The sequence below is a fragment of the Salarias fasciatus genome, chromosome 2, assembly GCF_902148845.1.
Source record: "Salarias fasciatus chromosome 2, fSalaFa1.1, whole genome shotgun sequence".
NCBI lineage: Eukaryota > Metazoa > Chordata > Actinopteri > Blenniiformes > Blenniidae > Salarias > Salarias fasciatus.
In genome coordinates this window covers 24,555,169-24,619,020 of record NC_043746.1, presented here as the reverse complement: position 1 = coordinate 24,619,020, position 63,852 = coordinate 24,555,169, and the positions used below count along the sequence as shown (strand labels likewise).

General features: G+C 41.1%; 2 protein-coding genes across 2 annotated transcripts; one reads left to right on the top strand and one right to left on the bottom strand.

Annotated features, from left to right (window-relative positions):
- The first annotated feature begins 27,082 nt into the window (after window positions 1-27,082).
- On the top strand, window positions 27,083-40,821 carry slc25a48 (solute carrier family 25 member 48). Its single transcript, XM_030102028.1, has 7 exons — window positions 27,083-27,217; window positions 30,023-30,066; window positions 30,220-30,291; window positions 32,000-32,252; window positions 34,531-34,830; window positions 36,779-36,912; window positions 39,049-40,821. The coding sequence occupies exons 1-7, from the start codon at window positions 27,163-27,165 to the stop codon at window positions 39,151-39,153; spliced, it is 963 nt and encodes a 320-aa protein (XP_029957888.1). The 5' UTR covers window positions 27,083-27,162; the 3' UTR covers window positions 39,154-40,821.
- Window positions 40,822-49,593: 8,772 nt separating this feature from the next.
- cplx2b (complexin 2b) lies at window positions 49,594-58,521 on the bottom strand. The gene is made up of 3 exons (XM_030102069.1): window positions 58,372-58,521; window positions 50,925-51,100; window positions 49,594-49,797 (listed from the first exon to the last, which is right to left on the bottom strand). The coding sequence occupies exons 1-3, from the start codon at window positions 58,400-58,402 to the stop codon at window positions 49,600-49,602; spliced, it is 405 nt and encodes a 134-aa protein (XP_029957929.1). The 5' UTR covers window positions 58,403-58,521; the 3' UTR covers window positions 49,594-49,599.
- Window positions 58,522-63,852: the final 5,331 nt, after the last annotated feature.

Sequence of the window (63,852 nt, the reverse complement as noted above, 5' to 3'; positions counted from 1 at the left end):
TCAGGAGAAGTTACAATTCAGATCTGTTGTCATATTAACAACACAGTGCGATTCACGTCGTCATCATCATCATCATCATCCTCATCCTGCCCCCCCTGCAGTGCTGCCTGATCGCCTCCTTTAGCAGAAGCCATTTGATACTGTACATTACACATGGAGGCAGCGGATGCAGCTCACAGCGGAGCGCAGCAACACGGGGTAAAACAGGACGCGGCTGATTTACTGCCTCTGACCTGCTGCAGGACTCTGCTGCATGACTGCACCAACCGCGCTCCGTTCGCTGCATCGGGAAGCAGCGGCGGCGGCCGTATCGAGCACGCTCGCTCACCTCGTGGCTGTTTTATTGTCGTTTCTTCCATTTCAACTTGTAATGTCATGTAATCAGCTGATTCTGGTAGATGAGTGAACTAACTTGTATCTGTGCTTTTACTACTGGATAATCCAAACTTTAGCGTTCGCATTCATGCTAGCAGCTACTTACTTAGCAGTGAGGTGATAGCAAAGGCTTGAATTGTGTCAGTGACTTCCAAGTCCTTTGTCGCATATTTCTTATTAAACTGTTCCCCAGTCTGCGCTTCATTTCTACTGCTGTTACCTGTTTTCCAGAGCTGCTTTAGGACAACATTTCACGCTCAAACCCATCATTTTTGCTTCAGAAATGTTTCCCTTTTAGACAGAGACATTTAGAAAATCATGTCCATTTACAAAGAAACATTATGAATAATATAGTTTTCCTGTAGGAGAACTATTGGGTGCTGTTTTAATGTAATTAAAGCAACTATATCTGCATACAGAGAACAGTACACTGTAAACATTTTGGTCCACTCGATATCTATTGTTTGGAAGAAATAAAATGTGTTTCCACATGTGAACAGAGGATGGTGAAGTAAATGTCCACTTTAATACAGAAGTTGATCGTTGAATTGAAGAGCTCACGCTCGTCGTTTTTATAAATGAATCCTTCTGCCACATGAGCAGAATGATTTACAATGACTGTAGTAAATAACACTCAAGCAGAGGTTCAGAAAACTTATATTTTCCCCATTTACATTAAGACAGAATCTTCTCAAAAAGTTCTGTCTTGGGAGCCATTTTTCTTAAAGTTGTATTTTTAGCAGCTCTGGGCTCCATCGTGATGCCAAAGTTTTTTGACGAGTCTCCTGCAACAGTCAAATCTGCATGTCAAGAACAGAAAACTTCCCAATTTCTCAGAGAATTTTTTTTTGGATTGGATTTTTTCTTTGAGTAAATTTCTCACTCCTGGACCAAAAGGGAAAAACTTCAACATGTGCCGCCACGAAAAAATGGTATGAAACTCATCAAACAATGTCAGGAGCTGTTAACTTTGTATAAATCTGTCAAATATTCACTTTTTTTGCATTTATTATGACACAACCAGTCAATATTTGGACTGTTGTGTAGAATCAATGCTGATTGGCACCTTCAGATAAGATGTAAGATAAATGTCGGAAGATAATTAAGTAGACTTCATAAATATTTGAGAGTACTGAGAAAACATCCATATATTTTCTTTTAGTTACAATATGCTTAATTGTTTAAGTAATATTGGACAAAATTTTAATTTGTAGCTACCAGATCATAAGAAATATTGGTCTTTGAGCAGTGAAGTTGCAAAAAGTAGTGTAACAGTACTCAAGACCGTTCTTGGTCTCAAGACCGCATTTCCAGGTCCTTGGTCTTGATTCAGTCTTATGGTCTTGGTCTTGGTCTTGATTTTGTTCTGCTCTTGTCTTGGTCTTGACTCGGTCTCACTCTCATAAAGTCTTCGTCCTCTCTCTGGGCCAAACCTCAAATTAAAAGATCTGACTTGTCAAATAGAACTTTCTGACTTGTGGATTTGAATTTAAAGTATATCCAGAGCACATCTTCTTCTGAAGGTCAGAAATAAGCTGCAGATTACGACAGAAGCATTATGTTTTGTATTGCTGCAATTGCTTCATGGGACCAGCAGGAGGCATACTCACATCCCTGAGAAATACTAAATCAACTAACAATCCTCCATATTGATTGTTTACATGCTATATCTGGCTGAATGCTACTTGTTCCGCTCACATAATTACTGTCGACATGCATCTTGATAAATTGAGTTCTTCTGACTCCATTAAATTCACCTAATTACTGAGAATATTATATCTGGTTACATGACGCTGTTCTGGTGAAATCCTGCTCATCCATCTCTGTAGTGCTGGAACATTTTATTTGGCCAAATTATATTAATACTACAAGTTTTGCTCAGATATTTACTGTTAGCACGCCGTGTCAAGCTTTTTTCTTTTCTACACATAACTTCAAGAACATTCGCCAGTTGTTTAATAATTTCGTTTTTTTTTATACCCACAAATTTTCTTTTATAGGGACATGAAACCCCGAAAATTCAGCTTCCTTTTTCCAAACACTCTGGTGTAACTGTGTTTTTGTTCCAAAAAAGACAATAAAAAAATGGTTTATTCTCCTTTTAAAAATGTTTCCAGTTACTTAAGGAGAGAAAAGTCCTGAGAGAGTGAGCGAGAGCGGGACGGATGGATTGAAGTTCCTGACCACAGACGACCTTTGTGGAGAAAATGGACGCTGGTACCTTTGATTGAGTCCTCACACAGCGGCGAGCAGCTGAATCCGCTCGCTCGGAGAGAGCCTGAGACGCGGGAGGAGGATGAAGACGAGGAGGAGGAGGAGGAGGGGGACATCATTAGTGGGCCTGTCATGTCTGATCTCATCACTAAACTCCCTGACCTTTGAGTGGGAGCCGTAAAGAGTGAAGAGGGGCCGCTTCCCTCCGTCCCGCGTGATGGACGTCTGTCTGATCCGCTCGCCGATGCCTCGCTCAGCCTCGGGTCCTCGCGCCTCCGCTCGCCGCTTTCATCACTCCTTCTTGGATCCCTCCGACTCCTGCACCACCGGAGACGCCCGGGCGCCGTTTATCACTCACTCAGTGCACATTACAGCAGTTTATCAGGTTAGTGTCGAGCCGGTCCGTCATCTCTCCGCCGCACGGTAAAATCCCGCTTCGATTTTACCGCCGCTAAACGGGAAGAGGTGACGACAGACCAAGGACGGCAACAAAAACCCACAGCGTCGATCGGTGAGGCACAGCAAACACTCAGCACTGTTCAGAAGAGACCAGTTGGTGGTAACTAGTCTACTGGTCACCTCACATAACTAGTCCAATAGAAAGTTCTACCTAATGCTAAAAGTAATAACAGCTGATTAGTTCGGCTGGCTTTCTCGCCATTCTTCTGTGGTTTAATCCCAGAAGTTATTAGCTTTTAAATAATGTATTTTAATAAAGGACACACACTCACATATACACACACACCCTGTATGGAAGCAGTATTAACTACATGACAGACTCCCGCTCAAAGCTGTAATTAGTCCCGGGCTTGTTTCCCGCAGTGGCTCCCTGGTGACTGATTGTGGTTGTAAGCGAACGCCGGCTCTGCACCGGAGTGTTTGCTGCTCACGCTCACAGGTCAGCTGTTTCCCGGGGCCTTCTGCACCTTCCTCCTATCAGCACCACACTCCAGGAACAAACCCAACAAAGCAGCCAGAGGATTTAAATGTTAAAGCGGCGCCGAACGCTCGGAGAGGCTGTAACGGCTGCAGATAACACGTTCCTATCGTGTCTTCGCCATCTGCCGTGAATAAATAAAGGGAGCGGAGGTCCGTCGCTCAGTCCTCCAATCTGTGAGCAGCAGCTGGCTGGATGTGTGCGGAGAACAAGCGGCCGACCGGGCTCCTACGTCAGGTCACACCGCGCCGCTAATGAACGACAACTGAGAAGAAAGCTTCCTCTGGTCGTCTGGAAACAGACTCTGTGTCTGGGCCTCAGTATTCACCGGAAACATGGCTGCGATGCAGGAGTATCAGACACATTCTTGTTCAGGAGCCACATGCTGTCCAATAAAAGTAGCTCCAGAACAACCTTAACGTGGTTTATGCATTATTAGAATGTCGATAATGCCACAAACCCAAACAATTGCTGTGGAAAATTCCTAAAATCTCAACATAAAGCGAATTTCAATCAAACCTTCTTGTGCAAAAAACAGTGAAAAGTCAAAATAAAATTCTGTGAATGTGTTATGTATGTTTTTAAAGCTCGTTCTGACATCTTGGCTTTGAGGCTCATGCTAGTTTGCTTCCATTGCAGCCATTGTTATTATTGTACATCTACTCGAATGTGTGCATAACAACTATTTTCTACGGCCGTGATGCTCACCAACAGTAGCAGCATCTCGGAAAAGTTTCGTTTTCCTCCGTCTACACGGAGACAGACTCAAAAAGCTGCATTTTCAGTGGCTCCGAATACTGTTGCTGTGTTACAGATACTCGACGTTGTTCGATATATTCTAATGCTAATGCTAATACATACACAAATAGATATTCTTTCAAACAACGCTTTTTCAAACTCAACCAATATTAAAAATAAAGCAGAATTCTCTGAACTTCACCCTTGAAAATAAGTAATTAATCAAAAGATTAAAGATCGACTCAGTGGTTGTTTCACTCAGAGATAGCTTCTTTATCACTTGTGTGGGAAGGATTTTTCCCCAGTTTATTGTCAATTTTGTGAGGGAAAAAAAACTGTAAGAAATTATAAAGAAATGTCACAGAATATTATCCCCAGCTGAGCCACTTGATTTCACATCCCTTTAATGGATGCATTACGCACACGTTTAGTCTGAAACATAACAAGAACATTAGCGGCGATAAGAAGGAGACTTGTTAAAAGTGTTTTTAACGGCTTTGGAAATTCAGAGTGTGGCTGCACATTTAAAGAGGATGTAAAACAATGTTTTCCTCCACTGGATCATTAGAGTGTTTTTGTGTGACAGACTGCTGGAATAAGTGATGTGCCTGAATTTATGCGAGTTTGTCCACAGGCACGGTGAAACGGTCGGCCCCCGGCGGAGCGCGGCGCTGCGTTCAGAAGACTCCCGCAGTCCCGCAGTGGAGGATGATCACGCCGATCGCCTCGGCTCTTCCGTCAATACTAATGCCATCTGGAGAGGAGCGGAGGGGGGGTAATAAAGCCGGGACGGCCCGAGCTGCAGCCGCACGCCGCGGGCGGGAACCGCCACGGCAGAGTGAGGAAACGGCGAGGTGGAGCTGAGCGTGCTGAGTGAGGACAGTGGGTAAACGACGGCGTCCCAACAGTTTTACTGTGTCCAGATAAAAAAAAATACATAAATCTATTGAATCTGGTGGACGCACTTCTTCCATACAGCACATTCATGAATATGGAATATCGAGTAAAGGTCCAAAATGCTGTGAGGAGTTTATGCTAATAGAGTAATACCCATCCATCCCTCTGTCCATCCATACGTCACCTTTATCAGCTTTACCCTGTGCAGGATCTCATGGAGCTGGATCTGATCCTAGGAAACAGAATACCAGACAATGTTGCCATTATGTATGTTCTGACTTCACCTGCTTGAAACGGAGGTGCTTATCAACTCACTCTTTAAAAAGAGAAAGAAAACATTTTCTCAACTGGCCCCCCAGGACTTTTAGTTACATTCCTGTTCTGAGATATTTACTGTTGCACCTCAGTTTTGACCCTGATCTTTTCCCACATTCCGCTGATGTTTCATCAGATTTTGATTCATTTGCTTTGAAAACGTCCTCTGCCAACATGGTAGCGGCTCAACACTTTCACTCTGTGTGAATACAAGCAATGAAGAGCAGCAACAGTAACCATTCCCTGAGGTCATTCTGCTGAAAAAAGACTTTAACAATATCAGAACCCTCATTTGAATACTTTTGTTAGAACATGAAGTCACTCGTGGTCTCATTTGTAAATCAGACCCACAAAAGTAGATACAAATGTTCTTTTTTAGTCTTTTACCCAGTGAGAACCATAACAACCCAAAATGCACCAGTGAGGACCTACAGTACAAGTCCCATCAACACACCGAGCACCTGTCTTCGTGTTTTGTCATTGGTTGATTTTGAACACGCTTCCTCATGTCAGCAGCAGTGTGGATGGAGGAGGAATTCAGAATGGGGAAGTACAAATATATATAAATGATAAGTGGTAGATGAATGTAATAAAAAAACACAAATTTATTCAAATAGAATTTTTGTCTCTATGCACCTGAGAAAGTTATTTCAGTTCCCGAAAAACCAATTTATGACGAGATAAAAAGACATCTGCCTCTAATGTTTTCACTTGCCTTTAGGAAGGACACCTTTAGATATTTCAAATAACCGTAACTCCCTGAATTTACAGAATGGTTTTCCATATCGGGAAATCCCTTCCTTAAACCTGCAAACCTTAAGGAGATCCGTGTGTGTGTGTTGATAAAAGTTTAACTTTGTGTTTAATGTAAACTATGTCAAACTGAATTTAATCCGCCGATCAGCAGCCGGAGATTTCCTCGCTAATCCTCAGTTTATCTCCAGTTTTACATAGAAAACTGTGAAATGAGCAGATTTGTCGGGGAAAGCTTGGGATGAAACCCGGAGCAGCTCATCTTTAACTCCTCATCATTCGGCGACGGTTTGCGACGCGGTGACCGGTCCCTGCGGACAGCTGACCTTTGACCCGGGCCATGTTGGCGCCCCCCTGTGGTCTCCACAGGAACATCTGAGCAGGGAGTGAGCAGATGGTCCGGGAGGCTTCAGAGGGGCCTGCTTCTCCCCTCCTGCCGGTCTCTGAGGGTCCCGAACTCCCTGACAGCTGCGCAGTCAGCGTCTGTCAGCCGAGCTCGTCCTGAGTCATCAGCACGTCTGAGAATCGCCCAAACACACAGACTGCACTCTCCTTAAAAGACTCGCATTAGGGACACAGAGGCAACATTTAAAGAGTAAAACTTTCTCACATTGAAACTTTGTTTCCAGTCCCTCAAAAAAAAAAAAAAAAAAAAACTCAGGAAAACTTTTCAATGTGAATTTTACATTTTAAAGCACCAAAACGTGAAAATGAAGCCGATGTGCAACACTAAGCATCACTGAATGCTACAGTCTCCAGCTGACCGCACACACCAGAGGAAGCACATGAAGATGAGCTGGATGGAAAAGAAAGCACTCAAACTTATTATTTGATAAGCTCGAAGAACATGAAAGGAGTTGAAAAACATTTTTTTCTAAATAAGTAAATAAATACTTAATTGAACAGAAACAGTTCAAAGAGTATAGAAATATAAAATAGTACAAAAAAATTAAATAATTATATGAAATACTAATTATCCACAAGAGAATGATGGGAGTCCAAAGAGTTCTTTAAAAATGTAAATGCTTAATATGAATAAAAACTTATTGAAAATCTCTACTCTAATACTAAAACAACTGAGCAGGAAGTTAAAGAGTCAGAATCATATTCTCATTTGAATTTATTAACAAATTAACAAAGAGATTGTCAGTTAAGCATGTGTTTTATGCATTAAAAACTTCATTGTATACAGAATCTTATAAAAATTTTGGGAATTTATTCATTCAAGCAGCAAAAGGCTTGAAGATCCTCCTGAGACTCAAAGGACCGGACTCCTTTTGTCGAACCGAGACAGAAGAACCGATTTATTTCTCCCCACTCGTCACATCTGCTCGCGCTACTGAACAGAGATGCTTTAATTCTGAGTGTTTTTGTTATTGTTGTTGTCGTCATCTCAATCCTTCCAGTACAAACTTTCTTTGATATTTCGGCACTTTTGAGATTTGTGTGAAGAACAGGAAACATACGATCCGACACTCAGGAACAAAATCACAAGCGAACATGACAGCGTGAAAAACCAACAAGTCTGCAGCTGTCAATCAGTCTGTGTGTGAGTGTGTGTGTGTGTGTGTGTGTGTGTGTGTGTGTGTGTGTGTGTGTGTGTGTGTGTGTGTTTTTGACTTATGGGGCGAACATAACGCGATGTGCATGTGTCTGAACCCATCAGCTCAGACGGTGTGAGAGACGCGTGATGTTGATGAACGTCACCTCAGAGCCAACAAACACTCCAGTGTCACTTCAGTGAAGACCATCAACACACACACACACACACACACACACACACACACACACACACACACACACACACACACACACCTGACACACACCTGACACCACACCTTCCATGAACCTGCATAAAAACAGTTCTGGGCTAAAATAACACGATATAGAGAAAGATCCTGCTGACAATGTTCTGAATGTGATTGAGCTTTCACTTTAGAACAGGATAGAATAGAATAGAATAGAATAGAATAGAATAGAATAGAATACAATGCAATAGCTTGAGTTGTCTTCATGCATATGATGATAGTGTGACTAGCTGCTACTAATCAGTGCATCAACCAATAAAAGAAAAAAATCTATTGAACTGAAAGACTGTGTGGAAGATCGTCAGATCAAAAAAACTGATAACACAGAATTAATAGAGTAAGGAAATGAGTGCCAGAAAGTTGTCAGATGCTACAGAACATCACGTCAAATCAAGCTGAATTTGGCAACAAAAGAAAAAAACACCAATTTCAGATGATCTGTCACAGAATTAAAGCTGCAAGGAAAAGGAAAACATAGAAAGAGATTCAGAAAAGAAAAACAGGAATATATCTTAGAATAAAGTCCACATGTGAAAGTCGTTTGGGGCCAGCCGGGTAAATGTCTCTCATCACAACAACAGCAGCTTCTCCGATTCTCTGAGCTGATTTGCCTCAAACAAACGTTTTCAGATGTAATAAATCACAGTTTTTGAGCAAACTGCAACATACACCAATAAGTCCACTATTTTTAGAAGTAACTAGTTACTAAATGTTTATCACTCCAGTTAGCCAAGTTTCTGTTGGTTTTTTTCATAGATCTGAACTCTCGTAATGCTGCTGAATGTTTCCACTGTGCGGGGAGAGTCCTGAACCCTGGAATGGATTTCTGGATCAGACGGCGTTCTTTGGCTCCTTGCCGACCGGACTTATCTGGCAACCTCCGAGGCAGGTCGGTGGCGTGTCAGGACCATCAGGGTCAGGGCGGGAAAAGTTTAGGCGCAGCGTGAAAACTGCCCGCGGACTCATTCCAGCTCCAGCGGCGCTGTCACACGAGGTGATCGTCAGCGACAACAGCCACTTCCTGTCATGCTCCATCTTTGCGTTCGGGACTCAGGTTCCTGCCACAGGGCACATTAACGCATCGGACGTTTCTCCTCAGTTCATCAAATACACATCAACATTGTAGGTTGTTCAATTTTTTGGGAAATTGGGAGAAGCACTATACTGCCAGGCCAATGATATTTTACAACAAAACACAGTTTTTCAGGGGAGCTAATGACATCTGCCCCTGGCTGAAAGAAATTATTGTTTTAAAAATGGCTGAGTTCAGGTTACACAACAAACCGGGGCTTACCCTGCAACCAGTTTGGTGGGAAAGAAAATGTGTCTTCATCAGCTTCCCTGAACTCTTTCAATGCCACCGGCTTTGCTTCGATGTCCGCCGTCGATTAGCTTGATTAAGCCAGTAGTTAGTGTAGTTGTGTACATAAAATTCTTCCCTTTGTTTCACATCTCTTGAAAAAAGTTTTCCAAAATTGAGTGATTGAAAATTACAACTCCTTTATTAAGCGATATAACTTCCCTGTGAGCTCTGGCCTCCTTGTCTGTGAAGCCCTGATAATGAGGAACATCTCGGCGCTAATGGCGTCGTTTAATCACTCCGCGGTGACAGGCACGCGCTGACGCTAGCTGATAGCAGCCGTTTAGCTAATGGCGGAGTTCAGAGGCGGAGAAGAGGCAGATCTGAGGAGGCATCGGAGTGAAAAAAAAATTGGCTTCGGGATACCTACGGCTAACTTCCTGTTGTTCCTGTTGAGCCAGTTAAAACCTGAAACATGCTGAGAACCAGTAACTTTGATGGGTTATTCTTTGGAAAATGAGCAAATTTACAAATGATTTTTTTTTTTTTAACCTGCAAAATCTCCTGAAGTTATTGCCTTCTAATGATTTTGACAGAACAGCTTTAATGGCAGCAGATAACTTAAGTATAACTTAACTGCTCTCATCAGCCAATCAGATTAAGTATTAATTACTTTTTCTTAATAGTCACAATTTGACTGTTTACTGGAGGAGAGTTGCCTTTTAAGACCAGTGCTGCACATTATTGTGAGTATATCACAAATAAACTTAATAATCACAAGTAACTTATGAAGTAGCTTTATTACGTTTTTAAAAAGTAACGAGCAACTGAAAATATATTTCCAAGGTGCACAAACCAAAAACTAAACTTTCGTCTGCCTCCTATTTCTTCTCCACTCATCAAAACGGGTCTTTTTCCCTGCTTCAGGCCAAAACAGCAGAGTCAACGCGCTCTCTCTCTCTCTCTCTCTCTCTGTCTCTCTCTCTCTCTCACACACACACACACACACACACACACACACACACACACACACACACACACACACACACTCAGTCGCGCCACAGGACAGGCAGCCTCTTCTCTTTTACTTCTGTCACTCTGCATTACGAATGCTCGCCCTCAAACAACCTGCTGGAGGCTGCAGCTGCAAACTTGTTTTACATAAGTACCACACACACACACACACACACACACACACACACACACACACACACACACACACACACACACACACACACACACACACACACACACACACACACACACACACACACACACACACACAGACACACACAGATCTTTATTTATGTTCAGGTTCTCAGGCTGGTGAAGGTGTAAAATCTGGTGTCTGAATAAATTAGGACCAACACTGGTGATTTTTTCGGACCGTCATCACTTTCAGTTTGTGTTTTCATGGTTGTGGATTCTTCAAATTAAACTTTGTCCCCGTCAGACGTGCGTTTGGAATGTGGCCTCAGCAAGGTCAGAGATTTAAATGTTCATGGTTATTTTTGGTGGATCGCACTGAATAAATTCTACAACTGATAATCTGAAGTGAGGAGAGTTAACAGTGGTTACCGAAGGAAGATAAAGAGCCTCTGAAACATCAGACCTGATTACAGGAAACTTTAGTTCAGCTCTGGTGTTAGTTTCAAGGTTAACTCCTGGTCCCATTATTTTAGCTTCAAAACTAACTTGTTTAGCTTCAGAGCTTATTTTGGTTTCCAGACTCTTTGTTTTAGCTTCAAGAATAAGTCATTTATAAAGGTGTAGTATTTTAGCTTTTAAATGAACTCCTTAAGCTTCAATATTCATTGATTTAGCTTCAATATTCATTGATTTAGCATCAAGATCAGCTCTTTTACCTTCAATACTAACTCCTTTAGCTGTTATCGTTATTGTAATTAGTGCAGTAATTACACTTTCTTTAACAGAGCCACTAATTGTAACTTTAAATAATTATCAAAGAATAATCGTGAAGCGTTGCATGTTGTGACTTCAGCAAGTAGCAAGTTTATTATCTACAGTTAACTACAGTAGTAAACTCAATAATTTTCTTTACATTTTTAATAACTGTCATAAATTGCTAATCATTAGAATAAATCACACATTAGTTTTCGTGAGAAGTAACTACTGAATAAATACCATAAGTTTGAACGACACTGACTGCAAGTATCACAAGAATAATGACTTACTTTTTAATTGCCGTAACTCAAATCGGAGCCACAATAAGCCGCCTGTCGTGTTGCCATGGTAACCCCGCGTTCCACTCCCTCTATCTGCAGAACATCCGCAAACAAGCTGTCATGAGTGGCGCCGCCTGCATGGATTACTTATGGATTACTTTACCGTTACGTGTGTTTCACGTGTTTATAAGAGAGTGTCTCAGTGTGTATCGATGTGTCTTGGAGCCTTCTGGTAATGTGTGGTGAGAGCGGGAGTGCTGAAGGTGAGTGTGTGTCGCAGTGACTCATGAACAGCGCCAAGCTGCACGAACCTCTTCGTGTTTACTGTTTTGTGGACGTGGCGCCCGGACCGTACATCACACTTTACGACCCGGCTCGTCCGCGCTCCAAAGGCCACAGTTGATTATGTGCCCGGCTCTCGCTCTGTGATCTACACACACACTCACAGTGAAATGAGTGTGTGTGTATGAGTGTGTGAGATGGCTTCATGATGATGAATGTGGAGCTGTGAGAGATTACTGCAGCCACACAACCGTCTGCGTCCATGTATTTATTCCCAGCCAGTACAACTCATCACACACACACACACACACACACACACACACACACACACACACACACACACACACACACACGGAATGCATTTTGGATCAGGTTACCTGCAGGTTCATACATGTATTTTTGTTTGGATGTTATAATGTCACTGGTTTGGACTGATTCTGGGTTTTGATTGTTTCAAACAGGATTTACACACTGCAGAACACACTCGTTTATGAATGAATTCTAAATTGTTTTTTGGAAAAAATTTGAAATTGCTTCTGATTATATTTTTTTAACTTTGGACCAATTCCTGGCAGGCTTTGAGTCTGGGTTTAGAGGACTTTCTTGTAGATTTCTGGTCTTATTTTTGACTTCTTTTCTAAAGCGTTCACGTTCTTGTTTCTGACTGGTTTTGCGAAGCCTTCAGACATTTTTTTTTTTTTTCGGTCCAGATTTAGTAATGTTTCTGGTTTGATTTGACACAGTTTTGACTCGTGATTGGAGGAAGTTTTTAAACTGGGTGTACTGTACAGTAACATCTGGTTAAATTTTGGACAGAGTTTCTGGTTTGGTTTAGAGTTTAGAAGGTCATTTTAGACCAATGCACTAATTTGGGAGCGGTTAGTGGACAGACTCTTAACCAATTCAGACTTCTAACTGGACTAATCTAGGACTGTTTTTCATTAAGGTGCCGCAAATGTCTGCCTGGGTGTCTCTCCAACACATCAAATTCCTTGTATGGACAACTGTACTTGGTAAAAAAAAAAAAAAAAAAACATTCTGTTTGTGATTTAAACTCTCTGGTTTCCTTTTTTGATTAAGTTTGGAATGTTTGTCTGACTTCTTTCAGACTGGTTTTCAAGGTGAATTAACTCTTTTTGAAGGTTTCTAGAATGAGTATCAACTTATATTTGATGATTTTGGACTGATTTTATAATTTTATGGTTAGTTTTAACCACTATCTACACAGGTAACCATTTACTATCGTTTCAGGACTGGTTTTTGACTGGTTTAGGGTTGGTTTTCAACACTATCTGACAGAAATGTGAGGACTATGAACACATTTCTGCTTATAACACAATTCTGGGCCACAGTGTTTATCTACTCTGTCTTCGTTTTCATCACAGATCCATTTACACTAAATAACTGTTTGATGGAGAACAGTTTGTAGAATATTTTGTTCAATCAAATCACTTCCTGCCATTAACTGTGGCTTGAATACTAAGTGGATTTCTTAGCAACACTTGACAGTTTTCGTGGATCTCTGACGGCCGTCTCAGCTCGGCCGTCATGAGGATTAAGACCGTCAGTCGCCTTTCCGTCCATGAATCCATGTGAAGGCCGAATGGATCCGAGTCGGCAGCTGATTTATGGCCGTGAAAAGACTTCCTTTAATCAGAGTTTTTGAAGCACAACATCCTATAATTCCTCAGTCCTCGCCAGGAAAAGATCAATCTCATCCGATGGATTTAACAGTTCTCTGACTCATCATTAACTGAACACATTGTACAGGGTTTTTACTGCATGTCATCAAAGAGTTTCAAGACAAAAGTTTCCATTCTCTGATACTGAACTCAAATGGTTTTGGCTTCATGTGTTTTGACTGCAGTCCTTTTTTTTTTTACATGTTTTATGAATTCTAGTTTATTTTGTGATGTTAATGGATGATACAGTGGCCAGGTCCCCTTAAGATATAGACATCTTCAACTTACTGTTGAACAAAAGTAAAAGAAAGAAGAACTTGATTAAAAAAAAAAAAAAAAACTTTGACTTGTCTCAAACTAACTCTTTCTCACTCTCAAAACAATCCAGGAGCAGAGGGTACAACAGCAGGACAGGCTGGACCAGAATGAGACCAAAAATACAATAATGGTTTGGGGACCAAAGTAATACTCAAAAAGGTCAGAAAAAAATGTCTGGAACTAGTCGAGGAAATGAAACGACAGGACAGCAACAGCACCAAATTAAGATAGAAACAGAACTGAAATGGGCCAAGAGTAGGAGTTATACAGGACTGAAAGAAAACCAACAGAATTTTCGGTAACACTTTACTTGAAGCACCCGGAATAACACATTATAAGTAGTTATAAACACTCATGAATGATCACAATGCTTTATAACCCACTATACAGCATAGGGTTAGGGTTAGGTCCTGATGTTATAAAGCATTGTGATCATTTATGAGTGTTTATAACTATAGTTACACAGTGCTGTAATGTACTCATAATGTGTTATACAGGGGTGCTTCAAGTAAAGCGTTACCTAATTTTGAAACTGGCGAAAAAGTCTGATCAAAACAAAACAGTCAAGCAACAAGAACCGTGACAGGCCAGGAGCAGGACCATAAACAAAACAATGATACTGAAACAAAGTATCAGGACCAAAGAAAGCTCAGGGAGAATGTCTGGGAAAGCACCAAAAAAGGCCAGGAATAGGACCGGAGTAGGCTTGGATGGGAACAGGGTGGATAAAAGATGAAAACATCATCGGAGTAGTATCATGATACTGAAAACGGTCAGAACCAGGACCAGAACAAGAGCAAAATAAAAAATTAAGTAGATCCAAAACAGGACCGCTATTTGCCAGAAACATGAAAGGGACAATAGCAAAACAAGACTGAAACTGGACTGGAACGAGGCTGAAACAAGTCCAAAAAAGACCAGTGCCTGGACTCACTGGACTGGACTGAAGTGAGACTCCCAACAAGATCAAAAAAGATTAAAACAGGTGAGAAGGATGACCTTAGCAGGGAAGAAGTTGTTGGGTAAATACTTTAATTACCGCTACTGTCATGAAACAGCTCTATTAACGGCACTTCAGGTCGTTGTGATACTTGTTCCTGAGACAAGTGCACCAGGTTTATAAGATGTTCTGCTAAAGTGTAAACGTACCCACATGTCCCGGAGATACCAACACTCACACACTACTGTTCCAAACACACTCGATAGTGATGTCAGCCCGTGGTTGGCAGCTGACATCAACACCATATTGTCCAATTGTGAACAAAGTGCAACCTATCTGTTGGGGCAGGCCCAGCCCAGAAGAACATGGAATACAAGCTCTGTTTCATGAGCGATCAGGACCCTTTCGGGGTGAAATACTGCGTGTTTTTCCCTGTAAGGTCCAGCGCTGAACATTACATCTGGATTTTTTCATACTAAGCATAGAATCAAAGAACCGGGTGGAGTCGGACGGCCCTAAGTCCTGTAGGCTCCAACAAAGTGATCCTGAAAAAGACCAGAAATAGGACCAGAAAGACCAGAATAAAATCAAGACAAAAAGGTTAGAAATATAACTTGAATAGTGCGCCCCCCCCCCCCCACCAAAAAAAAAAGAAAAAAAAAAAGACCAGAAACAGGAAAGGAACAGAATCAAAACAGAAGGGTATGAGAGCTGCCAGGAACCGATGAGAAATAAGACCATAACAGTGTCAAAACAACAACAGAACAGACCAGGAGCAGAACAGACCGGAATGAGACTGGAACATGTCAGGAAGAGGCCAAAGGAAGTCTGGAACAGGCCAGGAGTGGGAAAAGACCAAACACAGAACCAGGACAAGACGCCGAAAACATAGTCACAACAAAACTTCAAATAGAGATCGAATGGAACCAGAACTCGGCAGGAACAAAACCCAAAGAGGAAAGAAACCAGAACTGGACAAGAACTTCTAACTTTGTACTAACTGAAGAAAAACAGAAATCTTCATTTCACAAAAACTTCCTTGTAATAAAAAAAATAAAGCAAGTAAAAGTTATCAGATAATAAAACTTTCACATTTATTCTTTATGTGAATCTTCTGAGAGGCCGGGCAGATCCGGGGGCTTTTATACATTAAATCTGGACACACATAAAATACAAACTGCAGCATAAACACCACGAGGACATCACGGATCAGAATAATCTCTGTAATTATTGTTTTTCTAAGTGGTGTGAGGCTGCGGATGAGCATAAAACCCACATTTGTTCTGCATATAATCCCATCAGAGGGAACGAGCATCCCTCCTCTAATTATCCACATCAGCTTTATTGTTAAAGACCTGTGAGAAGCTCCATGTTCAAATCCGAACAAAACAACTTTACCCACGGACGGAGTGTAAGTGGATTACTGTGTGAGCCGAGACGCCGAGCTGCCTGGCTCTGCTGTTCCAGAACGCAACATTTTAAAGATGGTTTTCTCCGAAACTGAGGTATTTAATGATCTTCAGACACATACAGGAAGTAACACACCCACACACACACACACACACATGCACACACAAACACACACACACGCGCGCGCACAGAGACTTACACTTGTAGAGTAATACAGTCACAGAGTAACAGACAGACTAAAAGCACATTTGCACAAATATACTCTCACTCACTCAGTCAAGAGTAAAACACACACACACACACACACACACACACACACACACACAAACACAGGCACACAGTAATACACACAAAATCACTTACACATGTACACACAAAATCACGGAACAACACACAAGCACACACACACACCTACATCTGCACACAAATACTTATACACATATAGAAATATACATATGCAAATGTACATACACTCGTGTGTGTGTGTGTGTGTGTGTGTGTGTGTGTGTGTGTGTGTGTGTGTGTGTGTGTGTGTGTGTGTGACATTGTAAAGGACAAAGGACTCATTAGAGCAGCTAACATGAGCCTCTCCTGCCCCCTACTGTCCACTCAGCAGCGCTGCTTCCTGTCACAAGGCTTCACTCTCTCTCCAGATGTTTCTGGACGTTTCTGGATCATCAGCAGCTTCAAACCTGCTCATTTTTTTTTGTTTTACTCAAGTTGAAATCACATGAAACTACATTCTCACTGTAGTTTGGACTCTTTATATCAGTACAACAGTCGAATTTCTACCTGTTTGCTGCAGGTTCAATAAGCTTCCTTCAGATTTCAAATGATTCACTTTATATTTCAGGATTTTAAAACATTGTTTGTCTTACTATATGGTGTGTTTCTGTGATTATTTGTCTTGAATCACAACCTATATGTGATTTTTAACACTGCTGCTATATGAGGCAGAGATAAGCATTTACCAACACATATTCACACTCAATTTAATAGCTTCCTTTAAAACCTCAACTCTTTTAAGTTAAAGCTGAATTCATTGTGACATCTTGCTGATGAGCTGTGTTGTCTTCTCAGACCGAACTGGTGTCTCAGGTAAAATGATGTTGAAATGCTTTATTTGATTGTTCCAGTGGAGGCAGCCTGCTAGCTTATTTTTATTTTCTCAATCAAAGTTTGGACCAAGCTTGTCATTTTTTTTAACTCAAGTGCTGAGTGATGGCTCTGTAGCTCCGACTAGTGGCCGGCAGCAGCATGACACTCACACAGCCTCGCCCATAGATGATTGATTCGAGTTTTAACAATTTGATTATGACTAATCAAGTTGGGTAATTGAGAATTGAGCTTTTAAGTATTTTGATTTTGTCTTTTTAGGTAAAAAGTTTTTTTTAAAAATAACTCTAATATGTTTCGACTGTGTCTTTGGCACAAACATCCTTTGGTGTTGTTGTATGATGTGCCTTCTATCGGCTGGTTTTACGGTGAAACATGTCAAAGGTGTGTTTTAAAAACACTGAAAGCACAATACTTCGGAAAACAGGCATAATGAACCTAACTGAATGATTATCTAATTACATTTGAGAGTATTTCTGACTGTTTTCAATTATTTAACTGTTGCCAAGGACTTGTTTTTAAATGTTTTCTTCTCATTTTGTTTGCTTTTGGAGTTTTGGACTGGTGTGGATTCACCTGGAATAACCAGTCATATGCTAACGGAAGCGCCGCTCTGGCCTCATACCTCCAGTTTATTTGTTCTTTTACTGCTGAAATACCTGAAAACATGTACTTGCACACCAGTGACCTCGGTGTGTTTTCAGGGGAATGAAAGTCCTGCCAGGAAACAAACACAGGCCAGTCTGAGAGCCGAGTTCAAGCACAGAGGGAAATATTGGACTTATTGAGTATGAACATGAGGTGAGAGGTTGTGTTTGAAGTGCAGGTAGAGTCGGTAGAATCCGGTTTTGGAGAATGAGCCGATGTTTACTCACCTCTCTGTGTCTGGACCGTATGTTCGATGTAGAGAGCAGCGACATGCCACTTCAGGGGATTTTAAAGCTCATAAATTTCTGTCAGTTTTTGTTTGCCTGGCCGTTTTACTCTGGTCAAGTGTCCAACGACAAGATTCAGCATCCATACTTCTCTACATCTGAACTCAAAAGACATCTGGAAATTTGAAAAAACTAGCAGAAAGCATAGAGATTCAACTTTAAGTCTACATACAAATCATTTCTCTAGCGCTTACGGACTTCCACCGTGTAACAGTCCAATCAGAGACCCAGCAGCAACAGTTGTACTCGGAATTATGGTTTGGCACAAAATTTGGCATTTTGCTAACAAACAAGCTAACAAGCATGTTAACATACAGTTAGAATGCCTATATGCCAGTGGAGTGTAAGCTATTGTCTTATTTGCCAAATACTTACATAAATCAGTGTTGCCACTTGTGTTGAGGTTTCTTATTTCAGACCAACGTTTTGAATTTTTTTAGCAGCTGAGCTAATAAACTAAGTTAGACAGAAACAGTACACATATCCTGATTTACTGCCCAGCGGTGTGTCACACATGACGCTGATGGAGCCGCTCCAAAAACAAAAGTCACATTCTGTCCTTACCAAAAGTTTCACTGATCAATTTTCAGCGCTACATTGTTGTCAAAAGTCGGATGGACCAACAGAAAACCAAAGAACAAGAAGGAAAGATGAAAGAAACTGCTTGTAACAAGCAGGGGAGAACTCCCCGGATGTCCTGCCAGCACACCTTTCAGAGACAGCTAGCATGGAAGATGGGCTGAAGATGGTGCCGGTCGAGGTCCTGCTGAACCGCAGCTGCAGGCTGCCGCAACAACAGCAGCAGCCAAGGTGCTAAAATATGAGGACATAAACCAGCTGGAGCTGTCCGGTTTGCAGCGAAGCATAACAGCTGGAGAGACCAAGAAACCGCCACGCGTCTGACCCTTTACCCCGAAAGCCAAGCCCAGCAGACGCTCCTGGATCTGTTGCTGGATGAGGAGCGGGTCCTAAGCAAACTGACCACGGTGCTGGAACAGCGGTTCACAGCGAGCTGAAAGAGAAAAGTTTAAAGCGATACTTCAACATTTTGGCAAATTGGCCCATTTAGCGCAATTCCGTAGTCATTTCAAACAGCATACTTACTTTTTTTGTGAGGGCGAGCTGTTGTTTATTCAGAGGTGAGCCGGTGAAGGTTTTCGGGACGGACACAATGGAAGTGGATGGTGTTTTTGGTTCCCCTCATCAAACTCATAAAATACACAATCCAACAACCCCAAAACACTTTGGTGGACACTTTATAATCAGCACATTCACTACGCTGTGAAATATTAATGCAAAATTACCAGATTGAGTTGTTTATGTGAAGATTGCTAAGATGGAACTACTTACTAAACATGGCGTCTGGGCGTAGTGATTTCAAAAGAAAAAGTAGTTCCCAGTATCTGCTTCAGTGTCGTAACGCTACAATATTATTTGTTGGTGTTCCACAGCGTAGTGAATGTGTGGATTATAACGTGTCCACCAAAGTGTTCGGGGTTGTTGGATTGTGTATTTGATGAGTTTGACGAGGGGGAACAGAAATACCATCCACTTCCATTGTGTCCGTCCCGAAAACCTTCCCCGACTCGCCTCTGAATAAACAACAGCTCGCCCTCACAAAAAAAGTAAGTATGCTGTTCGAAATGACTAAGGAATTGCGCTAAATGGGCCAATTTGCCAAAATGTTGAAGTATCGCTTTAACAAAGAAAGCTATAGGTTGTACTGTCGGCATCAAACTGCTCGCCGGGTAGGGATACCCCAGTCTCCCTGTGGGGGTGCAGGAAGAGTTACCCTCCTTTTGTTCCTACTGGGATTCACTCCAGAGTGGCGCCGCCAACATGTAGCAGTGCCCCGGGAGGCAGAACATTACAAGGTGATCCTCTCCGCAACTCTGCACCCAGCCGGCTGACCACAAGAGGTCCGCCAGTCCCAGTGTCCGATTCCACCGAAGGAAGGTGCGGGGTTCAAATACCGGATCAAAATACCTCTCTGTGTGGAGTTTGCATGTTCTCCCCATGTGTGAGTGGGTTCCCTCCGAGTACTCCGGCTTCCTCCCACGGTCAAAAAACATGCACGTGAGGTTAATTAGCGACTCTAAGCTGCCTCTTGGATGTTAGTGGTGAGTGGTTGTTTGTCTCTATGTGTTGGCCTTGCCACAGACTGGCACCCGTCCAGGGTGAACCCCGCCCTCGCCCATGTGAAGCTGGGATTGGCTCAAGCCCCCCTGTGACCCTTAAAAAAAAAAAAATAAACAAGGTTAGAAAATGGATGGATCATATCATGTCAAAAGTCTCTTAAACAGTATACTTTTAGGTAGTGTCCAGGCTTATTAGCATGATTCTGCTGTGATGATGGTGCAGACCACAAGAGAACAGCTCCACCTTCAGCAATCACATTACTGAGGGTAATGGTTCAGTTTTGTTTTTGTTTTTGTGAAACTGAGGAAAAGTTCATATGCCTGACCTTGAAGTCAACCTTGATATCAGCATCAGTGTAACAGAACCCCCACCCCCCCCCCCCCCCCCCCCCCCCCCCCCCGAAACCACACACACAAACGACACACTCTGACATTTCCGAAAACATTGCACAACAAGGACCACGGGTTGAGAACCAGTGTTGTTTCTGTCAGTTCTCGGTGGTCCTCTGTGAACGCAGACAGCAAACAAACATGATGTACACATCTACTGAGGTTCAGCACACTTTGTACCAGTCGAACAGAGTCTGCCTCACAAACAACAACTGACTTTCTCTGAAGCAGAGCAGATAATTCTCTAAAGAATTCCAAATTTGAAGTAACTACTCACTTGAGTGGCATTTCACTGATGTACTGCTGTTACAAGCTGCTCAATAAAAAAAGAATGTGCCGTCACTTTATCAGTTATTACAGATAAAAATTCATGAGTTACTTTTGATGTCTCATTTCAACACTGTGCGTACAGCTGTGTTGTAGTGTTAGCATTAGCTGAGCTGTTAGCGCTGTGAGGAAGATGCTCTATGGTCTGGATGTTAGTAATTCTTTATGAACTAATGACAACAATAAAAAGCACAAACCCACTAAGTTCTTCTTTCTTTGTAAGAAACAAAACAAACTGTCTCATTTCAGCATTTGCATTTGATCAGAAACGTGTGTGTTTCCCTTGAGAAATGTATTTGTGATGATCTGAACATGAAATGTTTATGTGTGGCAGAGATTTGACGCCACAGTTGGTGATCTTCGATCTTTGAGCGTCCTTCAGTCAGTAAACCCCTCCATGTCAGCCACACCTGCCCCCAGCAACCAATCAGGAGCTGGGATCAGGACACACACACACACACACACACACACACACACACACACACACACATGCGCGCACACACACACGTTTCAGACGACTTGCTCTTCAGAAATGCTGAGACAGCTGCACTGATTAATCTGTCCTCAATTATAAATATTTAAAAAAATACTTTTGTTTCAGTTACTTTGTGATCCTGTCTAACTAAACAGTAACAGTCACGGATTTGACGCATGCATATAGAGAGTGTCTGTGTTCAGAGTTTGTGTACCAGCCGCAGGGTAACTACATGTCACACCACAACAAATGAAAGTCGATATGAAGCGGAAGTTTTAATTCCGTTCCCACTGTGGATGTACTCAGGGATTACTTAACATTTTGACATTTTCCATTAAACACTGAATGGCTCATATGTGTGAGTGAAATTATGTTTATTTTAGTTTTGTGTCGACTTTACTCATTAACTTTTCTTCACTGTCAGCCAGTGGAAAGGCAGCTGTTTAAACGCGTTACTAGCATTAGCATTCTATGACCTGTTGTTTACTTATGTATTTTTTTCTATGCCATAAACGTTAGCTTCAGCGTGACTTCCGTCTTCTGTCCAGCTCACTGAGCTTCCTGGTAGCATGCCGTTGACTGTTGTTCCAGTAGCTGCTTTATCTACTGCGAAGTAGGTGAGCTATTTTTTTGAGGAAGTAACTAATCTCACTTTTTATGACTGTTTGAGACGAAAGCAGGGTCACTTGAAGAGCGACGTTACTGCGAGCTGACTTCCGTCACCGTCTGTGTGAAACGTGATCCAGAAACATGAGCTGCAGCTCCCTCTATGTTTAGACTCTCAGAGCAGCTCCTTCATGAAATAATCCCTCATTTTTTTATGTCGAAGAAGTAAATCTTCTAGTTTTCATCATGATATCAGCACATCGAAGAGAAATCTTCATCTTCCATCATATAGCATTTTGCATTTAGTCCATAAAGTTCAATTTTGCTCCTTCGTCTGCATGTCTGCTCTCTGTGCAACACGGCTTGTTGCAAACTGCAAACAGGACTTCTTATGGCTTTGTTTCAACAAGGGCTTTCTTCTTGGAAAAAAAATGTAAGTGGCGTGAATACTTCTGCAAGCCACCATATACAAGTTTTACTTGTGATTTTTTATCATTTTACTGTTCTCCCACAGATTTTACTACCTAGGAGCTGCACGAATTGATGTTAATTTCTTACTTTTATGATTTCAGAAAGTCTTTTGTGAAAGTTGACCTTCGGAACGTCCTTTTAAAACAAAAATATAGTGGAAATGATCCACTTTATTACATTAAACTTGATTCAGACACCAACTTTCAGACATAAGAACGGACTTTAAACTGTTTCACAAAGGCTTGATAAACATTAGAAGGGAAATAAATATAATTCATTCTGGTGGACTCATTTTAATCAAGGAAAATGTTCGGAAGACACTTTATATTGAAGTTGTTCAAATTTAAAATCGAGGTTTTTATTCCCAATCTTCAACAGCTGTCAGATTTGAGCATTGCATATTCAGCAAGACGTATTTATTCACTTTCTGAAGTCTCTGATTATGTAATAAGTTCAGTTGAAGTGAATCATCTAAGGTCACTGTCATAAACCGCATCACCTTCTCGGGCTAACCAAGCGCCAGCCTCCGCGGGTGAAACATGAAGCCAGTGCGGAAGTGCAGAAAAGCTGTAATACAGGGGAAATTCCAGCAGGGGGCGATGATGTTGGTTTCAAAGAGAGAACCCATTCAAAAATGTTGATTTTCAGAGTGTAAATGAACACATGAAGTGCCCGGTTTCAGAACATGCTCTGGTCTCTATCACTAGTTTCTACAACAGTGGCTTCACCAGACTCTGATTTTCAAATAAATCACCTGTTAATTTTATTTTATGAGTTAAAGCTTTGCAGAAATCACCCTATCACAGCGCCTCCTCTGTCCACGTGATGCAGCCGCGTGATGGGCTGCACCAATCACATTTACATCCAGTTTCAAAGTTCATTATGGAGTCTTCCAACTGGAAGCTTCAAAACAGAATTTCAGAGGTACGGTAAGTTTCGTCCATTTTTATAAACAGTTTATGGGCTAAAATGGATTCCGCTATCTCTGGATAAATGATGCCATGTTGATCTAAAAGTGGTTAATTAGCACTGCAAGCAACACCACCTTGAGTTAAATGTTCTTTCTGATTTGAGAGCGAAACAGCAGCATATTCATCAATATGCTACTGACTGGCTTGATTGTTCTTTACCTCCGCCAAGGAGGTTATGTAATCACGTCAGTTTGTTGGTTGGTTGGTTGGTTGGTTGGTTTGTTAGCAACATTACGGAAAAAGTTATGGACAGATTGCAATGAAACTTTGTGGAAAGATGGGTCGTGGGCTAACTTAGAAGCCATTAAATTTTGGTGATGATCCAGATCACTGTCTGGATCCAGGAATTTTTTTAAAGGATTCTTTTTCATTGCCAGATAATGCAGTCTTTGATATAGTTGGGCATAACGCAACAATAAATGTCAAGGGGGTTTCGCAAAAAATTACAGTGGAACTTCTTCAATGACTCTAAGAGATGTCAGCTGCTGATCCAGATCACGGAAGTATTCCGGATACCAGGATCCAGAACAGACAAAAATAGGGGGATTCCAGAGTGTCAGTCACTGTGAGGCAACACATTGAGATATGAACATGCAACAAACAGCTTTCTCCCATACATTGTTTGTGTTGGGGAGAAATAAAATGTTTTTGACTATATATGGTGTTCTTATTGTTGTTGGTGACTGATTTGAGCTGTGGCGGAGGTCTGCGCTCTCTGAGTGCCAAATTCTAGTTAATAGAATCAAACAAGAACGCCGAGGCACGATGGAAACGCTAAATGAAATAAACAAAGACAAGCAAGGCAAGACAGTAAACAACAATTTGATTAAAAATACAAATTTATTTAGCTTAACTTGAGGGGTGGCATCTGATTGGTTTCTTAAGAGCGGTCCACACCTTACGATTGGTCGGAGTTTTTACTGTCCTTTGGCCGCTACAGTTGTCAGATTTTTTCCGCACTTTTTTCCGTCCACATAATGTATTGACTTCTCCCAGGGGGCAAGGAGCATTTCACTCAGTATGACAAAAAGTGCTTTTAGACAACATCGTCTACTCGAGCTGTAAAGATACATTGAGAGGCATTTGGACACATAATCAGATCAGTAAAATAAACAAAACAAAACAAAACAAAAAACTACCATAAAATACAATAGAAAATAATAATAATCAGGCTCACAACAGTATTTGGTAACTTTCTTTTTTTTTGCAAACTACACATGAAATTACTGGAATGCAATCCTCGATTATCTATTAAAACACATTTCTTTTTCCATTTTTATGTTAAATAATGAAATAATTGTAATTTTGGTGAGTACTATGACCTAAAGTTATTCATAAACCAATTCTACATTCTAAAATGTTTTATCATCATTAAAATCTATTTCTTCTTTGATAATCTACCAGATAGGATTTGAAAAACGTTACTTCTTGTATCAAATACATCCCATTAATGTGATTAACTGTTTTTAATTGAACTAGTCACTCATTTCAATACATACAATCTAAAATTGTCACGAGAAAAACAAATAAATACAAAATAAAACACCTAGCCAGTGAGTCCACGTACTTTATGGTGACACATATAAATCATGAACAGCTTGTCAGGAAACTGATCCGGCAGGTTCAGGTTTCAGGGGTCATAATTTTATTTCTGCTGTGGTGTAACATGACAGAGACCACCCCCACTTACCCCAGTTTACCCCCATCCCTCCCCCACACTGTCTCAGATGGTGGCCACTTAAAAGGAACTGATGGGAAAAACAGAAATACAAAAGTTACCTTTTAACTGCAAGTAATTGCAATATTTAAAAACTTAAAGACACTTACAAAAAGTGAAACTATTTAGTATACTTTTCAGAAACTAATCCTCGGTTAAGTAGTAGTTATTTTAGAATACTTTTAGTTTCGGTCTTGTAGTACTATGAGTATAAAAGTGATAAAGTATATGACATGTAAATTAACTAAGAGTGAAAGTAAATACTGTCAAACCTTGTGAGTTACAGTTTACATTGTACTCAAGAATATTTAAACTTTACAGAGGTGGAAAAGTACTCAAAATGGGCAAAGTATCTAAATTACAAGTAGTAATGTATTATGGTTTATTGCTTCAAGGCCTCATAAACATACAAGTGATAAAGTGGATTCCATGATGTAGCAAAGTTTAAAAATTTCTAGAATCCCCCTCATTTAGTTGTATTTTCAACAAGAATGCAAAGTTACAACTTCAAATGTGATTATTTATATTTTTTTACTTTTAATATTTGTAACTTAGTAGAAGTAAAAGGTAATTTAAGTTTTGATAACAAATATGTCTGACCCAGAAGACATTTCACGCAGAAAACTGATATTTCTGAGTATTTAGACTTTTTCTCTGCACTAGAACTTAAAGAGAACAAGATGGATTAAAGAGAATAAAAGCTGAGAGAGTTTATAGGAACTCTTTCCTCCTTTCCTAGAATTTGACCTGAAAAGGACAAAATGAAACATGTAGAAGAATTTCTGTGCCGCTCTGCTTATCTGGTCACGCTGCTGTTTTCTGGTAATTTTCCATAAAGTGTGAAAAAGTGAGCAATCTGTTATCAGCCAGTTGTCACAAATGCAGGGGCGTGTTGCTCTGACACGTGAGTGCACGAGCCATCATGCACACCCACACACACCCACCTACATTTACAGCTGCCGGCTGGCCTCAGTAACAACTTGGCGACTGCAATATTCCCTCAGATGTGGTGCTGTGCTCTCTGTTAATCAGAGGCTACAGGTGTGCAGTGAGGTTGCCATGGAGATGAAGTTGTCTGGGAATTAAATCAGGTTACCATGGAGATTAAATGAACTGTAGTTGGTAAGTGAGGTCATCATGGAGATTGAATGATCTGCGGATGTTAAGATGGGCTGCAACTCTGTAAACATGGCGTTGTTACCATAGTGATAATCATCATGCCATATATTTATTCATAAATAAAATCCTGATAACATAGTTTACACTGTCCTATTGGTAAACGATCAAATAACAGAGAGCAGCAGATATAACAGTCCACTTGAAAGCAAGTTCATTCCTACAAAGCTTTTTCTACAATGTGAATTAAATTCATATAAAAAAAACAAAGGATTTTGTTTTGGTTTGATTTTTTCAAACATCTCTCTTCTTTAAAGATATGTATTTATTTATTTATTTGTTTACTTACTTACTGACTTGTCCATTCATCCATTCTGTGTGACATTCTGTGCTGTTCAAATAAAGTTTGTTGCTTTTTTTCCTCCCACCGGTATTTTCCTCCTCATGGCTCATTTCCATGTCGGCCTTCTGATTGGCTGGTGGTCTCAAGAGAATGCTAGCTTCTGATTGGTCGTCCGCTCTGACTCTCAAAGCCGTGCTGCATCCTGATTGGCTACCTCCTCCGCCCCTCTCTGCACTGTGTGTGTGTTTTTTTTTCCTTCCATCCAAAACGCGTTAAAATGTGAACTTCTCCTCAGAGCGATAAGAAGCGCAGAAAGCTGACGCACCGCGAGACTTTTTGTGAATTATTTATTCATTATTTTTGGTTGTTGTTGTCGGATGAGAGACGCAGCGGAGCGTGGACATGCCAAAGTCAAAGAGTTTCCATCTGGACGACTTCATTGCAGGATGGATTGGAGGTGAGCAGACAAACTCCTCATTACATCTGATGATTTTTATGCCATCAGCATGGTGCTTGATTGTTTTTTTTTGCACATTCAAAACGATTTCTCTTGCACCCACATGCAATGTCAACAATGGAGGGTTTCCAGAAACAGCCCCCCCGCTGCTCTCTCTCTGTACACAAACACAGCCTCATCTCTTGTTTTCACTCCGAATTTAAATTTAGCTGCTCTTTGAATCCTCCTAATCCACTCAGATGTACTTTTTCATGCTGCAAATGGAGGATTTATTCATGTTTAGTTCATAAAACGCCGGTTTCATGATTCTCACTGCAGTGGCGGGATTGGCCGCTAGGGGCGCTGGAAATGAGCAATGAACTTCATAAACAGCAACAAAAACGGACAAAATCAAACTTTTTAGGTCCAAAACGGCATTTTAGCTTTAATTGTGATTAAAAATATATTTTATTTATGGATTAATAATTTAAATAAGTGACTCCTAAAAATCCAAGAGAAACTGAAAAGACACCAAAAAGAAAAAAAGAAAAAGATTTTTTTCCCCTGAGTTTAAAACTACATGGACAAAATATCAACATTGTAGTTTAACACAACATTTTTCAATGAAAAAAAAAGTTTACTGCAATTTAGACCAATTAAACAATATTTAAAATTCTACTGAGCCTATTTGACTTCAATACACATTTATTATTTGTTCTTTCCATGTCAATAGGAGGTTTGGTTTATGTATTTTGCCCTCAATGTAGTTTTTTGTTTTTACATATTTTACATGTTTCATGCTCAAGGAAGAGAGTCTCACAATGCTTATCTCACAAGATCTTTATGGTAATTACATAATAAGGACATAATAAGACAATTCCAGTGAGATGTTATTTATCTGTAATAAATCATTGTCTGATTTTTTATCTCCATTTGGTTTATTTTTTTAACACCAAACACAACAATCTGTTGTTGTTTTTAGTTTTAGCTGCATAACAAGTGAACTAAAGTAGAGTGTTGCTTTGAATTCTCTTCATTTTCACAAACCTCTCTTTTGTATTTCAGTCTCTTAAAAGGTTTTCTCTTGAAACAGAAATTGCTAGCATAAATTGTTGCAGCAGACCTGCCACTGACTGGAAGTTAACCAGAGTTCAACAGAATGAAAAGATCAGTGGTGAACTTTATTGATATCTGAGGACATTACGAAACTGAATGTGACCCAATTCAAGTGTAAACATTTATGATCATAGCTGAACGGAGCCTCGTGGTCATATTGTCTCAGTAAAAAGGAAGCAATCGAGCAGCGAAAATCCTAACATGATGACAGACTCAGCAGCTGTAATGTTAATGTCTGAAAATTATGACATAAGTTATCAATGCTAGCGTTTCAGCGGTAAAATGGTTAATAACGATCAGTAAGCAGTTATAATGCTCATTGCTCACATAAGAGAAAAACAGGATCACATATAAAACCGGTTGACATTCAGTTAGGAGCTGTAATGCTAACTCTTGATCCACAATATGGAGTTATGAGCTGTAATGCTGAAGTTTGAAAATGTTGTACCAGTTTAGATTAATCCACGTCTTCAACTTATTGATTGAAGTAAATTTGAATAAAGAATCTGGTTGACTTTTCAATCTCAAAACACTATCCAATGAGAGTCAGTAGCTGCTCAAAAAGATCTGTAATGTGTCCACTATGAAAAAGTAACAACGCAATGCTAGGACTGCCAGTTTCTCTCTCATGATCTGAAATATGAACAGCTCAGTAGAGCAGCTGTAAACACTGAGATCCCTGAACCTCTTGATAGGTTCTCCTCACTCCTCAGCTGGAGCCGGTTGGGCCTGTGGTTCTCCTGGGTTCGGGTCTGTGCTGGAGTGGAGCAGTGGGCTGTTTGGGTTATAGATTGTGCAATGCATTTTTGTGTGCGTTGAGGCGTCACTGGGAGCTGCAGAAACAAGAGGTTAATAAGAGCACAATAGCTCCCGTTAGCAGCGAGGCCCCATCGTGGCTGCCCAGTTTCACCAGTGTCCTGCTGTCCTGGTGTCACAGAACTCTGCAGCTCCGGTTCCGCTCCACTGAAATCCTGTGACTGACTGTGTTCATTCATCTGTACTCACATCTGTTACTCTTATCAGTCGCTGTAACTTTCTCAGTCATTTGATCTGTCTTTCAGCAGTCGCTTTACCCATGGTTTCATTTGTTTTTGGTTCTATTCCAGACACAAGTTTTGTATCTCTTTCAAAACTCAAAATTTTAATCACAATATTGTTTAGAAAATAGTTTTCTGCTAACTAATGAACTTTGTAAAAGAAAAAAAAAATTCTTGATATTTTTCAATCCAGTTTTAAAGCTTCTCGCAGCACAGAATCAGAACTTTTAAGGGCTTTTCGTGAATTTCTTTAAGCCACCGACTCTAGATGGTGTGCTGTCTCAGTGTTCTGGGATGTGATGTTTGCTCTTGACACAGTGGACCATGACACCCTGTGGAGTGGGTGAGGATGAAGAGCATGGCGTTGTTATGGTTCAGATCAAACCTGTGTCTGCCACTGCTCCTCTGTCTTGTGGTGTTCCACAGGGTGCACTTTTGGGTCATCTCCTGTTTTCTCTCTCTTTATTTCCCCCTTGGATCCAAACCCAGAAAACACAAGATTTATTATTTTCATGGCTTTGCAGTTTCTTTTAAACTGTGTTTCAGGATTGCTTTGAGGATTTCCATCTGTTTTTAATTAATCTGCAGCAGCAAACAAACAAGTCTTTACCTTCGAGCTCTCTGGTCTAACAACAGTTCTATAAACTTTTCTGTCTTCCTGCGCTGCTTTCAGGAGCCTCCAGCGTAGTGGTGGGACATCCGCTCGACACGGTCAAGGTACTTGCATTATCTTTTCTGTGGGTTTTTCCTCAGTGTGTTCCATATAGCTCACGTTTATTGTTATCGAGATATCAGCATGTTGCTGCAGTGCTGCTGGTGGGAACTGCAGACATACTTCTAAACTCGGGACTTTCTTCTTTTTCCCTGCAGACTCGACTCCAGGCAGGAAAAGGTTACAAGAACCTGACGCACTGCGTCCTCACCATCTACAGGAAGGAATCGGTAAGCAGGAAATACTCACTGTTCTCTGTCGTAATTGTTTTTATTGTCATTGCTTAACAAAATCGATTGTAAGTGCAGTTGGTACATGTGCCAAAAATATAAATATATAAGAAAAGATGCAAAGTGTTCACTGCAACAATACATCAGCATGCACCTAATACAGCAAAATACATTTAAAAAAATACTGAAATGTAAAACTTCCAAAACAGCGAACAAACCAAAATGTCCCTATTACACTAAAATATATCAAATACGAATAAGATGAGAAAATCCAGCAAATTAAATCAAATATACCAAAATACACCTAATTCCAAAATCTCCTTAATATACCAATCTACATCCAATATAGAAAATACACCCATCATGCTAAAATACATTAAAAACACATAATACATCTAATACACCAAAAGACATTAAAATCCACCAGAATACACCTAATAGAGCTAACACACTGAAGTACACTTAAAAACCTATGAACAAACAATCCAAAATACACCTTCCAAGTCAAATATACCATATTCACCTCTACATTCACCTCTTTATTAATGACAGGTATAAAGGACATGAAATAAACCATCCTTTGTCTTTGATACCACTTCATCCGGTTCAGGGTGGCAGCAAGCCGGAGTTGATCCAGGTGAACTGTGGGTGAAGAAAAAACATCAAATACAACAAAATCAATATCGGTCCATATGATCAAGCAAATTTAATGAGTAGACTCTGAATTCAGTTATCAAATATTCACCCATCTCTTGATTTATTCGCTCCTCTTTACCCATTAGCAATGCACCCAACAGCCACTCTGAACAATGTCCGCCTGTCCTATTTCGTAGGTGTTTTGTTCATCGTATTGGATCACGTGCAATGACTTGTACATGAAAGTGCTTGTCTAATATTAGATGGCCTCTTTTTTTTAATTGAAATCAGGAACACGTGAATTTATTGATTCTGTTTTGGTTCTGTTGAGTCTGTGACCTACTTCCCAACTTCAATAAAAACCCGTCGGTCCATTCAGTTGTACGGAGGAAGCAATTTGCATGTTTGAACACAGAAACCACAGAAATGTTCAAGTTTGCCTTCGGCTCCTTTTGTTCCTCGCTGCTGACGAATCAGATCTGACGCCGCTCATTTCAAACCACAGAGCTATTTATCCAGGCAGAGAACAGCTGTGTTTCAGCGTGAGCACCATCCTTCCCCCCCCCCCCCCTGCTGCTGGAACACTAAATTTCCCCCAAAGAAGACAGTCCAAAACATTTGGCAGCAGCTGCAAACATTTTTCTGTCTTTGCACACTTGGCAGCTCTCAGTTACGTTGGTCTGCTTTAAGTCTGTCCTGTTTTTCTCACTCTGTTGTTTTGGTCTACTTATTCTGAGGACTCAAACTTCTAAACCCTCAAACTGGAAAATGAGAAAAGTTGTTTGAACCTTTCTCTCTTGATTACTGCAGTGCTTTATTTCTTTTGATGTACTTTGTGACAGTGGCTTTCATGAGTGCTATATATTGGTGTTTATGGCGTTGTTATTGCTCTGGGATCGGCAGGGTCACCCAAGGTGAACGGCGCTTCCCATTCATTCTGTATGGGAAGCGTTACTGTTCGTCAATAAATCCCCAATAAGTTTTTCCATACTGTTCACTACTTGATGCAGCTTTAGTTGTTGTCCATCTCTTGGCGTTGGGTCTCTGATCACCCGTCTCTTCTGGTTCTCAGGCCATGGGCTTCTTTAAGGGTCTGTCCTTCCCGCTGGCCACCATCACGGTCTACAACTCGGTCGTGTTCGGCTGCTTCAGCAATGCTCAGAGACTCATAAGCAAGTATCGCCATGGCGACGGGCGCCACCCCTGTGGGCTGCTGGACCTGACGGTGGCCAGCATGGTGACGGGCCTGGTGTCGGTGGGTCTGGGAGCGCCGGTGGATCTGGTCAAGATCAGACTGCAGATGCAGACTCAGAGTCTGCGGACAGGTATGGGGAGATGAATGTTAAAAGATGTAGCTTTATTTTTCATGCTTCATTTGTCTGTTTGCCTTTTATGTTCCCATCCTGGTCTCAGTTAGCTATAAGGCTAGCATATAGTTTTGTAGTGGCCGGTGCTGAAGTACATTTTCAAAACTAGACAGTTCCTTCTTTAGCCCAGCATTCCCATGATATCCAAATTAGACTTGTTCCTAACTTTCTCACCCTGTTGGACTTAATGGTTAGTTTGATTGTATTCCCAGCTAGCTAGTGCTCGCCACCTGTTTTAATAATATTTGGCGATAGCGTGCTGATGGTGGAGATTTGTAGACAGTTTTGATGAAAAAGCCCCAAAAACTGATGATATGAATGATTTTCCACAAAAAAAATTAAAAGAAGCATGTAAGAAGTAAGTGCATGTGTATTCCTCTAGCTGCACGCCATCTTCCATGTCTGTGGTCCTTCTTGGTAGCACCTTAGCAAACTGTGTCAACAGCTCGTTGGTTAATCACATGATCAATCACACACTAGCAACTAGGACTGAACCATTTTAGGAATAGATCTAATTTAAATTTTTCTGGCAGATGTTATGATTTCAATTTTATTTGCGATATTTCTTCATATCAAGCTTCAGTGCAATATTCACCCTGCACAGAAAAAGATTTTAAACATGACAGAAAATTGTATTGTACCATCAAAACATTAAATGCTGTTTACTCTGAAGCCAGGATGAATACTAAAAGGTAAGAATTGGTTCCAGCATGTATTTATTGCAGAGGAACATGCATGCACATTCCTTGAAGTCCTCGACCATTATCCTCCCACCTATCCACACGATGGATTTTTAGCTAAGCCCCGCCACTGAATACAAACGAACCAATAGTGTTACAAACCAATAGTTACCCAGAAACACCCTCTCAGACATCGGCGCAGAGGACACAGAGGTCCCAGGTGGTGACGGCCACAGTTATACTTGAAAGAATGAAGCACGGAATAAATCAGAAAAGCCTCTTTTTCATTGTTTGAATTCCTCCGCTAGCTTAGCATTAGCATTGTCATTAGCATTAGCATCAGCGATGGCTTCTACGTCTTCTCCATTTCCTGTATCTTTCATCTGCTCAGTGTGCTTTGTGTTTCTCACTTGGCCTCCATCAGTGATAACAGGATCTGGTTGAAATGTTCTAGTTTGTTCGCCAAACATGCAAGCTAGCAGCACTGAGGACATTTCCAGACACATTTTTTTAAAGACACCAGTTCGTTTTTATTGAGTCTGCATTGCCACCACCTGGACATTAGCCTTGTCTTAATTAGCGTAGCTGCTAGGTAGACGTTGACACAACAGATCCTGGGTCAGTCAGTGGCGCCGCTAAAAAAACGAAGCTTTTGCGATCGCACTGTCTGAATCAGAAAACGATAAATCGTTCAGCTCTACTGGCAACTGCCATCGGTCTGAACAGCAGCCTGTGTGGGAGGAAGCCAGGCAAAATATGTATCACACTGGTGTTACCCATGTGGAAATATTTCTTCTCACCTTTGATGTGGGAACAGACTGTCCTCTGCGTCAGGCGCTGCAAGCCTCACTGTCTAGCTACAAGAAGGTGCAAGTATGCGCCTCGTACGGCCAGTTTGACTGATTTTATAGCTTCTGATTGAAGGTCATAATTCAAGGAGTTGGTGTTATTTGAAAGTGGATCAGTAAACTAATAAACGTTAGGTCAGAGCACTTCAGTCAATAAAAACAACTGAATCATAGACATGAGACAGCTTGGTGCAGAGTCAGTGTGAGCACGTCATGGACAGTTTACGTGCACAGATAACTTTCACAGGCAATGTAAATGAGATTCCAAGAGTTTTTTTTTTTTCATGTGTATTTGGACTAACTCAGTTAACTTATCTCACGATTTGTGCATTTACACCAAATAGATGCAGACATCTTTTGGAGGGCGTGTCCTGGCTCTGCAGCCAATCAGAAAGTTAGATTTTCCCGCCCCCTATGTTGTGACATGCTTGCAGATTTTTGGGGGCGTCTACTCCGCATCAACACGTAAACGACTTACATAACATGATTCATTAAATATTCTTTATTAGAATATCAATGTCTGTCCATCAATCTGGACAGTTCCGGTTGGGAACCGTTGTTTGGAGCAAACAGACTTCAGCAGCTCTTCCAGAGTTTACATGGTTTCATGGTTTCATTGAAATTTCCCCTTTTTCTTGGTACTTTGAGGTCTTCCTTTGTCAAGTATGTGACATTGTCTGACGTGGCTCTCTGGTTGGTCCCTCACAGAGAACGTACAGTGCTGGGCGGGAAACGTGTCGAGCGGTGGCGGCGGCGGAGACATCGGCGTGCGCTCCGTCCACCTGCCCAGCCAGCAGGCCTACCGGGGGCCCATCCACTGCATCAGCAGCATCCTGCAGACCGAGGGCGTCCAGGGTCTGTACCGGGGGGCCGGGGCCATGGTTCTGAGAGACGTCCCCGGCTACACGCTTTACTTCATCCCCTACACCATCATCTGCAACATGCTGACCCCTGAACACATATCCAGCCCTCATCCTTTCGCCATCTGGCTGGCCGGAGGCCTCGCAGGTACACGTGCATTTTATTCTGAAAGTTTCTGTCCACTTGCTTTGCTTTAACCAGGGATGTTTTTCAGAAAACATAGTGGAGGCACCATCATGCTGTTGGGCTGCTTGTTTTTTTTTTTTTCTGGATTTCAACTTTATTCGCTGTGTCTGCTTCAGACTTCTATTTGTTTACCACTGCTACTGGGTCATAGCTTGTTTTGTTTGGGCATTACTGGGTAAAAGTGTCTCTAGTGGACTTTATTCTGTTGTTTCTGGCACGAGAGTCTCATTTGTTGATTCTTGCACCAGGCTATACTGCGTGGCCTGTGGTCATGCACTCAGATATTAATATGGCAGTTGTATTTGATTCTTTCTGGTACTGCTTTACATTTGGCTGCCTATGGAACTGGATTCACATTCATTGCCATTATTATTTCAAGGTATAATCTGAAATTATGATTGTATTTGTTGCTAATTTATTTCTGGTTGTTCTTTAAAGTTGTGGTTCAATAAATACCTTTAATAATTTCAATATACTGTAAATCAAAAAAATTGTGGTAATTATTTTGGCCGTCATCGTACAGTGTAATTTAGGCATGACAGACACTGAAAACTAAATCCAACATGTCTCTGGTTCTAATTCGATGATTCTAATTCGTTGTTTCTGGCACTTAATTCTTGTTGTCTTATGGGAATTATATTTGCTTTATGAAATCATAGATGATATGATCTTTTCTTCTTTGAGTACTAACTGAAGACTACACTTTATTGTAAATCAGACCGCCTCGTGTTGTTTGCTTGGAAAAACCTTTTACGGTCATTTATCTGCACTTTTACAGCAGCGTTCGATTACTTCCATTGTTTTTATTGACTGGTGAACTGCCGGGTGACACTTGCTCCATTAAGATATGAAGCGAACTCGTGTGGCCTCACCTCTCCTTCGATGGCAAACTGACCTCAAACGAAGGAAAAAAATCAATGCTTAGAGCTGAAACTGTCACGGCTGAACTTCCACGTGAAACTTCCACATCCTCTTGCTGAATATTCGGTGGGGGGGGGGCTCACCCACCTTGTGGTTTCCAGATGTGGGTCGTTCAGCTGCGAGCACGTGACTCCATCTAAATGTGGCTGAGAGGAGGCGGGACTCATCTGGGGCCCATAAATCTGTGGGGCCCCGATGTCTGCTTGACACGAGGCCAGAACGTGAGGCTGCGCCTGCTGCCAAGACAAACCTCACACTGAAACACCCCCCCACCCCCACCCCGAGCTCCACCCGGACCACTCTGTTCCCGTCGTTCAGCGAACTCGCTGCCATGTGGCGCATGTCTTAGTTCTTCTCTCACTCTCTTGCTAATCTGATGCACATTGACAACGAAAATGTGCCTCAAAAATTCCACAAACCGGTTTTATTTGCCTCTCAGAGGCACATTGTAGAGATAAAAAGACTGAAAATAAGCTCAGAAACAAGAAAACTATCAAGTTAGGAGACAATTCCCAGTTATAGAGAAGGTGGTGAAGAATCAGGATCAGTGTTACTGAGCTGATCATGTTAAAGAACATGTGGAACATATCTAACTTAACTCAGGGGTTAATGCACTTCATTATTAGTTGGAATTTGAGCAGTTTGTTTTTTTATAATCATTATTGTTTTTGTTGATGATAATAATGATACTAAAAGTTTCCACTTGTCTGTATTTGGTCTAATTATTTAAAGGAATCTAAACCCCTTCATGTTCATTCTTGCTGTTCTCAGACTTAAAAGAACATTCTGTCCTTTCTTCTCATCATCTCTGATTGGCCGTGTTAGGAGGACCTATGAGAGTCCAGTACATCACTGCAGACTCTCACACTTTTTTTTTTTTGTAGTCGTTTGACTCAGGTTTTTCTGTTTTTTTTTTCATCTGAATGCAAAATGAGCGATTTGTATCTCAGCTCACTGATGGTCTCCTCCTCCTCCTCGTCCTCCTCAGGGTCCATCTCCTGGATCACGGCCACGCCGGCCGACGTGCTGAAGAGTCGGATGCAGGCGGACGCTCAGCTGCAGAGGAAGTACCGAGGCATCCTGCACTGCATCGTCCACAGCTACAACACGGAGGGAGCCCAGGTGAGTGATCCGAAGGGGCCATGTGACCGCCACGGTATGTGAGGGTCCTCCATACCTGAGTGGCGGTTCCAGGAGTGGCAAAATGAAGCAAATCATATCAATACAATTTATAAAATTTGTTTATTTCAGCAAGAGTTACTGTTACAACAATAAGTTTTGCTAATGCTAAAGCTAACAACACACACAGGCAGCAGTACAGAGCGAGACAGCAGCTCTCTAACTGTTTCCACCACTTATATCCATTAAATTCATTTGTTTAATTGGTTTTAAAAGGAGTTTAGCTATTAGTAACTGTTACAATATTAATTCCGGCTAATGCTAAACCTAACAACCAACATTGGGAGCTGTGTCTGTTTTCAGCTTTGACTGAAGTTTTGACAGAAAATGCATTAACCAGTTACTTTGTTGTTGCATACAGCTCCTAGAAAGGGAAGCTAACAGATATTTCAGCATGCTAATGGTAACGTAGATTCAGGCTAATGCTAATGTCAGCAGGACAGAGTTCCCAAAGTAAGTTTTCTCAAATTGCAACAAAGCTACTCTGGATTCAGTTCCTGCTGTTTTGACCTGAGTTTGAAGCTACTGCAGCTGGGTAGTGATCGCTAACTGGGTCACTGGCTAAAGGCTGGTTCAGGTTTTGTGACTAAGCTGAACGTTATGGCCGCAGCTCCTCAGATGGTTTTAATGGTTCAATAATGAAACAACACTCCACATGACCACGTGTGAGCAGGTTTGTGTTACAGCTTTGGCAGCTGGGACACCAAGCCCCCCCCCCCCAAAAAAAAAAAAAAGAATAAAAAGAAAACACAAACATGCAGCACTAAAACAACGTGGAGAGAAAATGACGCAGCCTGGAGAGGAGCCTAAAATCATGATGGGCTCAGATAAACACATCTGGTTCCCACATTGTGAAAGTGTGTCAGAGAACTTGTTTATAAAAAGCTCCTGCGGGTTGACGCCAAGTGAGGCTTTGGAACCGAGTTGTCTTCTTGGCCCGAAAATCAACAACACACATGATTCTCGGTGCTGCGTTCAAGTGCGCCCGTTCGTGCCGCAATCTGGTGTCCGGTTTCATGCTGCGTTCAGATGCAGAGATGTGTGCAGTGAAGACGAGGCCTCTGAGCCTTTCAGAGGACTGGGGGAAAGTGAACTGATCTCAGATCAGTGTTTCAGGTTCCAGTCGCTGTACATGAGTCCGTAAACACGAACGTCTGCAGGTCATTGAAATCAAACGGCTGCCAAATCTGTACAAAGTTCAGCAAAATGCAACTCGTCAAGCTTCTTGAAATCTTCTTAAAACCACTGAAACAAGTCGGGGGCTTTGGGGGGGGGAGGGGGGGGGGGTGGTGAAGGGAAGCTGAAACTGTGGCAACAAGGAGTCCTGAAATCAACGCATGGTTGCCTGGCAACCAGAGGCGACTGAAAAACAACTTGTTTTTACTCTTCTGTGAAAGTTAGCACACAGTGATGTGGGGATTTACAGCAGGAAAGATTTAAGGTTCAAAACACATTTTTAGAGACTTCTAAGCTTCTTTTAATACAAGTGAAAACAAACAATAATCACATTGCTGGAGCAACAACCACAAGGTGAATTATGCTACATACATCAGAGTAAAGAGGGGAAAAACAAAGTTATCAATATTTTGTATATAAATGTTACAGTATTTAAATATTTACCTGTTAAATCATACTCAATTTACAAATAAATATTGTCAAAATCTGTGTAAACCATTGGTACTGCTCCCTAAAAAACAGTGTGAAACTTTCACAACACAGAAGATTTAACAAAACTTTCATCAAAATTACATGAAAAAAAGGCTTCAATCAGTAACGTGTATTTTATAGTTTGAAAATGTCCTCAGAATCATAGATTTCTGTTTAGACAAGAACTGATGATCTGCAGGTAAAATGTCCTCCATGTTCGTAGTCCTTCAGCTACATGCTGTTTTCCATGTTTGTAGCAACTAGTATCAGCAGCTGATTGGCTTCTTCACCAGTTTACATCCTGAGACATTTCTGATTGGCTGACACTCTTCAGAGGACCAATCAGATGCTAGCATCTGTTCCAGGAGTTATTTCAAGTTTCGGTTGCTTCCAGTACCTCGTAATTGTAACCCAGTCTCTTTGTTTGTGCAGGTCTTTTTCCGCGGAGCGTCAGTCAACGCGATCAGAGGCTTCCCAATGAGCGCCACCATGTTCCTCACCTACGAACTCTCTCTGCGCTTCTTCAGGAGTCTTTAAAGGTCTCAGACACTCTTCAGACTCATCTGTTTGACAAAAGGAGCACAAAACAAAGGAGGGAGTCAAGACTGTGGACAAGAGCCTGGTGGGAGACACTTGATGGACATAGTAACTCATAGTGAATATGACACACACACCCAGACGAGACCACCAGTGAAGGGGTGGGGCTCAGCGATACCATCACACATTTAACAGAAAGAGAAAAGAAGACAGTCTGATGTGGTTTCAACACAAAATATTCATGTTTTGACCCACATCAAGACGTTTTTTGACTCAGAAATGAGAATAAAGGGAAGAGCACTTTTAAATCTCAGCAGGACGAAATGTTTCTTCCTGTTCAGACTAAAGCTTTTATTGCAGACTTCGTCACTTTCAAACCCGAGTCTTAAATTCCAGGTTCGTTTCTTTATTTGCAGACGACTTGTCTCTAATTAGTTTTAATTGAACTTAGTCTTTATTAATGAGCTTTTACCATGAAAATGTGAGGTAGTCATGTTTACAGTGTTTGGGACTCGTGTTGGTTCATCTCCTCCTGTATATACATCCATGTGTTTCTTACATTAAGAAAAGTGAGTTTACAAGTTATTTTAACTTCCGCTGGACAGAATTTTCTCTCGGGAAGTTTGAATGAAAACTTTTAAAGCTAACAATGCACAAACATTCTTCTTACCAGTTTTATATGCTGAAAAGGTTAATTTTTCAAAAAAACTTACCCTTTTGGAGATTATAAAATCACATGTTGCCTTATGAAAGAGTATTTTTAATTTTCAGAGTAAAATGAGTGAGTCGTGTAAAATGAAATTTTTCTGAAATGAATCATCTGTTCATTATGTGCAGTATTTTAACAAAAAAGAATGCTTAAAAATTCATCTGTGATATTTTCAGGCTGTGCTCCACAGTGTTTAAGCTCTTTAGCTTGTAAAATAGTCGGTCTGCAGTAACATACCTTCCAAGTTACATCTGATGATTTGTAAAAGATACAACTTACACCTTTATGCAGACGATACACAGCTTTTCTTTAGAGTATTTTGAAAACTTTGTTTTCATGCACAAATATCTTTGATTATGTGAATGATGAAATTAATATAAAGATAATCAAATTGTCGTCACAGCCTTTGAACAAGTGTTGCTGAATACCAACAAAATGTGCTTTTCCTATCAATTGATGTGAATTGTTAGAAATTGATCCACGTCTTCGGATGTGTTTAACTTGTATAATGTTTATTTCCAGCTTCAAACTGGAAAAAAAATTGTTTGAAAAACATCTTTGGAAGACCAATGGAAGGAATACGTTTTAGTAAATTTAAGGTTGAAAAGCCTCCGAAGCTCAAAAGCTCAAATAGGTATAAGGTGAAAGAATATGAAGATAATTGAGAAACTTTCATTTTTTTCAGTCAAACTGAAACATGTAAATGTGTGTTATCTGCATAAAAGTTTACAACTTTAATTAAAGGTATCATATAGCATGGGACAGTTCATTTAACTTTGGAAAGTTCAGTTCAATGTTTTGTTTTGTTTTTTAATATGAAGTAATCCTTTTTTTTTTTTTTCCAAATTGTATTGCAACAATCCTTCTGCTCATGTAAATAGGTGTAAATATGTAAAGTGCCCTTCCAGATCCTGGAGAGCCACCACAGTTTTATTGTACATAAATAAAGCTTTAGAACATGCAGGTTTTTCTTCTTTTCAGCAGCTCCTCTCACACTGCAGAGATAAACTTCTTTCCAGATAAAGGCTGCACACTGTTCTCACGTGTTCCTGAGAAAAAGGGTCATTTCTTCACACTGTCGACCACGGCACTCCAGCCTGCAGCCCCCTGATAAGAACCTGAAGCCCCTCGGTCACTTTCACCACCCACCCTCCCAAATCAACTGTTCTTTCACCAGACAGCCACCAGGGGGCAGCATACACCAACACACTGAGGCAGAGAGGCTTTAAGTCAAATATTTCTTTGAAATATTCATATTTAGTGTATGTTTTTATTTGCAAAATGCACCATTCATGATAAATTCAGAAATACTTGTGTTAAATTAGGTTGTTATTTTGGTTGATTTTATGTAAACATTTAAATAATGAAGGGGAGCAACATATAAATTCACATTGAAATAAAAATATACCCAAATTAATGTTTTCTCTTAAGCCATGTTGTTTTAGAGAGAATTGCATTTTCCTGGAATTAATTTCTTCCTACTTAATTGTTACTCTCTCATTGGAATATATATAAATTGAATATTTCTTCCATATTTATACCTCACCCTGCTATAAATGAATGGATTAACAGTTTAATATCAAATGTAAAGCTGTATGTCACACCCTTATTCTTCCCTGAACTGAAATGTTTGTGACTGTTTAATTGCTCAAGTTGAAAGGTTTATCCTTCTCTTTTTGAGAGTTTTTAACAGATGAGAAGAAATTAGTTAAAGGTGTCTTTACCTCTTAAATTTAACAATGACTTTATGTACAGTATATCCCAGTAGTAAGTCCTGTGGTGGATCGAATTTGTCCTCTCTAGTACATAAGAACCAGACCTGCACACACACACACACACACACACACACACACACACACACACACACATACATACATGTTTTCTTGCTTTACCAGGACAATATATTTCATTCACTCGACACCATGTGCAGAAGTCCTCCTGAATTTAGAGGGTAGCAATGTTTTAATGTAACTTTCTCTTGTTCAACACTGTTTGAGCCTCCTGCTCTAAATCCCTCCAGGTTACCTGACTTTTACTGCCCCCTCTTGGATGGACAACAGAACTACAGGACTACAGAAGAATAATCTAAAAAAATAAAATAAAATTAGTATTTGTACACTGAGAGAAAAATTCTGAGGAGTAAATTTTACCTGTGAAATTAATAATAAATAAAAACCAAGTTAGCATCTTTCCACAAATAAATTCAATCTTAAAATGAAAAAAACTTTTCTTCAAAACAGATTTTTTTTTCATGTTAAAACATAAGTAAGCAGTTTAAACAAATAATAGTCCTGCTTGAGTAACAAAGAAATCCTGCAAAAAGATAGTTTATTCTTTATTTCTTTTCCTATTTACACCAATGAGTTGTTTTTCAATTTAATCATGCTTGTATGATGACAATAAACGCATTCTATTCTATTCTATTCTATTCTAATAAATTAAATAGTTTAGTGGGATTTTTTATTGAGATAGGATGTATTTTTTGCATATATATTTATTCCACTGAAAATGAAAGATAACAGAACTAAAAGAATAGAACAGAACTTAAAATGTCAAACTTTTCATAAGTTTCTTATATTTGTACTTGTTCAAAATACTTTGTGGACCTTTTTTCCTGGACTTTTGTTACATGGCATGAAATTGTAAACTAAGCTGTTTCACGGTTGTTTTTAATTAACTGCTTCATTAAAGGTGCATTAAGGAGTTTGCTCATTTTATGCCAAACAGCGCCCCCTGCAGGCCTTGGGCATAATGCAACTTAGTGAAAAACTCGTGCCTGTGGCTCGCGTGCACGGAAGAGAGGAACTCCTTCCTCGCTCTTTTAGTAGCGCTTGAGTAAGATTTAAGTTTCTTTTACCTGGTGGAGTCTGTGCTGGAGCTGTGGCAGTGCTAGAAGCCAGTCTTTTCTTACATTCTTGAAGATCCTGCTCAGTTGTTGCTCAGTAAGCATCTGGCGGAGTAATGGCGGACAAAACGAAACTTAACTCAATCAGGACAGCGTGCATTACGTCATTCCTCTCAAATTCTCCCCAAAAAAATTCTGGTGCCGGACCGGCACTGCAACTTTCAAGTGACAATTTAGCGCTGTTAGCAGTGCTTACAATGAATATGTCAGGGCACATTGTACACATCATTAAAAATGTGTAACATATTCATGGTGGAAAATAAGTATTTTTAAAGGTGAAAAACTCTTTAATGCACCTTTAAAGAGTTTGCTCGTTTTATGCGAAACAACGGCCCCTGCAGGCCTTGGGCGTAACTGCAGCTTAGTGAAACGCTTGTGTCTGTGGCTTGCACCCATGTACGTGCACAGAAGAGGGGAACTCCTTCCTCGCTCTTTTAGTAGCACTTGAGTAAAATTTAAGTTTCTTTTACCTGGTGGAGTCTGTGCTGTAGTTGTGGCAGTGCTAGAAGTCGGTCTTTTCTTACTTTTTGTACAGTACTGCTCAGTTGTTGCTCGCTAAGCATCTGGTGGAGTAATGGCGGACAAAACGAAACCTAAGGAAATCAGGCCAGCCGGAGCGCACAATACATCACATCATCTCAAATTCTCAGCAAAAAAATTCTGGTGCCGAACCGGCACTGCAACTTCCAAGTGACAATTTAGCGCTGTTAGCGGTACTTACAATGAATATGTCAGGGCACATTGTACACATTTTTGAATATTTGTAACATATTTATAATGGAAAATAAGTATTTTTAAAGTTGAAAAACTCCTTAATGCACCTTTAAGAAAAATAATGTTTTATTTAAATTTTAGTTTGTCACATCATTATTGATAAAATCATTCTTTAATCACCAAAAAAAGTCAGGAGACATTGAAAAAGATCCTGAACAGAGACACCCTGCTCTGGTGTGAACTTGTGGAAAAAATATGTTGGACACATCAGTGAAAAACACAACCAAACACTGGAAACTTTTTATAAACCTTTTTTAAATTCATTTATTTTTTTTATACTAGTGTTATGCATTTAATTTCCAAAAAGAAGAACGGTTCAGTTTCTTTGATGAGACAGTTTTACAGTGATTGGGCTCCACATAGAGTATATGACATGCAAGTAAGGAGGAAAAAAATATTTTACATTCTTAAACTCTGCACCCTGAAATGATTTTCACCCTGAATGAAAAACAAGAATCCTGCATTCACTGACAGAAATGTCCATTTAAAAACAAGAAACACCCACTTCCTGTTTCTGTTGTTTACATGGGATGCATCCTGCTGACCAGATTTTTTTTTAATACAGTTCAAATAAATGCAGTGGAATTGACATGCTCTGATTGAAAAGGCCATCTGGCAGGTGCAATACTTTTTAACATTTATGTCTGATTAAAGGAACTTTGCATCAGATGAAGCCTTCATTTTAGGGTCAATCTTGATGTTTTGTGTTAAAGCGATAACATCTTGCAAACAAATATTTTTAAGTATGTCTGTTTCAATCCAAATCTTGGGTAAAATCTGAAACCTTTTCTGCATAAATGTGATAAAAACAGCATCACATCATCTGCAAACCTGGGAATATCATTGATTGTGTTGTTCGGTGTGTAAAACCACATAAAGGGACTGCAGCCACTGGCTAAACCTCCAGAATCCTCCAATGTAGCATCAGGAAGGCCGGTAAACAGTTAAAAAATACAAAAAAAGAAAGAAGTACAGTCATGGATGATGGTTGCCATAACAGTTGTCAGTTCAACATTTCAATGGATTCTAGTGCAAATGCCAAAACGACTGGAATGTATCGAGAGTTTGTCTTCACCGAAACACGGAGGGGGAATGTAAACGTGGTGAAGACGGTGCGTGGCAAGCGAACCTTCGCGTCCACGTTGACTGGCAGGACTCAGCGGGGCAGTGAGACATCACACACAGTCAGATCAAAATGTCACAAACCAGACAAGAGTTATGACACCACCCAAAGAAATCCACCCGTCTGCAGGGAGAACAGCTGGAAAGCTTTCAACGTGTGGGACGAGGCCGCCACCTCAGAGCTTCAGGAACGGTCCCAGCATTGATTTATGGGGAATTTCAACTTTTTAATAAATGGGAAAAAAAGAAATTATTGGAAATTCAAACCACAAACATTTTTGTGTCAGGTTGAACCTTTAGTTAAAGGTTACATCTTATTCAGTTTGAAAGAAATCCAGTAACTGTCACAGTAAAAAGAATGTGCTTTAAACTGCAGTATAATATGACAGTAGAGGTAAATGTCAGTGTGATGTGACGTGGTGCAGTTTGGTTGCAGCCCTGTAGGTGGAGCTCTTCCTCTCACATTGAAAACCTCTGTCCAACCATCTCCTCATCTTTTTCAATAAAGTTATGTCCAAGAAGTAAACATGTTTGTCTCTTGTACACTGCCAGTATAAAATCATGTTTCTTGACATTTTTTCATTAATAACAATAATTCTATCTATTACCAAGCTATGTAGAAGTTTGTATTCTTTTTTTTTTTTCTTAGATGTAGTTCTGCCATCAGTTTCAAACCTGTTTGTCACATCTCAACGTTTTGGATCTCCAGACAACAGAAGATGCTTCGATAAAGCTGTTGTTAGCAGATCCACACTGTATCTAAATCACGTGTGTGTGTGTGTGTGTGTGTGTGTGTGTGTGTGTGTGTGTGTGTGTGTGTGTGTGTGTGTGTGTGTGTGTGCAGCTCTTTAGGAGGTGCTGTCAGGTAATAGTGGAGCTTTGATACCTTGAGATAATCATAAATATAACCCATTAAAAAAAATTATAATTAACCTTAAAACCAACAGAACGCAAATAAACAATCATATATTTTAAAAAACATCAAAATATTGTCATCAAGTCAACAGCTGTCTTCAGTTTATCCAGTCTTGCAATACCGGTTTGTACCACAACATGGTACGGTGAGTCAGTGTAGTGAACATCAAGATGGACAGGCTGTAAATATGGTGAAATTAAACAATAAGTCACTAACAACTCTTGTGACTAAACTGTGAGTAACTTAATAGTAGCATGACAGCTATCAATGATCAAATCTTGTTGCTTGTATGATGCTTCTATGATGTTACCATTTCTCTATTTTTGCACACTTCCTGGCATTAAGTCAAAGCTTGGTCAATATTTTGAGCTAATGCTAAAGCTAACAGCTGCCCAGTGAGTGGTTTGTTTGTTACTTTGGTTGTAAATGAAAACAGTCAAGAGGAAACTGTGCTCACTGAGCACCTGTTCACTTCAGCATCAGCAAGGGCCTCTCTCCACATTCTGTTAAACTACAGCTTAAGCTAACACTCTGGACTGTCGTCAGGTAAATGAAATGAAGTCTCACACACCAACACACACACACACACACACACACACACAAAGCGGTGACGTGAGTGTAGCCCTTTTCAGAGGCAGTTCACGAGCCGTGACGCCTCGAGACGAGTCCCGCTGAGAGACAAACAGAGCAGGTATGGGTGGAGCTTCCCTGGACCTCCGTCACACTGAGCTGGCACTATTTGGCCAAAAGATCGCCAGGAGAAATTTGGGACAAAAAAATCAATCGATGTTCAGACGATATTTTCATGAATGTGGCTTGGGATGTACAGGATACCAGGACGACATTTACATCACACTCACAGGAATTTCAGACATGTGTTTCGCAGGACATTCATACAGTTTACACAACGCGTTCGTATGTCTTTCAGACAACTTTTGCACAACACTCGCTTGACGTTCACACTATAATTTGAATGGCGTTTTTCTACATTCGTACAGCATTTGGGTGAAATTCCCATGACTTACAAGATATTCTTCACTCTGAAACAGTGGACCAGCATTCACAGAGCAGTGATGGAAGAAATGAGTGAAAAAACTCTGACGTTCAGGTTCAGTTTCACTTTCCAAATGAGGGATTTTCTACGAAACTAACTTTATTGTGCAACACGTAAAACGGCAGTGATTTCCCTCCTATGCATTTGGTGGCAGTAGAGAGTCTAAGTAGCGTCCAGTTTGTCTTCAGTTCAGTTGAGTTTTTGTCAGTATTTACTCCACCGATGTTGTGTACTGGATGGTGTATTTACTTGACTGGACAAGCCGAAGCTAGCTGGTTAGCATGCTAACCTGTATACCTGCAGTACTTTAAGTCAATTGTCTTTTCCATGAAAAAAGTGAAACGAAATATTGAAATCATTACGAGACCGATGAAAAACCAGCAGCTCCTCGAACAAAGAAAAGGAATAATAATAACACAGATGATCTCAGATTAATCAAACCTCCACAAACCCACATCCGATCTGTCTGTTGTCTGGAGACTCCTACACAAGCAGGAAGTAGTTCCTTTTTTTTTTTTATAACTATTTTAACATTTGGTGGACTTTCTCATCTCGACTAAACAAATGCATGCTCCACATTTGTAAGGAATGTGTTAAGTTTTTTTTTTAAGACATGGCACGACTTTTAGGGCGCCCACTGCTGGCGCCTGTGCACTAAACAGTTCAAAGACACGTAAACACGGTATAAACCAGGACTATATGAGTCAGCACCGACGTGGTCACACATCACAGACATGTAGAAAGACGCACACACAGAGAAACACACGCACATTTAGAGTAGACGTGTAGTACACTGAGACAACAATGGCTTCTTCTTTTTTTCTCTACAAGTTTCCTCTGCGTAAACGTTCTTTCATGTTTAAAGATACAAGAATGGTGAGAAATCTACAAACAGATATGCAAATACCTTGCTTTTTTTATACAGGAAACAAGTATGAGATTTTTTTTTTTTTTGAAGCATTTTAAGTAATTATTGCAGTCTAAACAGTATGGCTTTGTCTAGTGAAAAGTCCTATCTGAGCTAGAAAATTAAATAAAAAAGGAGGAAAATAATGTTTTTAATAGTGCTCATGACAACTTCATCAGTCAACCCTAACATTAGTCTAAAATACGAACTCATGGAACAATGTAAGAAACCTACATCGTTGCATAACTAACCACCGGGTCATTTAGGAGGAATCAACATGCTGTGTTTTCTCTGTATATGTCCATATATTCAGGTACGTTTTCATTTACAGTACATCTACTTCTCGATGCTAAATGAAGAAATCACTACGGGACTCGACTGGATTTCCTCACAGCCTGACTCGCGGTTTCTTCGCCAACACTTTGGAGGAAGAGTGTTGGGTCTAGACAAGCGGTGGTCTTTGGGATGCATGCACACGCTGACCGGTCGGCCATGTTTCCTCTCGTACATGTGCGAGATGTAGAAGAAGAAGCAAAAGAATACAAAGGCGGCGATCAAAGTCTCTGACAAAAGAAATCGAAAGGTCTCACCAGTGTTTCTTTGGTCTTGATGAGCGAGTCTAGAATCTGAGATGAGTTCAAATGAACTGACAGGGAGAAGATAAAAAGGGGGGAAAACCTCCCAGACGTGGCCTGGTTTTTGCATTCATGTGTGAAGAAGAAGAAGAGTAACAATCAGGAGCTTTGTGGAGAAGCTCACAGATGATCCCATGCACAATCCCAGCTCCCCCATCCACCCCTCCCCCAATCCCCCTCCCCCTCCTGCACCACACCTTGATTGTCTGCTGGGGTCCCACCTCCTCAAATGCTTTTCCGTAATCATGTAACTACGACTCAAAACAGGCAAAATGGATGGAAATCTTTTAAAACCTTCTGGGATGTGAAGCTTTACTTTTCTGTTCAGATTTAATCCTCCTGATATCCTGGAGCAATCGTCTCATTTCACTCTTTATGGAGCAAACAGTGCCAAAACATCACTGAACATACATATATATGTATATATACATATAGATGGTGCAGAATCACTCTACTTTATTCTCTCAAAGTTACAATAAGAAGAAGGAGATTCTGAAACCTGTAACAATGAGACTCACAGACTCACTGCTGTCACACGGTGTACAAATATGGAATAACATAAACCACACTGTACCTTTAAACCAGCAAGGAGGGGAGGTTTTTTTTTTTAAATATTTTTTCATCAGAAATTCAGCTAATGTGTCACAGAAATGCTACAATATATTTCAGGACATCAGGAGGATTAAAATCACCATAAGCCTTTCCTAAAAACATATCACGCCAAAAGTGTCCAATCTTGTATCTTTGAACGTGTTTTTTGTTTTTTTGTTTTTTTCTCCAAATAAAACCCTCATGTACAATTCCTCTGCTGGAGGAGATTATATGAAGGCACGTGTCCCTAAAAACTAAAATGTTGATTTAATAATATGAAGAATTCTTTTTTCAACGAACATTTTTTTTTCAATACAAAGAACTACAGCAGGTTCATAAAAGTAGAAAAAAATCCCACTGAAATGAACACGACATGCTCCATTTACTGGAAAACACGGTGGCAGTGGCATGAGGGAACCCACCGAGGGGCTCCACCATCCTTTAAGGGGATACTGCTGTGTGTGTGTGTGTGTGTGTGGGTGTGTGTGTGTGTGTGCGTGTGTGTGTGTGTGTGTAGGAGGGAGAGATAGACTGTAGGACATGTGTGATCAAGCAGTTGGGAGTGGGGAAATAATAAAAAGAGGGAGGGATGACGCTGTGGTCCAGGAGTAGAAAAAAGTAAAGTTAAAGTAGAAAGGCAGTGAGTAGCCTCGAACAGTTTGACCTCTAACCCCCTCAAACACCCCATCCCCCTTGTCTGATATCCACTCAACACCTCAGATCTGCTTTTCCCACCCTGTGACACACCCCCGGCTGCCTCCTCGCTCCTCCACATCCCCTCCGGCCCCGCAGCCCGGCCGGACCCCAATCCCAGGGTCCCTCCTCTCGGGGTTTTACTTCTTGAACATGTCCTGCAGGGGTCCGGGCAGGAACTTGAGCACGGTGTCCAGGATGCTCTCTTCGTCCTCCTCGTCGTCGTCGCCACAGCCCCTCGGGATGGCCTTCTTGGGACGCGTCAGCGAGCCCTCGCAGGCCTGCTCCATGGCCGCCTTCTCCTCCGCCTCCTTCTCCTCCTTCTTCTTCAGCCCGTACTGCGTGAAGACCGGGAGAGGGTGGACAGAGAGGAATCTTGTGGGCTTGTGTCGTCATGGAAACATGATACTCCACCCTGTTAAAATAATACTCCGAAGACTTTGGACCCACGCCCTGTCCCTATCATTTACAAAGTGAGATAAGCTCATAAAAACCTTTTTTGTGTCTGTGCGTCCAGTGGCTGAATCCCAGCTGTTAGCATCGTAGTTAGCTTAGCTCAACTGCGGGAGGTGAAAAGGAGACAGAGCCGGACTGACGAAAGTGGACAAAATACTCCTTCCAGTGGTCCAGGGGATGGCGTATCAGCACGTGAAGTAAATCCGAATGGTTATAAAACATTTTAAAAAAACGTGTTATCTTTTCAATCCGTTAAAATAACGTGTTGATACACACAGATCTGCACAAGCATAGTGCTCCGCGGAAGGATATACCAGCGCACAGCAGCTGAGTCTCTGGCTTCTACTGCTGGGCTCCGGTATATCCTTCCGTGGAGCACTGCGCATGCGCAGGTCTGTGTGTATCAAAACATTATTTTAATGGATTGAAAAGGAAAACACATCTTTTAAAATGTTTTATAACCATTTGGATTTACTTCACGTGCTGATACGCCATCCCCTGGACCACTGGAAGGAGTATTTTGTCCACTTTCGTCAGTCCGGCTCTGTTTCCTCTTCACCTCCCGCAGTTGAGCTAAGCTAACTACGATGCTAACAGCTGGGATCCAGCCACTGGACGAATGGACACAAAAAAGGTAATTATGAGCTTATCTTACTTGTAAATGATCGGGATAGGGCGTGGGTCCAAAATCTTCGGAGTATTCCTTTAAGTCTTGATTGAAAAGTCAAAGGCATCTGTACCAAACTACCAAATGTCTTTTAAAATTTGCTCCACACTAACCTGACTGAAACTAGTTAAAACCTGTGGAAAGAACCTGTCGAACCTAAAGTAGTCTGCACACTCGATATTTCAAATCCGAAAGAGTTTTGAAACTTGTCAGAAAAATTAGCCAAAATTCAGTCAAACATCTGAAACTAGTCCTGAACCAGTCACATCTGACCCAACCAACATCGCCACCATCACCGTCTCCAGTGACTTCCCTCTCCCGATCCGTCCGATCAGCGCTCACCTTGTCCCTGATGGTCTGCCGTACTTTCTCCCTCTCCGCCTCCATGCGGGCGTGTTTGGCCTTCCTCTCCTCCTCCTGCTGCCTCAGCGCCTCCTGCCGCTCCTCCTCCTTCTTGGCTGCGTCCGGGTCCTTCTCCTCCTCTCCTCCCAGCATCTTACCCATGTCTTTGGTGGCTCCTGAGGGGGAAACACGAGGAAAGGAAATCCACGTCAAAAACATACCCCATAATTTAATGGACCATCCTTTGCCCAGGTAGCACTCACTTCCGTCAGTTTTTTTTTAAATTTAAGTAGCACAGCAGAGAAATCCAGCAAAGCTAACCATCTGAGTAGCTAGCCCGATCAGTTCTGCAGTACCAGTTTGTACCAGCAGATAGTGCAGTGATTCACTCTTCTTCTCTTGCATTCAGTCAAAGAACAAATGTGGAGGAGCAGATTGTAACACTGACAAACTGTACCATCGGGAACAGTACAAACTGTCTATAACAAAGTGCATTATAATGGTAATGTTATATATCCAGACTAAAGTGGACTGGAAGAGATATAAAATGTCTCTTTAAAAAATGTAAAAATGAAGATTTTTCCTGAAGAGGAGTTTTTTTTCCTCCTATATTTATCTAAAAACAGCCCTCTGCTTCAGGCTTGTCAGTTATTTTCAGCTCCTCATGAGGGCGGTTGGAGTGAAAACGTTCAAACTGCTGGTGGTCTGTGCTGCCTTTCTAGAAGCATCCTTCTTCTCGGCTCCTCGTCCATCACGGAAGCGAGGAGGCGACTCCCTCCAGCATGTCGATGCCTCTCCGTGATCAATAGTAAACACAGGACCACCTGAGAGTGTATGAATTATGGAGCCGGCAGCAGAGAGAAAACTTCATCTGGGCATCGATCGGAGAGGAAGAACAGGACGTGGAGTGTGGAGGTGGTTTCTGCTCCATCCATTCATCTCACTCAGCCCCTCTTTACACCAAGATTTCAAGTGGAGACAGAAACCTTCCACTGTATTTTTGGGGGTCTCCATTTTGGGGATTGACTCAATGACCGGGCCGATTATAGGTGTCGATATTATAAGTCCCACTAGCTTTATGCTAATATGTATGGGAAAACCCACTGACATGTTAACAGTTAGCATAATAGTCACAAAACTTGATGGAAAAAAAATTAAACTGAGCAACTTTTCACTTACTAAATACAAAACAGGAATGCTAATTAGTTCAATACTAACAGGCATATATTTTCCTCACTTATAAAAAGATGAACATTAATCAAAAAAACCTCAAAACTCTGCTGTCAGCCTTCAAGACACAAACGGAAGCCTGAGAGGCTTTGTACATTTAAACTCTGACACCAATATTTTCACTGTTACAGCAAAAGAAAATTGGCCGTAAACATTGGTTATCTGTCATTTTCATTCCTGTTTAAATCTAAATAAACCCTAATTTTGCATTAAAAATGACCATGTAAATGCCTGGAAACTTTGGAATTAAGTTTGTCCGTCGTGATGATGAAATATTCAAAGATGGCGGTCCGCAGTCTGCGGTTCGACTCGTACGGAGATGATTTATTTTACTGGAGCTTTAGAAGAATTGGATAAAATGAAAAGAGCGGATGGATGGGCGCCTAACCATGGGGACATTTTCAAAGCTGTAGCGTCAAAGTTAATCGAGAAAGAAAGAAGAGAATAATCCTCGGCAACATTCTTTGTTTACTTCCAGGAAACATACGTACTTCACGACCGCCCCCTGTCCAATCAGAATGCTTCGCAGCCCCCGGCGTCAAAGAGGATTTAATCCTTGGTTTTTCCCATGTAAACACAAAAGTCATAGATATAATTCTGAACTGCTCAGTTAGTAATAAACCAATTCTGAATTAAAAACACCACGTCACCACGTCACCACACTCAGAGCCTGAGAGGCTTTCTGCCCTCTCCTGGCTCTGCTGCAGACGCCTGCTGGGGGGCTAATTGCCCCGCCGAGCAGTGCAGTGGCAGATAACCTGAGGGGGGCAAATTAGAGCTCAGCTGGTGAGAGGGTCGGCCAGAGAGAGGCTCCCCGGGACCAGCAGGGAGGCCAGGTTAATGTCAGACTGTCCACCGAGGTTCTGTCGCAACACATGGACTGTGTGTCTGTGTGTGTGTGTGTGTGTGTGTGTGTGTGTGTGTGTGTGTGTGTGTGTGTATTTCAGCAGTTTTCTGACGTTTCCTCACATTTGAAGAAGGATTTCACTCCCAGTGAATCAAGCTGAAGCTCTGATTAAAGTCTAGTGTGAGTTAGTCTCCTGATCTCTGAAAGACATGGATTGATTTTTTTGTTGACTTGAGACTAATTTCAACAGTTTTCTGATCGCATTACATCAATTTTAAGCACATTTCTGTTGTTTAAATGATTGTTGTTAAATGATTCCTTTAAACCTGTTTCCGACTCAGCCTGCTGGTTTTTGACTGATTTAAACTGCTTTATGATGGATTTTTGTTGGATTCTGATTGCTTTAACATTTTATTTCAGTGATTCTTGTTGTTTTCTAACTAATTCAATCCTGGCTTGACTTTGTTCCTGACTGTCTTGGGTGACTGCTTCAAGCTATTGTCAGGATGGCATAAATTAGTATGTGTTGGTTTTCTTGAGTCTCAGACTGGCTTTTGTCAGTTTCAGATGGATTTTTGTTAGTTTCAGAACAGTTTTTGTTGGTTTCAGGTTGGTTTTTGTTGATTTCAGACCACTTTTGGTTGGTTTCAGGCTGGTTTTCCCTGCACTACCTTGGTTTTAGCTCGTTTTTGTGGCTTCTGTGGTCGTTTTATTTGGTTTCAGGCAGTTTTCCATTGGTTTCGAACTGATTTTTGTTGATTTCAAAGTGTCTTTTTCTTGGTTTCAGACTGCTTTTTGCCCTGTCAGCCTTCAGATGACTTGATTTTGTCAGAATGGGTATATTTTAAAAGGCTTTTGTCCTGAAACTAAATCTGTTCATATTAATTTAATGGTCTCCTGAGATCCGGAGCGTTTCCTCGTTAACCTTCACTGTTTTTTTTCCCTCCGCTCCCCGTCCCTCTGTCCTTCTGTTTGTCCTCTGTGATTCCCCCTTCCCCTATTTTCTTTCACTAAACGAAAATTCCAGCACTAATATGATTATCAGCTGACCTCTACCAGCCGGCTTTTCCATTTTTCTTTCCATTACCACACAGACGTCCCTCCCCACTCCACCTCCACCGGTCCATTAGAGGCCAGTCCACACATTTCCTACGCAAACAAAGGTGGGCACCTCCAGGCTGAGTCCTCTCAGCCCCTTTTCACTCCATCCAGTCGAGGAGCGGCGCAGACACTTTGAATATGAAGACGCATCGGCAGTTTCTCCTCCACTGTAACCGAAGCAGAGAGCCTCTGATTGGACTGATTGAGTTGGAGTGGAAGAAGCTGATTAGGGGATGAAGTGCGCGGAGATAACAGCAGCAAGAGAGATACTCGTGATTAGATGCACTGGAGCTTTTCAGATGAAGAACTGCAGCTGCTCAGAAAGGAAGAAAAAAAACTTCAGAGAGGATGAAAGTGAGACTTGAGATTCATTTGCGAGACTTTGTGTAGTCTCCAACGCTGTCATGTGGATTTCTATGATCCATAATGTAAATGATACAATAAATTAAATTTAATTAAACTTATTTTCTCATTATAAAAGCTTTTTCTCAGTGTGACATGAACAGTGCGAGCCAATTGCTGTTTTGACATGAGTAATAAAACACATATTCAGGTTGATTGGTTTCAAACTCCTCAATAAGATGTGTTACACAGCGGACATCCCCTCTTATGTAAAGACTGAGAAAATGTTAAGTAACATGCAGTCTGTCGCACCGAGTCCTCGGAGTAAAGACTCTGAGCGGAGGACGCTACGTGACATTTCTCTGAGCTGTAGTGCAGAGGAACGTCTGGGAAACGCTGTGCTGGTTTACCACTCGTAGGAATGAAGGATCATTAAATCGTCATTTTGCAGCAGCTCCATGCTTAAATCCTGCTCACCAGGTTTGCTTTAGAATGAGCATTAGCTTTAGCTGCTTTTAAGTTCTGATAACCTAAGCTAATGCTCATGCTAACTGGCGCTTTAACACATGCACTATTTTCTGCTTCACAAATCTGTAGAGCAGCTGTGGACACAAATCTCTCAGTTTGTTTGGACGTGCTTGTTGTGCACCAGGTTCGATCCCCGGTCACTGGTCCACTCAACGTGAGGCTGCTGAAGTGCTCTGAAGCATCACAAACTGTGGGTCCAGTGGCGGATTCGCCCCGCGGCTTCCTGTTATCGCAGTGTCCTCGCCTGCTCAGGAAATGAAACGGCGAGGAGGCGGCGGTGGCGGTGGCGCCGCCTGACCGGGAGCGCGTCGCTCTGATGTGTCAGATTATCTCTGCAACATCTTTTCTTCTCTCGGCTTCTTTATGAGAAAAGACAAGAAGTTCACGTGTCTGATTCTGATTCGATCTGATCACCTCAAAATGAAAAGGAGTAATAACTGAAACCTGCGTCTGTGACGCTGCTGCTACTTTGTAGCACACAGGATGAAACAGGAGGTACAACCCAATCCAGCTCATATATATATATAAAAAAAAAACTCGAGTTCATATTTTCTCTTTAGTCAATATTTTCTTCATTACTTAATAATTTTATCTAGTTTATTTGAAAAATAAATTAGAATGATTTCTCATTTAATCATTTTTGTTTTAATTAGATATTAAATGGATAAAATTATTTTCAATTTAACTTTGGTTTTTTTTAAACACATAAACATATATTTAAGATAAATATTTTTTAAATAATTTATTAACTAAATCAAGACTGGACTTATTACATTTACTTTTGGCATTAATTCATAATTTTTATTTTGTCTTTTTTATTCATCTATTTTATAAAAGTCCTAAATAAGTCATTACAATAAATTGATATTTTTTTAATTGATGGCATAATCGTTATACCTCATTCCAATAAATTGTAATCATATGATTAATTTTACATTTTTATTTTATATTTACAATACTTTTTTTCGGTAAATAATTATCAAAAATTATACTTCATATAAACAGTTTCAACTTTAAAATATTTATTTCTATGCTGAGATATTTCTTTGGTAACTGAATTGTTATTCATTATAATTTGGTAATAGAAAACATGATTTTTGAAATAGTTTTAATTCGGTTCTATATGACAATAATGTAGCGGTTCGGGGGTCGTTCACACCACAGTAGTGCTCAGAGCCACAGAAAACGCAACTTTTTGAAAACGGTTAAAAACACGACTCGTGGGAAACGCACCCATCATAGCAATCCACTTCATCACCTGTCCATACTGTACTCGCCATTATCAAGGATCACAGTGTCCTGTTCTCTTTGTTTTTGTTTCATTACAAAAACAAACAGCACCCACTAGTGGCCAGGCATGCTACATAGTTTTCATCATTTCTGCTGTATGAAAGCAAAACGCTTCTTAAACAAAAATACAAAAATGCTGCATTTTCAACTGTCGTGTGAACAGGACCTTATTCAGATTTTCTTTGAAACGCGTAAATCGCATTTTGAGAACCTCAGAGCAGGCACAACCTGGACACAACAACAGGGTAGACTGAGATGTGTGACAGCTTTGAGTTCCGGTCAGCTTGATGAAAACCTGCTGCAGGGCGAGGTTCAGTCCGATCGACCGTCCGGACTCGCTCAGCTCTGTGCGGAAACTCTCCCATCAGTAATTAAAAAGTACAAACCGCAGCCCGCAGCACAAATCTATAGCTCGGCTTCAGGAGGGTCCAACACATCATGACACCAGCCAGGCCTAATCAAATCCCTCTGTGTGTGTGTGTGTGTGTGTGTGTGTGTGTGTGTCTGTGTGTGTGTGTGTGTGTGTGTGTGTCCAATTCTCCTCCAGAGATCGATAAAGTAATCTGTCTTTTTGAAAAGTCCAATAGTCAAAGACTTTTATTAAATCCACTCCTGAGCTGGAAATCCATAAAGTGTGTTTCTACCAACAAGCTGCTGTTTAAGAAGGTGAACGCTTCAGACTCAAGAAAACATCTACGAGAAGCGCTCGCACACAGTGGTTCTCAGAGGCGTTATTGAGCAGTGGTTTAAATAAGTGTTCTGAAACAATGGTTGAAACAAGTGTTCCTGGGCAGTGGTTTCCATGAGTATACATAGACGATGGTTTTCAGAAGGGCCCCCACCCCATTTTTTCAGAAGTGTTCTCAGACAATGGTTAAATAATATGTGATTGAACAATGGTAAAAAAAAGAGGTCTTCTTTTTTTAGAAGTTCTGGTGGATGGTTGTTTTAAGAACTGTTTACAGACAATGGTTTCCAAGGTTTCTTCACTGGTAGTGCTTCTGAGAAGTGGCCACAGATGATGGTTTTGAAAATGTTCACAGACAATGGTTTTGTAGAAGTCTGCATGGATGATGGTTGTCAGAACTCCCTAAAGGCAGTGGTTTCAAAAACTGATCACTGCTAATGGCTGTCAGAAGTATTTATCCATGATGGTTTTCAGAAGGGCTCACTTACGAGTGTTCGCAGACAGTGGCTGGAAGACGTGCACAGACTATAATTTCCTGAGGCATTCACGTACAATGTTCTTAGGAAGTGCTCAAAGACAATGGCTTTTAAATGGCAACTGCTAAATTTACTTTTTAAGGAAACTGGAATTTTTAAGCACCGAAATGATTAAATGTTATTTATTTTGGGTTAAATCAAGGTTTTCACTCACAGTGTTTCTATCTGTCCTTCAATTATGATGAAGAGCTACAAAATCCCACTGCAAGGATGTTTCATGGTGGGAGAAAATCCATTTGTTTGCTCTGTCAGAGTCATTTTTATGCATGGGGAACACTGCAGGCTGGTTGCTGGTAGATTGATGTCCTGACACGCCCACCTTTAACAACAATCCCACCGGCTGCTTCAGCTAAAATTGCAAACTGGCCTTGTTCCCCCTGGAGACCAAGTGCGTGTGTGTGTGTGTGTGTGTGTGTGTGTGTGTGTGTGAACAGCAACATCCTGATGAAATAAAATAAATGGCAGAGTGTTTGGAGGAAAGAAAAGGTCATTGTATCTGACAGCAGCTCTGCAGGAGGGGGGTGGGGGTGGGAGGGGGGGTGCTCATATCTATGGAACATACTATATAACGTATGCAGGTGGTAAGCGGGAGCGTGCTGTGCTGCAGGACGCACAGGAATGGAGGGATGGAGAGTGTGGGGATGAGAATGGATAAATAAATAACACAACAACGGACAATTGGATGGACGGACGACAGCTGGATCATTGATGGATTGATGGATGAAAGTTAAGGATAGAGGGATGACGGATGGATGGATTGATGGAGAGACTGATGGATGGATGTATGGATGGATGAATGGATGAATTTACCTCCTACGGATGGCACCGTTTCTTTCAAACACATGGGACTCTGAATGATGGGGTCTGTGGCGTCTCAGGACTCACCGCCTAAAGCTTGCTTCATTACAAAATCCATGTTTCCTGCTGATCAGCGTGGTTCTTCTTAAAGCCAGGGACAGCTGAGCATGTAGCCTCGGAGCCTGAGATCTCCACACGCCTCGATCCGTCTCACGCCCTCCGTCGTCTGTGGCGATGCTGCTGGACACACAGGGAAAATAAAAGGATGACACAAAGTGTGTGATGGGCTGAATAAATTCATCAGAGCTGCTCAGACTGAGCACACCTTCATCTCCCGCACGTCAATGCAGGCACTAAACAGCCATGGATTTCCAATACGTTCTTTATCGGACGGCGTGAGACGGCAAATCACAGCCGAGTTAACTCTTCAGATTACTTTGTTTCAGATAGGAAATTGTTTTGTGTGAAGGGTCTGGTTCAAAGAATTGTTCCGTTCAAAGGCCATTTCAAAAGACCAGTTTAAAGAATGAACGTACATCTCAAATAACCCAGGTGAAACAAAAACTCTCAGTGTGGTGTTGAGAACTACGTTTATGTCAAAGAGCCCGAGTTCAGACTAAACCTGGTTTTAGCAAGAGTCTGGCTTTAATTTAAAGAGTTTAGGACCAGTGCAGAATCTGAGTCTGGTGTTATACATCTGGTTTTAGTGTAAAGAGTCTCGTTCATGTTTAAAGACTTTGCATCTACTGAAAAGAGTTAAGAGTTCAGCTTCAAAAATATAGGATTAATTTGAAGAATTTGGATTTAATTGACAGTGTCTTGGTCTAGTCTAAAGGGTCTTATCTAATCGGAAGAGTCTGGCTCTATTTTAAACATTGGCGTTCCACTTTAAAGAGTCTGGGCCTACTGTAGTTTAAGGAGTCAAGGTTTCGAAGAGGTTCAGTTCAGTACATAGGATCTCTGTTTTTGCATTTCCATGTGTGGCTTAATGGATCTAAGGATGCACTCAAGCACACACACACACACACACACACACACACACACACACACACACACACACACACACACACACACACACACACACAATAAGCAGCACAATTTGCCATCCCTCCACCTTCTCGCTGCATGAGCTCGACCAAATAATTGGTGAACAATAAGGCGTCAAGCAAGGAGCAGGATGGGATTTGTGTGTGTGTGTGTGTGTGTGTGTGTGTGTGTGTGTGTGTCTGTCTGTCTGGGGGATGGGGGATGCCAATCCATTTGTAACTGTGACCAAGCGCCTTAGGGCGGGGAGCACATCATTTCCAGTCACATACATTTGTATACACATGTACACGCACACTCACTCGCACGCTTGTGTGAATGCGCGCGCGCGCGCGCACACACACACACACACACACACACACACACTGCAGATTAGATTAAAAGGGGCTGCTACACAAAGAGAAAAAACCATGAGCCACTTCACCTTGTGTTGATAAATATATATATATATATATATATATATATATATATATATATATATATATATATATATATATATATATATGAAGGAAAAAAAAACTCAACATTGCCACTCGTACTAGAAGGACACCCTTCTTCACTGAAATGCTTCAGAGTCCCCTGATAAAAATTCTAGTTTTTGACTATTCACATCAAGCAGAGAGATATTGTAAAAAAAGATCGTTTTTCTGCTGACTAATCCTGTTTTGTTTGTGTTTCAGATTTTAATGTTATGTGGAAGCATCAGGGAGACATCGCACAAATTAAACTGAGTGTGTCTGTGTGTGTGTGCGCGCGTGTGTGTGTGAGAGTGTGCGTGCATGCGATTATTTTGTGGCCGCAGAACATTTCTCTTATCATTACAGTAACAGACTCAAGGACTCACTAATAGAATAAAACAAAGATGCTGCTTCAAGACAAGGACATCTGGAACACACACACACACAAAACTGAGATCTAGAAACGGTGTGTAACTGCGAAAAAAACCTTTTAGTCTGAAAAAGTTGTATAATAAAATGAAAACAGAAGCTAAGTAAAACAATCAACAATCAAAAAACAAGTAAACCAAGTTCCAAACTGGTGTAATTGACTCATCTGGTGTGTTCTACACTGTAGGCAGCTGCAGAAACAAAGAGGTTCAAGTTCAAGATGTGAGCAGCAGAATAGGTAGATAAACAGCTTTCAAATAGAAATAAACTGGACCGGGACCATCCTAAAACTAGGCGGCTCAAAACTGCTTTGAAAAGTCCAAAGCAAATGTAGGATCATTTGTAAATCAGTTGTTATTGTGGTTGTTCTGTCTGGCACTTCATAAATAAAATTTAATAACTTACATCAGGATAGCACCATTAAAACAAAAGGAAACTTGTTCTTGTTTTGGATGTTTTGAGCATTTTGACATGTGTTTTGAGGCCCTGATTGTTTCGGTTCTGGGTGTTTGGGCTCTAAGTATTTGAGGTTCTGATTGTTTGGGTTTGAACCCCAGTCACTGACAGCACAGGCCTGGCGTTGGTCCATGAGAGCGACTGGTATCAGAGTGAAGGTCTCCTCTGTGGTGGTGGAGGGGTTTTCAAACCTTACATAACCCTTCCTTTCTCATAGGGCCAAATATACCGCACAATCACTGACGCCAGCACTGGAGGGCAACCCCCATCTCATCCCCCGCCAACACTCCCCCTCCACCCTCTTTCTTCTTCTTCTTCTTCTTCTTCTCCTTCTCCTTCTTCTTTTAATTTCATAATCCGGGCGCTGGCGGCGGTGCGTGACGTGGGATAATGTTATCATGGCCGGGCAGGACGCCTCGCTGATCCTATCCACTTAATTGGAAGTTGTTTCCGAGTTTTACAGCCGGAGATGGAGATGGGAGCGGCTCGGCCGGGCGAACATGAGCCCGTCAGCGGACGTGTTTATGACAGGCGGGGGGGGGAAGTGGGGAACCCTGGAGTGTGTGATTCCAGTACACACATGACAACATGACAGGTCCATTAGAGGAACAACAGCCAGGCTGCTGTTTTGTTCTGGATGCTGGAAAACGTTAACATATTGTCAATAAATGCAGATTCATTGCACTTGTGTTGATTTCCATTACATAAAGTGTAAGATTTATTTTCATCAGAACTGCAGGGCAAGAACAACTTTCCACATCCAACAGAACACTTCAATAAACCAGCATTCTGATTGGTTAATTGAAAACGGCCTGTGAGAACCCTCATGAGGAATAAGAAATATGAATAAGGCAACATCATCAACATAACTGATTTTTTTCAGATGAATGAAGCAATAGACATACGTTTACAAGACAAAAACATGAAGCGAACACAGGGAACTTGAACACATAAAATGGTAACTGTGGATGAAAAAAGAGAGAAATGAGTCATATGTGTGGACCAGTGAAGAATTACAGCTGCTCTTGGTCACACTGGATCATCAAACTATCCATATACGAGAGAAAGTGAAAATTTGCTGTAATAGCAAGAATGCTAACCCTGAAATAAGCAAGTTTCAAGGATGAACAAATGCAGAAAGAAAAATACGCACAGCACATGAAATTTATACATAAATAAACATATAAGTAGCTAATAAGGTAAGCCTCCACTAGCATATGTTCAGGTTAGTCATGATGGAGGAGAGCTGGATATTATCTCAGATGGTACACAATGGGAAAAGTTTGAGAAAAGAAAGAAACCCAGATAAAGGGTTATTTTAATGATTGCTGGCTTTCTGTTCATGAAATGATCCAACTGAAAGCTCGCAGATGAAGGCCGCTCTGCTCACAAACAGAAGATCAATCACGGGTGGAGTCTCCTCCGCCCTTTAAACACCTTCAGGGACAGGTGTTAAAAATCCTGATGTCATTGGGAGCTCTCTCTCTCTCTCTCTCTCTCTCTCTCTAACATACACACACACACACACACACACACACACACACACACAGAGCCTCCAAGCCCCCTCTCTATGAGGCGACCGCGGGAACATGAGAGTGAAAATCGATGCTGACAGCTGGACCAATGAGCTGAGATGGATCCATGAGAGGAGGCTTTCATTCAGAGCTGGTTAGCATCGCCGAAACGTGACACTCACAGCCTGCAGATAAAACGTCTAACGCACGACAACAGACAATCTGCTTCAAAGTAGAGGAAATTATTCTTGTAATTAATAGCAGCTGTGTTTCCGATGTGCTATCACTCAAGCCGTTCAGAGTCCAGCTTCACTTCACGCTTTCAGACACACTTTCCCCTCACGTTGTTCTTTAGAAGGTAAAAGTTATAAAAGAAGAGCAAGAACTGAAGACTGAGGCTGGACGTTGCCTAACTAATAATCAGTGATTGTGCAACTTGTACTATAAACTGTGACTGTGTGACTAATAAACTGCCACTGGGTAACTAATAAACTAAGTCTGTGTGAATAATTACCCTGTTATAGTGCAAAATAACTGCTGCATTAACTATTGAACTGTGACAGTGTGAATACATTATAAATAATACATTTTCTGCATGATAACTGGGGCTGTTTAACTACGAAACTGACTGGGTAAAAATAAACTGACAGTGTGACCAACAACCTGTGAAAGTCTGACTGATAAACTGACTGGGTAGCTCAAACTGTGTCAGTAGAACTAACAAATTGTCTGTGAGGCGAATGAATTTTCAGAATAAATAATGGCAGTATAACTAATAAAATGTGACTGTGTGACTAATACCCCTTTCCCACTGGCCAAAAAACCTGTTGAAACCCGCTAACAATTGGCTCCTCATGGCAGTGGGAAAGGGTTTTACCGGCATTTCGACCCGGGTCGTTTGACCCTGCAATCGACGCGGGAATTTACCGGGTCAGTTTGTAGCGGCTTTTAGTGGGAGGGACACATCCGGGGACTTACATGATGACGTCGACGCAGCGCGGCTACGTTAGCGCGCTAGTTGTTGTTTCTGGACACATTGTGACATTTCCTTCGTCAACATGACCCAGTATTGGCAAGAAAGCGAGACCAGAGAGCTTCCCCTGATCCGTGGGGAAGAGGAGATTCGTCTACAGGTAATGGGGACTGTGTTCCGCTGCATTGTTTACTTTTGTTGTGCTCCGTCGCGCTGATGATGTCATCAATGTGGGACACCATCAGCGTGGGAAAACGCAGCGACGCAGCTCGCCAGCAGGAGGTGAGATGCGGGTCTGCAGGCAGTGGGAGAAGAGTCTAAAAAGCCGATTGTTAGCGGGTCGCAGACACGGGTCGACCCGCTAGTTGCAGTGGGAAAGGGGTATAATAAACTGCTATTGGATAACTAGTAACTGTAATTGTAACTATGTAACCAATAAACTATGAATGTGTGACAAATAAACTGTGTATGCATGATAGTATGGCTGTGTAATTAAAAACTGTGACTGTAACTAGTAACTGAATATATTAAACTGTGACTGGGTAACTCAAACTGTGTCAGTAGATTTACAAACTGTCTGAGTGACAAATTAACTTTTGAAACTAATAATTTATTAAAGTGTAACTAATAACCTGGGGCTGAGTAATAAACTCACACTGTAACTCATGAATTGTAATATGAAATGAGGTACCTC

Coding starts and splice junctions, on each gene's coding strand:
- cplx2b (XM_030102069.1), bottom strand. CDS start 58,402: ATGGATTTTGTAATGAAGCAAGCTTTAGGCG. Junction 51,101..58,371: donor AATGAAGCAAGCTTTAGGCG/GTGAGTCCTGAG, acceptor TTTCCCCCTCAG/GAGCCACCAAAGACATGGGT. Junction 49,798..50,924: donor GGCAGACCATCAGGGACAAG/GTGAGCGCTGAT, acceptor GTCTTCACGCAG/TACGGGCTGAAGAAGAAGGA.
- slc25a48 (XM_030102028.1), top strand. CDS start 27,163: ATGCCAAAGTCAAAGAGTTTCCATCTGGACGACTTCATTGCAGGATGG. Junction 30,067..30,219: donor ATCCGCTCGACACGGTCAAG/GTACTTGCATTA, acceptor TTTTCCCTGCAG/ACTCGACTCCAGGCAGGAAA. Junction 32,253..34,530: donor GACTCAGAGTCTGCGGACAG/GTATGGGGAGAT, acceptor GGTCCCTCACAG/AGAACGTACAGTGCTGGGCG.